The 60,948-nt window shown below is 39.4% G+C and overlaps 4 protein-coding genes across 4 annotated transcripts; 2 read left to right on the top strand and 2 right to left on the bottom strand.

The window, feature by feature from the left end:
• Positions 1–6,168: 6,168 nt before the first annotated feature.
• On the top strand, positions 6,169–8,325 carry LOC138908511 (uncharacterized). The gene is made up of 3 exons (XM_070199183.1): positions 6,169–6,469; positions 6,620–7,185; positions 7,258–8,325. Exons 1-3 carry the CDS (start codon positions 6,169–6,171, stop codon positions 8,323–8,325), a joined length of 1,935 nt encoding a protein of 644 aa, XP_070055284.1.
• Positions 8,326–8,721: 396 nt separating this feature from the next.
• On the top strand, positions 8,722–9,216 carry LOC138908510 (uncharacterized mitochondrial protein AtMg00860-like). Its single transcript, XM_070199182.1, has one exon. It carries the CDS (start codon positions 8,722–8,724, stop codon positions 9,214–9,216), a length of 495 nt encoding a protein of 164 aa, XP_070055283.1.
• A 7,349-nt stretch (positions 9,217–16,565) lies between these two features.
• LOC138908509 (uncharacterized) lies at positions 16,566–17,330 on the bottom strand. The gene is made up of 2 exons (XM_070199181.1): positions 17,200–17,330; positions 16,566–16,902 (listed from the first exon to the last, which is right to left on the bottom strand). Exons 1-2 carry the CDS (start codon positions 17,328–17,330, stop codon positions 16,566–16,568), a joined length of 468 nt encoding a protein of 155 aa, XP_070055282.1.
• A 1,272-nt stretch (positions 17,331–18,602) lies between these two features.
• LOC138908508 (uncharacterized) lies at positions 18,603–19,708 on the bottom strand. Its single transcript, XM_070199180.1, has 2 exons — positions 19,130–19,708; positions 18,603–18,770 (listed from the first exon to the last, which is right to left on the bottom strand). Exons 1-2 carry the CDS (start codon positions 19,706–19,708, stop codon positions 18,603–18,605), a joined length of 747 nt encoding a protein of 248 aa, XP_070055281.1.
• Positions 19,709–60,948: the final 41,240 nt, after the last annotated feature.

The following is a 60,948-nucleotide window of genomic DNA, read 5'->3' as shown; positions in this document are numbered from 1 at the left end:
CTTTTCACATGAATAGTAGACCCATATCCAAGCACACCTCAAACATGAGAGTGTATCATTTGCACAACTCGGGGCCACACATGAGCTCATACCAGGCTTAGATGGAGGAACCATACATGGCAACCAATTGACAACTCTGAAGTTTATAATATCTCATAGGGACACGAATACATAAACATATAGGCACTTGTTTTTTAGAAGCTAAGGGAACACGATTGGTCAAACAACAGGGCTTGAACATTCCAACTAGGTGGACCAACGAGAACTAGCTTTAACATAGCCAGTTGACATAGAAAAACTAACACCATATTGAGCAATCATTCAAAAAGGACATAGTATAGCATGTTTGATACAATCACACATTAGGAGGACTTAAGAAGCATGTCTATTGGGTTAATAGGGTAAACACACACATGCTAAGTTTCCAGAAATCAAGTTTAGCATAAGGTATTCACTAGAATTAGTCAAAAAACTCTAGACATATGAGCCTTAATCATAGTAGTTATAGTCAGCGGGATAGTATTTTCACATGAAGATTTCTAACATGGGAGCCTAACCTGATCACAATCAGTACAACAACTTAATAGCATGATCTACAGTAGACCATAACAGTGCCAAAATCCAAAGAACTCATGAAAGCATATCAACGTAAGAGGAATAGGACAAGCAAGCATAATAACTCATACCAATTACCTAGACATAAGAGAAGAAACTAACATAGAGATTTTCCCTTGAAGTAATGCTGAAGACAACAAATCAAACATACATTAGAACTTAAATGGCATGGAAACATGCCTTAGCTAATCAGTACAGCCTCAAAAACTTAGCAGGTTGGACAAGAATAACTCAACAAGGTCTAAAACACATGCATTGATTTATCACAGAGATACATGACAATATGGGGAACACACATTAGTTTATGAGTAGCATATTTTGGCTAATAACATGATCAGGGGTTAACTCTAGAAGAGTTTTAAATTGCACATGAATGATTTAACATGAATTAGAACATGTTCTGGGCATGATACAAAACAAAACAAGAAGTTAAACTCAGAATGAGCAATAATAATATGCATTCGAACACATACAGTAGAGAAAATAATCCTAAGTAAACAGAATTAAGGCAACAAATAGGCAAATTCGATTACTAGAAGGTATATAGCCTCAAGAAGAACTTTAGAGCATACAATAGTATGTCGATTCATAAAAAGAATCTCAGAAACATATATATGCAGAACATGAATTCAAACGAAAGAGAATGAAATTACAAGGGTCATAGGTACTTACCAGTTACTAATTAACAAATGAATTAACAAAGAACAATTTCAGCAATATCTCGTACGTTAGTAGCAAAGTGAATAGTATAACCCCAAAATCTCAATGCATCAGAGTTCCCAAAGGTTTCAGATGAACCCCGGACAGTGCTCGCACTGAGAAAGGTCAAATAATCGAATTCCGGTGACCTTGGCTTTCAGCCAGCCAAGAGTTTAAGTTTCAGAATAGTGTAAGGCGAGAATAAGAAAGACAATAGTAGTTTTTTAGCGATTAAAGCATGTTAAAAGGGGAAATTGGGGAGGGATTTATATAGTAGTAAAGATCAACACACAAAATAAGGAAATGCAGTCAATAAAACACAAATAAAGAAAGATAAGCATGCAAAATCACACAGAATCAATTTAGGAGAATATCGGGCAAACCCTAGTTTAAAAGGAGAACACAAATGGTCGAAATATCACTGAATCAGACCCATATAGCCTGTTAGTGAGTATATCCATATGAAATATCGTCTAAGTCTCAAAGGTTGAAGGCGATGGGACTTGATTTGGGAGATCGGTACATGCCGAAAATGGGGCAAGTACTATGTAATACCATAGTCTTGTAAGAAACAATGAGATATTGCATAGAAGGTAAGGGAATTATGGATTGATTTCATTTTGGGGTCGGATTTGGAGAAGATTCGGAGATACAACGGCTAGGGTTTCTCAGAGACGAAGAGAGTAGAGCGGATTTAGGGGCAACTATTAGGCGAAAGTGTCTCTAGGTTTTGGGTGAGGAAGATATAAGGAAAGGGGAAGGGCCATTGTGGGTTGTTGATCATCTAAGATCAACGACCATGATTAAAGGGGGAGTGGGACAGGTTAGGAGATGGGTATAGGGTAATGGGCTGCTGATATTGGGTTAAGGAGTATTGGGCTAAGGTTTTGGTATGAAAATTAGCCCTATATTGGGCTAAGAATTAAATACACCAAAATTGTTTAAAATAATTTATAAAAGCATTAATAAATAATACAAATATTACTTATGCAATAAAATGATTAAAAATAATAACTTAACATTATAAAAATATAAAAATTCTATTTTAAGATGAATAATGTAATAAATGTAATTATGCATAGAATTTAGGCTATTACTGCAAAATTATGTAAATAGCTCAAAGAATGCAAATATAATTACATAAAACAAAGTAAAAATATTATGAAACTTATAGGTGGATGAAAAGAATAGATGTAGATGATTAAGTCATCACAAAATAGTTTGAAGGAGTAATAAATATTTTGAACAATTAAAATGTTAGAAAAATCAATTTTAAAGCTTTAAAAATTATAGAAAATTATAGAAAATACTAATATAACCCTTGTGTAGGCATATAAATTTTATTGGATTTTAAATTCAATAAAACAACTTGGACTATATTTTAAATTTAAAGTATATTAGTCAAATAAATATTATGGGTTAATATAATTGAATTAATTATATAAGTCCAATACATATGGGTTAAATAAATAAGTCTTAATCCATTGGGCTAAAGTGATGAGCCCACTTAATTAAGCCCAAGATGTCATCTTCCTAAAAGCCCAGTTTGATGCCACATGTCAAATGATGTGGCACGTTAAGTTAAACAGAAGAGCCAATGAGAGCATGCCATGTGTCAAAATGACAAGGCATGCCATGTCAAATTAAAAGGTCAATGAAATCACGCCACGTGTGCCAATGACATGTTCGGGCCAATCAAATACGGTCTTGTCACATTTCAATTTGATTGGTCTGAAAGAGTTTGTTCTTATCATATCTCTTCCCTCCCACAACTATAAATAGGGGTTTTCATAACTCAGAAAAAATACCATAAGTGATAACAAGAAGCAAGAAATAGCTCGTGGATCAAACGCTGCAAATTCCTCTACAAGTTTCAAGCTTCAAGCAATCAAGTTCAACTCAAGAACGAAGAACAAATCAAGTTCAAGCTCAAGAACGAAGAACAAATCAAGTTCAAGCTCAAGAACAAAGAACAAAGAACAAATCAAGATCAAGCTCAAAGGCCCTTGAATTTATATTGGAAAAGACAAATCTGATGATTCATAGAGATTGTACACTCAATTTATTTGAAATAAAATACTATGATTGTTGCGATATTTTTCGGTCTCGATTATTTTCTTGACGCAAATTTATTGTTTACAAATTCTGGCACGCCCAGTTGGACCAGTTCTGCCCTTCATCTCTTCCTCCTACATATAAAAAACTTCAAGTTTCAAGATTATTTGTTGTGATGGTCGGGTACTTCAAGTATCGTCTTCATGTTCTAGCAAGCCTACACCTCGACAAACCTTGAAGTAGGGGGAATTTGTAGACACTGAAATTTTACCAGATCAAGATAAATCCTAAATTCAAGACGACTCTTGAAATATTAGGAGTCTATTAGGGTTACTTGGTGGCTACTCTACTCAAACCCTAATTCATGCCTATAAATAATGCTACATATGTCCTTCAAACACGATCTCAGAAATTTCATAAACTCCCGGAATATGCACAATGAGATCAAATATATAATCTCAGAAATTCTGTTAAAATCTTGGAATATTCATTAAAAGATCAAAGGCGTGTCAAATATGTCTTGCTTAAAGTTCTAGCAACATTCAAGATCCAAATAGAGTGTTGTGACATGCTTTTTGAACATCAAATACATCAAGGATATGCATATCATCCTACGTTCGAGAAATACGCCGTTAAGGCCCTTGAATTACGAATAACAAACGGGAGGGAAAAATCAAGGGATAAACAGAGTTGTAACCCATAATATTTATCAATAAAATCCTTTTTTCTTTATAGTTGTTTGTGAATGCACTTTTATTTTTCTGCACAAAATTATTGCAAATAAAATCTCTACCTCTCATCTCAACTTCTCAATCACCAAAATTCAAGAACATTGAAATGACTTCAAAGAAAATCAACTCTAGTTCAACTTCCACCAAGGCTGCTAATTCCAGGTTCTATACTGATGTGTAAAACATCCTCGATGTTAACTTTGGAAGCTTTGGACCAGTTACGAGGAACAAAGAAAACTCGTTAGGACAACAAGCACCCCAAGTGCAGTCCGTATCAACCCCTGTTTTTGGATCTTCATCCTCAAAAGGAGCAAGATCTTTCACAAACGCACCCGAAGGAGGAAGCGATGTTGCTCAAAAGATCAAGAAAACTCTTGCTCTGCTTGACCTCTCCGGATCCAAGCACTCTGTTGTGAAGGAAGATGATGATGCTTCAAGTGATGGATCCTCCCCACTTACACCACATGGCGTGAGCCAATCAAGGATCAATCTGTGTGAAAATTCATGCTACTCTCCATCGTCCACGACAATCATGCAAGCCATGGTGACAAACACTTCATCTGTGGAGGAGCAGTTGGCAAACTTGACGGAAGCAATCGCTGGCTTGACCAAGTGCATGCAAAATCAAGATGCTAGAATCGACAAGCTAACAGATAGGGTGGGAATCTTAATGGAAGAAGAATCTACCCATGCACCTGGCAAACTCCCAGAAGTTTAAGAGATTGATCCTCCCCCACGACAAGTTGCATCCACTAAGGAAATTCCAGTCTCATCTGAAGGGATGATTCCAATCGATCAACTGAAGGAGTTCATTGATGGAACTATTAAAAGCAAGCACGAAGTTGTCACCAATTCCTCTCTCACATACGCAAAGCCATATACTGCAAGGATCGATATGTTAAAGATGCATGCTGGCTATCAAGCTCAAAAATTTCAACAGTTTGATGGTAAAGGAAATCCAAAGCAACATGTGGCGCACTTCGTTGAGACATGCAACAATGCTGGGACTTATGGAGATTACCTCATCAAGCAGTTTGTCCGCTCATTAAAAGGAAATGATTTTGATTGGTATACGGACCTCGAGGCTGGATCTGTTAATAGCTAGGATCAAGTAGAGCAAGAATTCCTCAATCGCTTTTATAACACGATACGTACTATGAGTATGATAGAACTTACAAATACTCGTCAACGAAAGAGTGAATCAGTTATCGACTTTATCAATCGTCGGAGGAATGAAAGCCTCAACTGCAAAGACAGGCTTAGTGAAGCTTTAAGCATAGAGATGTGCATCCAAGGCATGCATTGGGGATTGCGCTACATCTTTCAAGGTATCAAGCCTAGCACACTTGAAGAACTTGCAACTCGTGCCCATAACAGGGAATTGAGCATTGCCTCTACTGGAAATGAGAGGCTGCCCATCTATGAACCTCGCAAGGGGAACGACAAGCAAGAAGTCAGGAAGTGGGGTAAGTTTGTACCCAAGCCTGAAAGTAAAAAAGCTATGAATGTCAACACATCACCAGTAAAGTTCACGACGAAGGTGAGCAAGAAGCGGAGTATGAAATCCACTTCTTTTCAAGTTAAGCCAAGTGGAAAGTTGACTCTAAAAGAAATGTAAGATAAAGAGTACCCATTTTTGGATTCTGATGTGCCAGCTATTTTTGAAGAACTCCTCGAGTTAAATCTCATTGAGCTTCCGGAGATGAAGCAACCAAATGAAGCTGGGAAAACAAATGACCCAAATTACTGCAAATACCATCTACTTGGGAGCCACCCTCTGGAGAAGTGCTTTGTCTTAAAGGACAAAGTTATGGACTTGGCTCGCGAAAAGAAGATCGTTCTTGAAGATGAGTAAGCAAGCGCAAACCAAGTCTCTATCACCTTTGGCTTATTCAGTCCGGATGAATTATGTAGTTTTAAAGAAAGTAAAGATAAAGAATTACTGGAGAACGAAAAAGATGTAGTCAATCAACCTGATGATGATGAAGGTTGGACGTTGGTGACTCGTCGTAAGCACCACATAAGGAGCACACGAAAATAATCAGTAGAACAACCAACAAGGAAAATGATGGTAAAAAGACCAAGGAGATGGAATCCGGTTAAGCATTTAAAGAAAGCACAAGTGGAGGTGCATCACTCTCAAAAGCCACGAAATCCAGTGACCTTAGAGGCGTTTTTACCAAGTTGGTTTTGCATGAAGATTTCCCATGGGGGTATCGATGCCTCTTGTTGCCATGCTAACGAAGGGAAAGAAAAGAGTGATGTCCTACCGTTGGCACTATCTTCGGAAAATCTCATCAATTCCACTCCTCAAGAAGTTAATGCTTGTGAGGAAAAAGTCACGTTCACAAATGACGATCTTCTGCTAGGTGACTCTCTTCATAACCGCCCATTGTACATGGTTGGCTATATGCGTGATGAAAGGGTAAATCGAATTTTGGTTGATGGAGGATCCTCAGTGAACATTTTTCCAATTCGCACTGTGAAAGAACTTGGTATTCGCATGAATGAACTCTCAGAAAGTCGTGTGATGATCCAAGGATTCAACCAAGGGGGGCAAAGAGCCATAGGTGCGATCAGGTTAGGAATGACCATTAAAGATATGCAATCAAGTGCATGGCTGCATGTGATCGATGCAAAGACTTCATACAACATTTTGCTCGAAAGGCCTTGGATACATGAGAATAAAGTGGTTCCATCTACCTACCATCAATGTTTGAAGTACTACGAGGGTGAAGTCAAGAAGAAGATAGTTGCTAATGATAAGCCATTCACTGAGGATGAGTCACACTTCGTCGATGCAAAGTTCTACTTGAAGAACCGCATTGTGAAGGAGCTAAAATCTGACGATGGCATAAAAAGCAAGAATGACGAGCTCACAACTAAAAGAGCTGAGGTGATTGCTGGTAGAGCCAAAGCTGTTACTGAGGAGGTACAACCCAACGAGAATAAATCTCATAGAGGGGATATTGCGTCTTATGGCAAGAAAGTAAGTCCTGCACTTCAATATGTTCCTAAAAGAAAGAAAGATGAAGGCGAATCATCTAATCTCCAAACTAATATGCTAAAGGAGTTAACTCTTTCGGTAAAATGAATTGAGACAATAAAATTGTCCTCAAAGCCACTTGCAGGGTTTGTAGCCCAAAATCGTTTGCAGAATGTGGTACTCCCTACAAAGCGAACAGATGAAGGTTTTGATCCTAATGCTTATAGGCTATTTGCAAATGCTGGATACAATCCCAATGAGCCGTCAAAGTTAGGGAAGCTCCCATCAAAAGATGCAACGAGGCAACCACGTGAATGTTTGGGATACAAGAAACTATCACCAGTGCGCATCTCTATAAGAAGGGCGAGCAACAATTATATCACTATAGAAGACGAATCTGTCGTTTCTAACAGGCCTTCTATCTTTGATCGACTTGGAAAATCAACTATGAGAACTTCTGTATTTGAGAGATTAGGTCCATTAAAGAAGGGGAATAAGTTTCAGAGAAATTATCGAAATACAAAAGCAGCCGCTTTGCCCAAAATTCAGAAGATCTCTAATGATTTCCAAAGTTTGGCTCCTTCTAGAATGAAGCGACAAACAAAAGTCATGGTTTCGTGTGATGAGGTACTGAAGGTGAATCCATACACTGTGGTCTACACTAAAGAACGTGATGAAGACGAAGAAAGTGTGGGTTCTTTGTATCATGTTACTGCACAAGGCAAGAATGGTGTTCCATCTTTAATGGAGGATAATGCAAAATTGGAGGATGTTTCACCGTGTTATCACATATCCTTCAACGATGGGGACTCTCAGGAAGATGAAGATGCGAAAGATTCTACACCTGAACTTGAAGAAAGAGTGAAGACTACAGTTGATGCCTTAAAAGAAGTTAACCTTGGCACCAATGAAGAACCAAGACCCACCTACCTAAGTGCTTTACTAGAAGTTGATGAAGAAAGAACTTATATTGAGTTACTGAAAGAGTTCAGGGATGTCTTTGCTTGGAGGTACAAAGAGATGCCTGGCTTGGACCCGAAAGTAGTAGTCCATCACCTTGGCGTCAAGAATGGCGCTCTCCCTGTTAAACAAGCCCAAAGACGCTTTAGGCCGGACCTGGTTTCCTTGATTGAAACCGAAGTTAACAAACTCATCGAAGCTGGCTTTATTTGTGAAGTTAAATACCCAACATGGGTTTCAAGTATTGTCCATATAAGGAAGAAGAATGGCCAGATTTGAGTGTGCGTCGACATTAGGGATCTCAACAATGCGTGTCCCAAAGATGAATTCCCGCCTCCTATTCCAGAGCTGATGATCGATACTACTACTGGGTATAAGGCAATATCGTTTATGGATGGTTCGTCAGGCTATAACCAAATTCGCATGGCACCAAAAGATGAAGTGCTTACTACATTCCGCACTCCCAAGGGCATCTATTGCTATAAGGTAATGCCTTTTGGCTTGAAAAATGCTGGGGCTACTTACCAAAGGGCTATGCAGAATATTTTTGATGATTTTATCCACAAAAATGTCGAATGTTATGTTGACGGCTTGGTGGTAAAATCAAGAGAGAAGAGCAACCACTTGAAAGACTTGAGAATGGTGTTTGAGTTGCTCCGGAGGTACCAACTTAGGATGAATCCATTGAAATGCGCCTTTGGAGTTACTTCCGCAAAGTTCCTTGGTTTCATTGTCCGACATCGAGGGATTGAAATTGATCAAGACAAAGTATATGCAATCTTGAAAATGCCAGAGCCTCGGAATATTCACGAATTAAAAAGTCTGCAAGAAAAGTTAGCGTACCTTAGGAGATTTATCTCAAACCTAGCTGGGAGGTGCCAACAATTCAGTCGCCTTATGAAGAAAGGTGTCCCTTTCAAATGGGACCAAGCGTGTAGCAATGCCTTTGAGAGCATTAAATCTTACTTGATGAAGCCTCCAGTTTTAGCAGCCCCTATACGTGGAAAGCCGCCGATACTATACATTTTAGCACAAGAAAGGTCTGTTGGAGCGTTGTTGAAGCACTACTTTCAAGCTCATGTCGTTCGTTTGGTTTCTAGAGCAAATCCCATCAAGTTCATGATGTCAAAACCTGTCCTTAGTGATCGACTAGCAAGGTGGTACCTCTAGTTTCAACAATTTGAAATCGTGTACATCCCTCAAAAGGCTATATAAAGGACAAGCATTAGCAGACTTCTTGGTAGACCACCCTAATACTTGGGCTTGAAATGGCTATCGAAATGAAGCGGTTATAATTGCAAGTCTTTAGTGACTCTCAGTTAGTGGTCTATCAGCTTTTAGGTAGTTACGAGGTCAAGAAGCCTGAACTACGCCCATATTATGATTACGCTAAAATATTAGTGGGGCGGCTCGGTGATGTGACTATTCAGCATGTGCCGTGGAAAGAAAATAAGAAGGCTGATGCTTTAGCTGCCCTAGCTTCATCGTTAACCCTGCTTGATCAAGCGTAAGTTACTGTCTGCCAAATATGGGTAGTACCGCCGCCAAATGACGCTGAAGGTAAAGAAAATGAACTCAAGCATCTTGTCGTTGTTTCTGAAGTTGAGAAAGAAGAATGGCGACAACCCATTATCGACTACTTATGTTATGGGATACTTCTAGAAAATCCGAGGAGAAGGACTGAAATCTGTCATCATGTACCTCACTTTCTTTATTACACTCTATACAAAAGGTCATTCGAGGGAGTACTCTTGTGATGCTTAGGAGAAGAAGAAACACCCCAAGCTTTGCAAGAGGCACATTCTGGGGTATGCGGGTCACACCAGTCTGGACCAAAGCTTCACTTCCATATAAAAAGGATGGGATATTATTGGCCAACGATGGTAAAAGATTGTTTGGACTACGCTCGAAGATGCAAGGCTTGTCAATTCCATGCGAATTTTATTCATTAACCTCCTGAAGTGTTACACCTGACTGTTGCATCATGGCCGTTTGACGCTTGGGGATTTGATGTTGTTGGACCACTACCAAAGTCCTCTGGTAGGCACCTATACATCTTGGCTGCAACTGACTACTTCTCAAAATGGGCTGAAGTTGTTGCTCTTAAGGAAGTAAAGAAGGAAAATGTTGAGTTTCATCTGAGTAAACATTATCTATCACTTTGGCATTCCTCGTTACATAATAACGGATACTGGCAAGCCGTTCGACAATAGGTTGATGAACAAGATTTGTGAACTCTTTGGCTTCAAGAAACGTAACTCTTCTATGTACAATGCTGCCACCAATGGTAGTCTGCTAATAAAAGAATAACGTTAAGTCAAACAGAAGAGCCAATGGGGGTGTTAGTCATAATACTTTAATCCTTGTCTTCCAATATTTGATAAATATATCCAACAAGATTTGAAGCAGGGGCATTTATAGGCATATAAATTTTATTGGATTTTAAATTCAATAAAACAACTTGGACTATATTTTAAATTTAAAGTATATTAGTCAAATAAATATTATGGGTTAATATAATTGAATTAATTATATAAGTCCAATACATATGGGTTAAATAAATAAGTCTTAATCCATTGGGCTAAAGTGATGAGCCCACTTCATTAAGCCAAGATGTCATCTTCCTAAAGGCCCAGTTTGGTGTCACGTGTCAAATGATGTGGCACGTTAAGTCACACAGAAGAGTCAATGGGATCATGCCATGTGTCAAAATGACAAGGCATGCCAAGTCAAATTAAAAGGCCAATAAAATCGTGCCACGTGTGCCAATGACATGTTCGGGCCAATCAAATGCGGTCTTGTCACACTTTAATTTGATTGGTCTACAAGAATTTGTTCTTATCATATCTCTTTCCTCCCACAACTATAAATAGGGGTCTTCATAACTCAGAAAAGACACCAGAAGTGATAACAAGAAGAAAGAAAGAGCTCGTGGATCAAACGCTGCAAATTCCTCCACAAGTTTCAAAATTCAAGCAATCAAGTTCAAGCTTAGGAACGAAGAACAAATCAAGTTCAAGCTCAAGAACGAAGAACAAATCAAGTTCAAGCTCAAGAACAAAGAACAAATCAAGATCAGACTCAAAGGCCCTTGAATTTATATTGGAAAAGAAGAATGAGAAGATTCATAGAGATTATACACTCAAATTATTTGAATAAAATATTATGATTGTTTCGATATTTTTTTGTCTCGATTAATTTTTTGACGCAAATTTATTGTCTACACCTTGTAAATTAGGTAATAATGAAAAATGATATTTTGAAAGTATATATACTATTTTAAAAATATGAGGGTAAAACTGGGTATCAACAGCTGCCCCTCTTTACCCGAGAATGATGAAAAAGTTGTCGGGTATAGAAAATGATGATCAATTTTGACCTAAATGAGTGAGGAATGATGCGTTTTGAAAATTTAGGGGTGGAACCCTGGTTCTTGAGTTGCCTACATATCCCTGGTGTTACGGGAATCAGACCGTGTGTAGTTCTGGATCCAACGATGAACGAAACTGATGGAGTTGTTATAAGAGTGGTTATATGTTTCGAAAAATGGATCTTTTGGGTAGGATAGTGTCGGATAATCTTAGGTGGAGCTATGAATGCAAATTTGAATGTTGTGGATGTATAAGGCCAATATTTGAATGGTTATGGGACAAAAGGTAATAAATTAATGGCCGTCGGTTACGTTTGAGATAGTCAGAGATGTAAACGTTGTGAACGGAAACCAGAGCGAACATTGCTTCTGTTTGTAGGACAGTTACCTCCTGAGTCACCTGGAAAACTTAAAACATGATGCACGCTAATATATGTAGGTTATTGCAAAAATTTAAACATGATGCAAATTCCCTTCGGACCATGAAGGTTGTCTTCGGACGATGAGGATGATGTCCTTAGAATATGACGTCCTGGGCCATGAAGTGTATGATAAGGGATTCGTAGGCCATGAAATGGTGTCCTCAGGCTGTGAGGATGATTTATCCGGACTATGACGCCTTTGATTAATGATGTGCAGTTTCTAGAGTTCCACAGGCCATGGAATGGTGGCTTCAGGCTATGAGGATGGTGCCTTTGGACTATGACGCCTTCGTACAATGTGGCGATGTTTCAGCCCATGAAATGCAAAGATATGGCAATATTGATCGTTTGATGGAGAAAACAGGTGATGCTTAGTCATATGCAAGGACGAGAGAAGACAAGGCTTAGTCTTGTATGAGATGAGGGCGGTGCTTAGCCCTATGCGAAGAAGGGAGACAGTGCTTAATCTTACGCAGTTTAGCGGAGACAATATTTAGTTTTATGCAAAGAAAGGTAGTGCTTAGCCTTATGCAATGTGGAGACAATGCTTAGTCTCATGCAGAGGATGGAGACAATGTTTAGTCTCATACAAAGGATGGAGACAATATTTAGTCTTATGCAAAGAAGGCAATGTTTAGTTGTATGCAATAGTGGAGACAGTGCTTAGTCTCAAACAAAGAATGAAGACAGTGCTTAGTCTCATGCAAGGAAAGGCAATTCTTAGCCTTATGCAATAGTGGAGGCAATGCTTAGCCTCATGCAGTAATGGAGGCAACGCTTAGCCTCATGCAAGGTATGGAGACAATGCGTAGTCTCATGCAAAGAAAGTTAATGCTTAGCCTTATGCAGTAATGGAGGAAATGCTTAGCCTAATGTAAGGTATGGAGACAATGCTTTGTCTCATGCAAAGAAAGGCAGTGCTTAGTCTTATGTAGTAATAGAGTCAATGCTTAGCCTCACGCAAGGTATGAAGACAATACTTAGTCTCATGCAAAGAAAGACAGTGCTTAGCCTTATGTAATAATGGAGGCAATGCCTAGCCTCATGCAATGAAAGGCAATGCTTGGCCTTATGCAGTGATGAAGGTAGTGCTTATCCATATGCGAGAAAAAGCAATGACTAAGTGCGAGAGGATAAAGCATTTTCTAGCTTGATGCATTTGCATTTGACAATTCTTGTTATTGTGAAGATAGTGATCATGTTGTGTGTATATATTTACAGACGTTCCTATTATGTTCATTGTGCCTGCATCCAAAGAAAAGTTGTGAGTTTTGTGGGGAAAATGTTGGTTCGTGTTCTCAATTTCCTTGCTTCACCTTTTGCCTTGAGGCCTTGCTTGAGTCACCCTGGGTAACGTCTGGCTGCCATAGAAACAAAATTTTCGAAAAACATGCATGTATTTGACAAATTATGTGATGATATACGAGATCAAATGATTTTGATGAACTGTTGACTGTAATGCATTTTGAGATGTTCCAACCTCCTTGCTTCGAAATTTTGAGGATCCTCCTCAAAATTCTGTCCCAGTCTAAATGCATACCTCCGACAACACATTCCTTGGCGGTTCCAAACGTGATGAGATCGAGAAAACTCGAGACCTTGCCCCAGTTTCTAACCATAGGGGAAATGAAGGTTTTATTATGATGTGACTATACCTACATGGCTACCTACATATCCCCACTTAAGCGGGAATCAGGTCAAGCGTAGTTCAGTTACATCAAATAGAAAGTGCAAACATAATCTTAAACATAGTATCTCTTTACCTCGTCCGAATTGATAGGTTTTGGCCAAATCTCTCCATCTATCTCTGCAAGTATAAATGCTCCTCCTGCCAATACCCGGTGAACCATGTAAGGTCCCTGCCAGTTGGATGAGAATTTTCCCTTTGCTTTATCCTGATGTGTGAAGATTCGCTTTAGTACCAACTGCCATGGCGTGAATTGCCTCGACCTGACCTTTTTTGTTGAAAGCTATTGACATTCTGTTCTGGTAGAGTTGACCATGACATACCACGTTCATTCTTTTTCCATAATGAGAGCTAGTTGTTCATACCGACTTCGTACCCATTCTGCATCGCTGAGCTCAGCTTTTTGTATGATTCTTAAAGAAGGAATTTCCACTTTGGCAGGAATAACGACTTTAGTATAATAAACCAGTAGGTAGGGAGTTGCCCCAGTTGATGTACGAATTGTGGTACGATACTCGAGTAAAGCAAATGGTAGCTTCTCGTGCCATTGTTTGTAATTGTCTGCTATTTTCCTCAATATCTTCTTGATATTCTTGTTGGCGACTTCTACGGCTCCGTTCAAATGCGATCTGTATACTGTAGAGTTCAGGTGTTTGATCTTGAATGTCTCACACATGGCTTTCATCAAATCGCTGTTGAGATTGGCGGCATTATCAGTAATGATTGACTCTGGTACCCCAAATCGAGAAACAATGCGGTCCCAAATAAAATCTGCTACAACCTTCTTAGTTACACTCTGTAAGATGCGGCTTCAACACATTTTGTAAAGTAGTCGATGGCTACCAGAATGAACCTATGTCTATTTGAAGTAGTTGTTTTGATTGGTCCGATGATATCCATATCCCAATCGGAGAAAGGAAGGGTGAACTTGTTGCATGAAATTCGTTGGGTGGTACTCGTATCATGGAAGCATGTATCTCACATTGGTGATACTTTTGAACGTACTTGATACAGTTTGTTTCCATAGTCATCCAGAAATACCATGCTCTTAGTATCTTTTTGGCCAAAATGAAAGGATTCATGTGGGGTCCACAGGTTTCGGCATGTATTTCCTCGAGCAATCTGGATGCCTCCTTGGCATCGACACATCGTAGTAATCCCAAGTCAGGAGTCCTTCTATACAGAATTCCTCCACTTTGAAAGAAATGGTTGGCCAATCTTCGAAATGTGCACTTCTGAGTGTGGGTAGCTCTCTCTGGGTATTCTCCTTTTTCCAAGTACTTCTTGATGTCGTGGAACCACGGGTTTTCGTCAATATCTTCTTCAACATTAGCATAATAAGTTGGCTGCTTATGAATTCCTATTGGGATAAGATCGATGAAATTCTTATCTGGGTGTTGTATCATGGAAGACAAAGTGGCTAATGTGTCTGCAAACTCATTCTGAATTCTTGGAACATGTTTAAACTCTATCTTTGTGAACCTCTTGATCAGTTCTTGTACACAATGCAAATATGGCAATATTTTGGTGTTCTTTGTAGCCCATTCCCCTAGAACCTGGTGCATCAAAAGTTTTGAGTCTCCGATTACTAGCAGCTCTTTAATGTTCATGTCAATAGCCAATCTGATTCACAAGATGCAGGCCTCATACTCCGCCCTATTGTTGGTGCATGGAAACCTGAGTTTTGCGGATACCGGATAGTGTTGACCGGTTTCTGATACTAAGACAACTCCGATGCCTACTCCTTTCAAGTTTGCTGCTCCATCGAAGAACATCCTCCAATCATCATATGCCTCCTCGGTGATATCTTCTCCTACGAACGACACCTCCTCGTCGGGAAAATACATTTTCAATGGTTCGTATTCTCCGTCTACGGGACTTTTTGCCAAATGATCTGCTAATGCTTTCCCCTTGACTGCCTTCTGAGTCACATAGATGATGTCGAACTCACTTAGCAATATCTGCCACTTTGCTAACTTATCCGTAGGCATGGGTTTCTGAAAGATGTATTTTAGCAGATCCATCCTTGATATGAGATATGTAGTGTATGCATAGAAGTAATGTCTCAACTTATAAGCTATCCATGTTAAAGCACAACAGGTGCGTTCCAACAAAGAGTACGCTTCATAAGGCATGAATTTCTTTCTCAGATAATATATCGCCTGCTCCTTCCTTCCCGTTTCATCATGTTGTCCTAGAACGCAACCAAAAGCCCCATCCAACACATATAGATAAAGCAACAGAAGTCTTCCCGATTCTAGTGGGACCGGCACAGGCAGTTTAGATTAATACTCCATGATTTTGTCGAAGGCTCTCTGGCATTCTTCAGTCCAGCTTATTGCAGCATATTTCCTCAGCATTCTGAAGATTGGCTCACATATCACAGTTGATTTTGCTATAAAGCGATTGATGTAATTGAGGCGCCCTAGAAAACTCAACACATCTTTCTTATTCTTTGGAGGTGGTAGGTCTTGGATAGGTTTGATTTTTGACGGGTCTAGCTCAATACCTCAGCGGCTGAAATGAAACCTAACAATTTTGCAGTAGGAACTCCGAAGGCACACTTTGCAGGGTTCAACTTCAAGTTGTATTTTCGAAGCCGGTCGAAGAATTTCTTCAGGTCTGCTATGTGATCCGAACTCCTTTTATATTTAATGATAACGTCATCCACGTACACCTCTACTTCCTTGTGTATCATGTCGTGGAAGATTATTGCCATGACTCTCATGTATGTGGCTCCAACATTCTTCAAACCAAACGACATCATTTTATAACAGTATATTCCCTATAGTGTGATAAAGGCTGTCTTTTCAGCATCCTCTTCATCTATCCAGATCTGATGATATCTTGCGAAGCAATCCATAAAGGATTGGAGTTCATGCTTGACGCAGTTGTCAATCAGTATGTGTATGTTGGGCACCGTGAAATCATCCTTATGACTTGCTCTGTTCAGATTTCGGTAATCGACACATACTCTAACTTTCCCATCTTTCTTCGGAATTGGCACAATGTTGGCCAACCAAGTCGGGTATTCGACCACTCAGAGAACCTTGGCATTGATTTTCTTGGTGACCTCCTTTTTTATCTTCAAACTCATATCCGGCTTGAACTTTCTGAGCTTCTGCTTTACTGGTGGACACATATGATTAGTGGGTAGTTTTTGAGCTACTATGGATGTGCTTAAACCGGTCATATCATCATAGGACCATGCAAATATGTCTTCATATTCCTTTAGGAATATGATGTACTCTTCCTTTTCTGACGGTGATAGATGAATGCTTATACGTGTTTCCTTGACCGTTTTGGAATCCCCTAGGTTAACGGCCTCAGTTTCTTCCAAATTAGACTTTGGTTTGTTTTCAAAATCTTCTACTTCTCTGACGATTTCCTCAAGTATTATATCATCTTCCAGATCCTTTGAATCACTGTCCTTATGTTGCATTTTCTCATTACATGTCACAGTCGTAGGTTCATCGGGATATGTAATAATTATACTGAAAAGAAATGTAGAAAGATAATAATAAATATAAAAAGCAATAATGCATTAATAAAACTTTAAAAACGTCAAAAGTGCAGCTCGATGGCTCGAGTAATTATTTCAAAACAAAATACATAAAAATGTCTCAAATGTTCAAAACTATTTTAACATAATTCATGCTAATTTGCCAGGCTACCCAGGAACTCGACGGGCCCGGGATGGTGCAGCGGTCCAGTTCTTGAGAACAACTCCTTCTTTCATGGTCTGAATAGTAAGGTCCTCCTCCTCCTCCTCCTCCTCCTCCTCAACAATTGCACTGCAGTCCATGTCTTCTTCATCTAGAAACAGCTTCCTCATGCTAGACAAAACCTCATCTTCCTCAGATCCCCACATCATGTCAGCTTGATGGAATGTCTGGTGCAGAGATGGTACTGATTGTTCCATTGGATAATAAGGAGCACGCCATGGTGGTGACCAATCCTGGTATTTTTGCCATGTGTATTCATACCCGAGTCCAAAAGTCGTACTGTGGTTATACGAGTTTGGTGATCCCTTGAAGATATTTGCCGAGACCCTTACCGGGTTCATACCCCATCCACATCAGTATGCTTTCTATCTTATTGCTCTACCATCAGTCCTTTTCAATTGCGTTGACTCGTTCAATGCGATGGTATGTTTCTCCACCCAACTTTTTTCTGTCTTCGATGATACGAACAGTCTGATTGGTGTAGATGGGGTTACTTCCATCTCCATGGATGTTCACCTCCTGATGATTCCACTCAAACTTCACAGCCTGATGCAGAGTTGATGCCACTGCCCCAGCGACATGTATCCATGGTCGTCCTAAGAATAGGTTGTAAGTAGTAGATATATCTAGCACTTGGAACTCGACATCAAACCAAGTCGGGCCCATATGTAGACTAAGGTTGATTTCTCCAATGGTGGCTCTCTGAGATCTATCAAATGCCTTCACATTCATGCTTCCCTTTCATATCTCGTGCATGCCTTTACCTAGTCTCTTTAGAGTGGTTAATGGACATATATTGAGACTTGAACCTCCATCTATCAAGACCCTAGCGATGAACTTATCTTCAAATTGTACCATAATGTGCAACGCCCTGTTGTTACTCAGTCCTTTTGGTGGCAATTCGTCTTTGTGGAAGGTGATTTTGTGGCTTTCCAATACTTGTCCGACCATGTTAACCATCTCTCCACTAGTGATGTTGGTGGGGACATAATCTTCACTTAACACCTTCATCAAAGCATTCCTGTGTGCATCTGAGTTTTGTAGCAGTGATAAGATGGATATCTGAGGAGTTTTGTTCAGGTGGTCAACAACACAATACTCCATTGCTTGTATCTTCTTCCAAAGATCATCAGTGCCAGTCTCAACAACATGAAGCTTAGGTGTAGCTTCCTTGCTTGTTCCTCCGAGATTGTCAGGTGTACAAACTCTACCAGTTCGGGAGCTACCATCACAGTGAAAGGTGTAGCTACCTCAACTTCAAATGGTGCCTGGGTTTGTACCACAACTAGCATGAGGGTGACTGGAGATGTTTTAGGAATGTCTCCCTCTCGAATGAGTCCGATGGATCCTTCCTAGTCCCATTCTTCATCAGTTTCTATCACATTCACTCCCTCACCTCTGTAATCTGGGAGAGGGTTGTTACAAACATTTGGCGCATGTTCCTTTGCCTGTATGACCTTAGTGTCGACCAGCGTCTGAATCTTGTCTTTTAACGTGCGACACTCCTCAATGGTATGACCCTTCATACATGAATGATAAGCACACGTTTTGTTGGGTTGATCCATTGGGAGGGGTTTTCCACAACAACAACATGGATAGGAGTAACATAACCAATGGCCTTCAGTCTTTCATACAATTGGTCTATGGGTTCAGCAATTGGGGTGTATTGTCTAGGAGGTCTGCGGTCAAAATTTGGACGTGGTTTCGAGTTGTTTTGGCGGGCAGGTAGAGGTGAATGGTAATATGTAGGTTGAGTATTATAGGTATGGTAGGTGGCAGCAGGGTGTTGGTATCTTGGGGGTGAGGGTTGATATGTGGGTGGAGGTGTTTGGTATGTGAGGGGAGACTTAGGGCCCTGGGCTACAATAATGACACCTACTTCTTTCTTCTTCGAAATGCCTCCTGATTGCAAAGCTTTATTTGTGGCATGCAATGCCTCGAAATTGGTCACCACCCCATTCTTAATTCCTCCTTCTATTCTTTCTCCTAACTTGATGATGTCGGAGAACTTGTAATTTTCAATAACCATCAACCTTTCATAATAGTGCGGGTCTTGCGCTCTGATAAAGAACTTATTCATTTGTTCCTCTTCAAGTGCTGGCCTTACCTTTGCGGCTTGTGATCTCCAATGAGTAGCATACTCGCGGAAGGTTTCTATCAGCTTCTTCTTGAGGTTTTGAATGTAGAAATCGTCTGGTGCATTTTTCGTGTTGAACCTGAATCTATCCATGAATTTTGATGCTGTACTCACCCAACTAACCCACTTCTTTGGATTTTGACTGATATACCAAGACAAGGCATCTCCTGTAAGGCTTTGTATGAACAGTTTCATGCAGATTTGTTCATTCTTGCCCACTCCTACAAGCTTGTCACAATACATTCTCAGATGCACCTTCGGGTCACCAGTACCATCCAATATTTCTAACTTAGGAGGTTTGTAACCCTCCGGAAGTTCCATATCCGGCTGAATACATAGGTCCTCATAGTTTAGACCTTTAACGCCTTTACCACCTTCAACACTCTAAACTCTACCAATGAGTTTCTTGAGTTCCTCCGCCATACTTTTAATGAGCAGGTCCTTCTCAGTTGATTCGGTTATGTGTAGGGTTTGTTGCGGGGTGTGGGATAAGGTTTCCACATATATCGGATTGCTTTGATAGATTCCTGAAACTTGGATAATAGGGTGGTCATTGGTCGAGTTTTGGGGATCGGGAGTAGGTTGTGGTGCATTCTGGGTGGGTTAAGGTAGTGGTTTGCGAGTATTGAGTTGGGTGATGGTGGTGTTGTTGAGGGGTCAGTACTGGTGGTGGGTTAAGGTTCTGGAGAGGTGCGGGGTATTTGTGTGGTGCAGGATGATTTGGTGGTGGGTTCTGGTTTTGTGTGTTCTGCGGTGGTGTTTGGTTCTGGGTAGTCGGGTTTTACTGGTTAATGTCGGGAACATTGATAGTAAGGGAGAGGTTTTCCAAATTCCAGACCTGCTCAAGCTCGCCCTGTAATTCTAGTATTTTCTGCTCCAAACGTAAGACCAACTCATTCTGTGCCGGAGTACTTCGGCCATCTGAAGTTTCAACATTTTCTGCTATAGTAGCATTGTCTTTCCTGATAGCATTTAAATCATCCATTTTTCCTTTTCCTTTTCCTTTGGTGTCACTTGGTGGAGGAGGAGGTGGAGGACATCTGAATCTGGTGTGGTATGCTAATGATGCCAGTATGCACGAACCAACCTTTGGGAATGGGAATAATCAAAAAGAAAAGAAAAATCAAAAGGTAATCAAGTTAGCAAGCTGAAATAAAAGAGTATTTGCAATAATTAAACATATTTCATAAAATCATGCAATAATCCGCGTCCTAATTTGGGGACCTCATTGTGCCTGAGGTAGGCCTAAGCGACACACATACTTAGAGAAAATTGCTGCCAACATTTGCGTCATTTCATTAATTCAATAAATGAGTTAAACCTTTACTAAATTAACAATAATAATAAAGTTACTAATGACAATAATAATAAAGTTACTATTTCATATCATACTATCATAGGTAAATGAGTCGGAAAGGTTGTCATGATATAACTAGAATAAAGCATGAGGGAATACTAGACATAGGATGACCCAACCTGATATAAAAACTCATACCTGTGACATACGGGCCTATAAGGCCAATGTGATCCATTATATACTTAAAATATAGGCTGACAAGGCCATACACGTATCAGTATTCATGGCATCTGTCTACAAGCCTCTAAGAGTACATACTTATCATAAAGGTCGGGGCAGGGCCCCGCCATACCAAACAATACACGTCTAAATCATACTGACCAAACAAGCAACTCCAGAGGCAAATGGAGCGCACCAACATCTTCCGCTGAGCTGATAGCCTACTTGGAGGATTCTCGACCTGTCTATCGGGACCTGCGGGCATGAAACGCAGCGTCCCCAGGCAAAGAGACGTCGGTACAAATAATGTACCGAGTATGTAAGGGATGAAAATTAGTAAATAATAGACATGAGAAACATGGAGTAAAAGACTCAACATGTAAATCTGAATAACTCTGTGAATCGATAATATTGACAATGCCATGCATATGCGTATAAATGTCATACCATGTATAGGTATATGCGTTCATAACATCATCAAGCCTCTGAGGGCATCCCATCATATCATCTCGGCCACTTTGGGCAAATCATCAACGTATACCAGCTGATCAGGTGGTGGTGCGTATATAACGCTGTAACCTTTTTCCATATTCCATATATATATAATATACGTGTATATAATGCCATCTGGTCATGGGTCAATGCACATGTATAAATGAATGAAATGCATAAGAAATACGTTAATAAGATCAATATACCTTTCGGATAAACTTTATCAACTACATATTTTTCTGAGACCCATGAACAAAAGATATAATAATAATTCACACGGGGAATCAAGAATATAGACACCCCTAGTATTTCTATGAATAGAGTCATTTATGAAAGTTGCGTATTTTGCTAGTTTCGTTGTATCATTTGGATCATGCCAAAAAGAAAGAAGGGATAGCCTTTGCATACCTTAATTACTTATACGAGCTCGTAGAAGATCGCCTTCTTTAAAGCTTCCCTACACCTTTCTTCAATTGAGATAATTTGATAAAAGGAACCTTCGATTAAGACTATTGTTCTTCTTTGTTAAAAATAGAAAGAAGGAACAAAACTTTCGTTTGTACTTCATTGAATTGAAAAGAAGAGGAATATAATTTGCTGCTTATTAATTTATATATAAAGAAGGTAAGATAAGATAAGGATTTGATGCAATAGTTAACTTTGGTGGTGGAACATGACTAATTAGATACATGTGTAACTTTTTAAGAAAGTTGGGGAGGTGTCTACTACAACAAGTTATACATATCACAAGCATATTAAACAATCAATTTCTTTTCCTAAGATAATGGCTTAAATATAACTACTTTCCGTTTAACACAAGTCACACTACATTAATAACTTGATTTATTAATAAAATAATACATGACTACTTATTGACACCTATGTAATTTATCAAATTCATTTATTTTTTTTCAACCTAATATCAAAAGCACAATTGTTTTTGTACTATTAATTCTAAAATGGGTAAAATATAACTTTTCTTATGAGAAAGTAATTTCTTTTCTTACAATACATAAAATATTATTTAATATATTTTTGAGAAAGATTGTACCGTACTCCCTTAGAATCACAAAATCCTGTTGCTATTACGTGGTATAACTTCATATGAGATTTTGTCATAGCAAATCACGTTGCTATCATCTAATTTGTATGAATTTTGTGGCTTCTTGTTGCTTGTCTTGGAAGTTCTTTTGCATAAGTTTGCTGGAGAAAAATCGCGCTGCCATAAGCATATCCGTATGACATCTTTCCTAAATGAATGAATGAATTAGAGGGGTTCCTTATTATAGTGGTGTGGGACCCACTTATAAGGCTTACTTTAGCCACTTTAAAATCTTTTAAAATGTCACCTTTCTCATAAATTTAAGAGTCATTAAATTGGCTTTAACTTGCTGCCAAGTCTTCATCGTCCCCTTAGAATTATCCAAAATCTTCACCTAAATAATTATCCACAAAATCCAATTTACAAATTAATCTCCCACTTAAAGATTCATAATTACCCAATTATCCACATAATTAAGAATTATCTCAAATTACATAAAATACTACTCACTTTTAATATACTTTATACACCTTACTATCATGGCCATGTGGTACCTTGTATGGTACTAGTCCATAAATACCAGGTATTTATAGCCCGGACCGTATTTTGTCTCAAAATGACAAACTTCGACAAAACTCATTTTCTTCGATTCGCTTACCCTCTCACCTTCACGAATTTACTTATCACTTGTTTGAAATAGCATAATGCTTATAATCTCAAAGTAATCTCATTCCTGAACTTACGTCGATTAACTTACGACAAAACTTTAACGTACGGAAATACGGAATGTAACATCTCATTTCCGAGCTTATATCAATTTACTTATGGCGTACTTCTATGTACAAAAACATGGGGTGTAACAACTTGTTCCTTGAAGGACCTTCTCCATGCTTGGCTCTTTTGACCCCATCAATCAGGTTCCCCAGATCGTGCATATCCAACAATAAGTAAGCTTTTTCTAGATGTCATCCTTCACTGCTATCCATGCCTTGGCAATCTGAGAGTATCTTTCTCATCTTCCCCTCGAGCTCCATCAGTCCTTGTTCCATGTATTCTAATCTTTCTGTTGACTTAGTGGCAATTTCCTTCCATTCCTTTATCGCCTCCATGCTCACTTTGTGTTGTTCCAGATGTTTTGCTTCAGAATCGAATATCATTTTACGTAGCCTATTATACTTAACATGTGCCTCCGCCACCTCATCTACGATCCTATCCTTTGGATTGACTCCTGGCTTGACGTCCCCAGACCATGATAGGTAGTAGTACATATGACCGGCATGATACATGTCTCGCTCAATGGTTTCTCTTTCCACAATGATCTTTTGATTCCACATATGTTGCGCCTCGAACTTAAATGGGATGACATCTCCTTTGAAATCTACCTTGTACTGGACCATGTTGGAAATCCGAGGTATGACCTATTTTCTTTCCGCTTGCCTCATTACCCTTTTGGGAGCGTACTGGACCAAATGATTATTCCCCCTTGACCTGAAATCTATCTTGTACTGGACCAAATGATTGTTCCCCCGTGACCTGATAATAAACTCACTACTAGGAAACCATTCGAACATCCAATGCACCTGTTCATCTATCAGATTGCTGAAGAAACCCACCCAACTTATAGCATTTCCAGGCTTTGCAAACCTTTCCGGAATAAACGTCATTTTCTTTGGGTGATGGTTGGCTATGTATCCATTCAATGGCCTTCACAGAAGCTCTTGACGATACTCCCCTCTGAAAGTGTTCCAGCAGCCAGACTTGTAGCAATAGATTGCAACCCTCAAAGTATCCAAATCCCTGCTTGCACCGATTTAGAGCACGGTACATCTTAGCTAAGATCATAGGGATGATGGTATAAGTTTGTCCCTCCATGCCATCCATCAAGGTCCTGGCGACCATGGCTAAGAGAGTATGAATCCTTCCCCCTTTCATTGGAAATATCAACAACCCCAAGAAGCAAACGATGAACACATAAACCCAGTGGTGCACCCATCCCAATGAAGTAATGGCTAGTTCATCATAGTGAATACGATATGACTTGCTATTCCCATAACTCTCATAAAGGAATTCAAAAGGGATGTGTGATTTCTTTAGACAGAGAAGCTCATCATTCTTCTTAAAATCCAACATTTTCAGAAAACTGCGGGGAGTGCGATTCTATGGTACCAGTAATTTCGGACTATCCCATGGCAACTTGGCGAAGCCCCCTATTTATTCTAGGAGAGGAGTCATTTTTATATTGCCAAATCGGAAAACAACTCTCTTCTCATCCTAGAACATGGTAGCGGCCTCAATCAATTCACTGTTTGATTAAATATTTAGCAAGGATGGTAGGTCACCAAGTACTCTTCTCACATGATTTTGTCGCAAGGCGTAAGGTCTTTCCACCAGTCAAGTAACAAAGGTGGGATGTTTTGAACCATGCCGAACCTGGGGATTTCATGCTTCATTTTCTGCAGACAAACAAAGGTTAGCCCTTTCCCCCCTCCAGATCTGACTATTTACGCAATAATGATCGATATGTTGGCACATTTTCTCCAAGTAATGCACATAATATGATAGTGTCCATTGAGATTGTGGAAATCCCGTCGGACTTTGGACAGGGTTCATCTTAACGGGTTGTTATGTTAATAACGCTCCAACCTATACTAGGTTTATCATGATGCATGTACATTTCAAGTCGGAGTAGGGTTTCTATAATGGTCCAGGCTGATACTCCCAAGTGGACAACTTGAGAGGGAAAGGCACGGAACCATTGATTGCACTGCTGATCGACTAGTCTACCGCAAATAAGCCTTTCCGATTTAAAGGGTGACTTTTAGGAAAACACGGGCACCCATCAAGCACCGCTATGTTGATAATTGGCACGAGTGGAGTATGATGTGGAGCATGCTTATACGAAAGTGATAACATGTAGTAAAGTAGTTCACATGGTGAAAACACATAACAGTAGTATTAAATAATGCGACAATAATAAGCGAGAGGGAAAGGGAAAAGAAAAGCCAAAGGGAAAAAGGTTAGCATACTTCACAAAAAATTCGAAAACATAATTAAATGAAGCAAATAAAGGAGACGGGGAAGAGAGGTTCATGATGTAGCAATTTTGAGCAAATAAAGGGACGGGGAAAGGGAGGTACATGAAATAAGTCGAACAGGCAATCCAATAATCCACACAAGCAAACTTCGTTATGGTAAGAGCCTAAGTGTAAATCCCCAGCAGAGTTGCCATGCTGTCGCGCCCCGTTTTCTCACGAAAGTGGGTTTCGACGTGTGAACTCTTTTAAATGGGTATTAAAAGAGAAGAGTCGCCACCTAACGGTTTAAGGTGCGTTAGGGCACCTATTTGAAAATAACTCTGTTTTAACTAATCAACGCCATCAAAGATCGGGTAAGGGCTCAAGTTACCTCAAAGAGAAGGTGTTACGTACTCTTAGAGGTCCACAACTGTGGACCCCAGCCGAATTTTGAACTATGTGGATTATATGATTAAACTAGGCGAGCACATAAAGAAAGATATGAAAGTTGAAAGTCCTATTATAGCATAAACCAACGTAAGGAAAAAATAAACTATATGAATAATTGGTACCGATTTAAGGATCACTAAGGATTACAAAAGCGTCGATCTATATTTAGTCACTCAATCCTTTAGCAAGCATGTAAGGGGAAAAAGGGGATCCTAAGTTTTTTAGCCTAAAGGATCACCCCGTGCAACATAAATAATACTTCGCAACTCCTTTTAAGTAGGAGTTTCTCATATTATTCAGCGGGAAGAAACTGCCATCTTCTGCTACCCAATTACTATTTTGAAATTATTTACTTAAAAGCGCTCTAATTCAATTCTAAGTCGTGCCCTATGTGTGCACTACCCGTCCCATGCCTATGGTCCAGGAGGCTTTGGACCTACTATTTAGGTGGTTCTAGACTTTACTTAGGTTGCTCAAAATGATAAAACTAGTCGCACATTCAAAACAAGTAGGATTGCACATAATAGAACGAGTGGCTCATGTTAGCCTCCACACATAGCAACAAAGGCACGCAAACAGATTTCAGATTATGTAGTGAAGAGTCTTGAGCAATTTTAGAATTAAGATGTATAAAATCATTTAAACCTATAGGCATGGCTTCTATGTGACCACATGTCTTAATAAAATCTCATGGGCAGTGCTGCTACTCAAATTATCGAAATTACAGATTATAAGTGTTATTAAAGTCTATAGACATGATCTCTAGGTGATACGCGCCTGGGAAGTGGAGACATTGGAAAAAAAAACTCAGAATTACTCATTTTGATCCTATTGGTATGTTTTCTAAGCGAGTAGCAATATCCTACAGGCATGCTCTCTAGTAGTTGATATTCAAACACAGATTCGTTATGCTTATTTCTATATGCATGTTGTCTAGGTGGGCAGTATGACAAGAACAACAAAACATCAATTTGATTAGTCGATTAAGGCCCTATAGACATGGTATCTAGATGAATATCGATGGAAACCAATCTTAATTATTTCACACGATCCTACATGCATGTTATCTAACAATCGCACATCAATAGCACAAGTTGGGCAAATAATCCATGATATTTGAATCCTATAGGCATGCTATCTAATATTGTATAGAAATAAAGCATGCGAACAAGGGAAATACTTATATTTTAGACATGTTTCTGATGTTAGCAGGTAACACATTTAAGTTCTTATAGGCATGCTTTCTATCAATGTATAGAAAATAGGGCATGTCCAACAAAATAACAAGTAAAATAATTAAACCCTATAGGCATGCTTTCTACCCATTCATGTAAGTATTAAAGTGCCTTATCCCTCCTTTTCACTAATTTACCATTTGTTTTGTTTATAAATTATTACATGCCCAAAACAATGAATACAAGTGCAAATATTACATACAGAAGGACTACAAGCCCAATAAACAGAGCAGGCCCCAAAGAGAAATAACCCAATACTGCCTAGGCCTTCAACAAGCTCACTTTTCACGCGAATAGTAGACCCAGATCCAGGAACACCTCAAACAGAAGAGTGTATCAATTGCACAACTTGGGGACACACATGAGCTCATACCAGGCTTAGATCGAGGAACCATACATCTCAACCAATTGAGAACTCTGAAGTCTATAATACCTCATAGGGACACGATCATGTAAACATATAGACACTTGTTTTTTAGAAGCTAAGGGAACAATATTGATCAAACAAGAGAGCTTGAACATGCCAACTAGGTGGACCAGCGAGAACCAGCTTTAACATAGCCAGTTGACATAGAAAAACTAACACCATATTGAGCAATCATTCAACAAAGGACATGGTATAGCATGTTGGACACAGTCACACATTAGGAGGACTTAAGAAGCAGGTCTATTAGGTTAACAGGGTAAACACACACACACACACACACATGCTAAGTTTCTAGAAATCAAGTTTAGAATAAGGTATTCACCAGAATTAGTCAAAAGACTCTAGACATATGAGCTTTAATAATAATAGTTATAGTCAGAGGGATAGCAATTTCACATGAATATTTCTAACATAGGAGCCTAACCCGATCACAATCAGTACAACAACCTAATAGCATGGTCTACAGTAGACCACAACAGTGCCAAAATCCAACGAACTCATGAAAGCATATCAACGTAAGAGGAATATGATAGGCAAGCTTAATAACTCATACCAATTACCTAGACATAAGAGAAGAAGCTAACATTGAAATTTGCCCTAGAAGCAATGTTGAAGACAACAAATCAAACATACATTAGAACTTAAATGTCATGGAAACATGCCTTAGCTAATCAGTACAACCTTAGAAACTTAGCAGGTTAGACCAGAATAACTCAACAAGGTCTGAAACACATGCATTGATTTATCACAGAGATACATGACAAGGTGGGGAACACATATTAGTTTATGAGTAAAACGTTTAGGGTAATAACATGATCAGGGGTTAACTCTAGAAGAGTATTAAATTGCACATGAATGATTTAACATGAATTAGAACAGGTTTTGGGCATGATACAAAACAAAGCAAGAAGTTAAACTCAGAATGAGCAACAATATTAAGCATTCGAACACATACAGTAGATAAAACAGTCCTAAGTAAACAGAGTTAAGGCAACAAATAGGCCAATTTGATTACTAGAAGGTATACAGCCTCAAGAAGAACTTCAGAGCATACAATAGTATGTCGATTCATAAAAAGAATCACAGAAACATAGATATGCAGAACAGGAATTCAAACGAAAGAGAATGAAATTGCAAGGGTCATAGGTACTTACCAGTTACTAATTGACAAATGAATAAATAAAGAACAATTTCAGCAATATCTCGAATGTTGGTAGCAGAACGAACAGTAGAACCCCAAAATCTCAATGCGTCAGAGTTCCCAAGGGTTTTGGGTGAACCCCGAGCAGTGCTCGCACTGAGAAAGATTGAATAATCAAATTTCGGTGGCCTTGACTTTCATCCATCCAAGAGTTTAAGTTTCAGAATACTATAAGGCGAGAATAAGAAAGACAATAGTAGTTTTTTAGCGATTAGAGCCTGTTAAAGGGGAAATTGGGGAGGGGTTTATATAGTAGTAAAGATCAACACACAAAATAACGAAATACAGTCAATCAAACGTAAATAAGGAAAGGGAAACATGCAAAATCACTCAGAATCAATTTAGGAGAAAATCGGGCAAACCCTAGTTCAAAAGGAGAACACAAATGGTCGAAATATCACTGAATCGGACCCATATAGCCTGGTAGTGAGTGTATCCAGACGAAATATCATCTAAGTCTCAAAATATGAAAGCGATGGAACTTGATTTGGGAGATCGGTACTTGCCAAAAATGGGGCAAGTACTATGTAATGCCATAGTCTTGTAAGAAACAACGAGATATTGCATAGAAGGTAAGGGAATCATCCATTGATTCCATTTTGGGGTCGAATTTGGAGAAGACTCGGAGATACGATGGTTAGGGTTTCTCAGAGACGAAGAGAGTAGAGAGGATTTAGGGGCGGCTATTAGGCGGAAGTGTCTCTAGGGTTTGGGTGAGGAAGATATAAGGAAAGGGGAAGGGCCATTGTGGGTCGTTGATCATCTAAGATCAACGACCATGATTAAAGGGGAAGTAGGGTGGGTTCGGAGATGGGTATAGGGTAATGGGCTGCTAATATTGGGTTAAGGGGTATTGGGCCAAGGTTTTGGTCCGAAAATTAGCCTTATATTGGGCTAAGAATTATATACACTAAAATTGTTTAAAATAATTTATAAAAGCATTAATAAATAATAAAAATATTAATTATGCGATAAAATGATTTAAAATAATAACTTAAATTTATAAAAATATAAAAATTCTATTTTAACATGAATAATGTAACAAATGTAATTATGCGTAGCATTTAGGCTATTACTGCAAAATTATGTAAATAGCTCAAAGAATGCAAATATAATTACATGAAACAAAGTAAAACTATTATGAAACATATATGTGGATGAAAATAATAAATGTAGATGATTAAGTCATCACAAAATAGTTTGAAGGAGTAATAAATATTTTGAACAATTAAAATGCAAGAAAAATCAATTTTAAAGATTTAAAAATTATAAAAAATACGTATATAACCCTTGTAAATTAGGTAGTGATGCAAAATTATATTTTGAAAGTATTTATACTATTTAAAAAATATGAGGGCAAAATTGGGTATCAATAGTCTTATTCCCAAAAGAAGCTTCTATCCTTAGCTAATGTTCTGATTGATGCTTATCATAATCTTATCAATGATAAAAATGTGTTAACTATGAAACTAGGAGAGGTAGAATATGAGAGAGATGATTTTGTAGTTGATGAGTGTCTGGCGTATATAAAATTCTGACTCGTACTCTGTCAAATTATAATATAGAAAGATATCGAACCCACAGAGATTGGTTTATCTATTCTACAGATGTTTCTTGTTTAATTACTATTTGAGAAAACCAGAGAGAGTTGAATGGTAAATTAACAAACTAAAAATGCATGAATAAAAAAATAGAAAATGTTTTATTTTTCATAAATATAATAAAAGATATTGGGATCCTGACTTCACTATACTTATTCTTCAATTTCTATTTCTCACAAATATATAAATGTCTCTCTCGATTACATTTATATATTATTACTTAAGTTGAACAATTAATTTTACTCCTCTCGGTTATACAAATTAATTGACAAAATAGTAATATTACAGAGCCAGAAATATATACTTGAACTAAAGCATACTCTTTTTTAGTAAGTCCCTTTCGGTTTTCCTACTTGTTATAACTGATTACTACAATATTTGCCTCTTTCGACTACAAATAAGTATAAAATTAATTTTAACATATAAGAGCTAGATGTCACTAAATAGAAGTTAACATCTATCAATACCAAAATTTACTATATTACTTCTTCCGCCTCTTTCGATTACAAAATTAATAAGAAGTTAATATGTAGTACGAAATAGATAGATATTATAAATTAAATGACACCTAACTATAAAGCAGATAAGATTTAAATAAAAAGCTTTATCTCAGGCATGTGAAATTGAGGAATAATTTACTATTATATAAAAAATATTAAGATCCGTCATTCTCCCAACACATGATAGGCTACTCCATACTGGAGCTAGTATTGCTAATGAAACTATTCTTGTCCATTAGATAAGAAAATAGAAAGAAATATTCAGAAAGAATAATTCCCCCTATTTAATTAAAAGCAGGATATAGAGTAATTTTCAAAGCTAAAATTTATTAGGAACTAGAAACAAAAGCCACAGTAATGACTGGGCAGAAATTCAAAGTACTGAACAACTGACTGAAATGAAAAGGAAAAGCTCTTAAATGGATTCAGTTGTCTACTGGGCTCTCCTTCTGCTGACGCCCCTTTCGAATTTCTGAGACGTCCATTTTATAACCACTCCATAACTAGTTATGCTTTGGTTATGAGTTTCGTTATATGTTGATTATGGATCTTTGTTATGGATCAGTTATGGGTCTGTTGTGAAAGTCCCGATTCGTACATTGTCTTCTTGGTGCCTTGTTTATTTACTCCATCACAGCTTACTTTTCTCCTTTGGTGCGCTATTTTTTAAAATCTTCCTTGATTCCGCATCACTTGTTTTGCAGTCTTTCCTACATAATTTACTAAAAGTTAGGGAAGAATATGATAATTTCTTTATTTTTATAGAGAAAAATATATATTAAAAATAAAGTAAAATGCACTTATCAGTAGTCATAGTGGTTGATTTAAAAGAAACCATTGAGGATTTAAAGAAATAAGAGGATGCTCTAACTGAGAAAATTGAAAACATAGAGCATGAGTGTGATGACCCAAAAGGTCATCTTATATTTTAGAACTTGAATCTGCGCTCTTAAGACATAAAAATTTCATTTTACCCTCCTCGATTTTCGTGCGCAGTCCGGGCAGGTTTTCGAAAAGCTTTTATGTTGAAAACTAATGAAAATAAGAATTTTTGCCCTTAAAGTTGATTTTAGTTGACTTCGATCAACATTTTTGGTAAACGGGCCCGTATCCATGCGTTGACGGTCCCGGTAGGTTTGTATCGAATTATGGGGCCTGGGCGTATGCCCGGAATCGAATTCGGAGGTCCCTAGCTTGAGTTATGAATTTTTGATGAAAATTAAAAGTTTGGAAATTATTTGTTTTTAAGAATTTATTTATATTTGGCACTGTTAGTATCGGGTCCGTATTTTGGTTCCGGTGTCCGGTACATGTTCATTATGATATTTAAGACTTATTTGTGAAATTTGGTGAGAAACGGAGTTGATTTGACGTGATTCGGACGTCCAGTTGAGAAAATAGAAATTTTAAAGTGTTCTTGAGAATTTCATTTGATTTAGTGCTAAATTCGTAGTTTTAGGTGTTATTTTGGCAATTTGATCGCACGAGCAAGTTCATATGATGTTTTTAGACTTGTGTGTATATTTGGTTTCGAGCCCCGAGGGCTCGGGTGAGTTCCGGATAGGCCACTAGATATTTTGGACTTTGGAAATCTGGTATTTTGGTGCAGCAGGTGTTCTGGCATGTCCTTCTTCGCGTTCGCGAAGGTACTCTCGCGAACGCGAAGAGTAAACTAGGCAGCTGAAGATTTCTTCTTCGCAAACGCGAAGGCTTGGTCGCGAACGCGAAGCAATGGGGGCGTTACCCTTCGCGAACGCGACAAGCCCATTGCGAAAGCATAGTGTTAGGCATTGGGGAGGGGGAGTTAGTTGTTCCTTCATCGCGAACGCAAGCAATCTCTCGCGAATGCGAAGGCCAGGGGGGAGTAACCATCGCAAACGCGAGCTTGGTCTCGCGAACGCGAAGGCTTGGCAGCCAGTACCCTTCACGAACGCGACAGTGCTCTCGCGAACGCGATGAACACTGTCGCCCAGCACTTAACAGAATCTAAAAAACGGGATTTTAGCCAAAAATTCATTTTCTCAAAAACCAAATGGTGAGAGGCGATTTTTCAACAGCCATTTCTTCCTCAAATTGTTGGTAAGTGATTCTAAACCATTTTCTTTCAATTACCCATTACATTTCTTGAATTTTCAACCTAAAATCTAGAGTTTTTATGGTAAAATTAGGGGCTAGGGTAGAAACTTGGAATTTCAGGAATTTGGTGATTTAGACCTCAATTTGAGGTCGGATTCCAAAACTAATTACATATTCAGGCTCGAGGGTGAATGGGTAAAAGGAATTTGGTCCGAACCTCGGGTTTTGACCAAGCGGGCCCGGGGTCAATTTTTTGATTTTTTAGAGAAAATTTTGGGAAATTTAATTTATGAAACAGAATTGATTCCTTTAGCAATATTTGATATTATTGAGTCATTTTTGAATAGATACGAGTGGTTTGGAGGTGAATTCCAAAGGAAAAGCTGTGATTAAGAATTAAGTGGCCTTCGTAGTGAGATAAGTATCGTGTCTAACTTTGGCTTGAGGGAATAGGTATTATGTGTTCATTTTCTACATGTTTGATTGTTAAATACGATGTATAGGTGAGGTGATGAGCATCTATGCGTCGTTGTCGAGTCATAACATGCGAGTGAAATTCTATTCTTGTCTATTTTGTAGCCTTAAATTCTAATATCCATGCTTATCGGGTTATTTGAAATGATGGGTGACTCATATCTGGTTTCACTAAGATTTGGTAACTTTCGAATATTGATTCAAGGTTGAGATTACATTGTGCTATGGATTATGGGTAAATTACTGGTTTCCTTGTGATACTCTTATCTATCCATTGTTATTGATTTTGTGATTGGTGAGGAGGAGTGTAAAGCACGAAGGGTGATGCCGTGCATGCATTATTTATATTGTGAGGAAGAGTGTAAAGCGTGAAGGGTGATGCCGTGCATGCATTATTTATATTGTGAGGAAGAGTGAAAAGCACGAAGGGTGATACCGTGACGTTCTATTTATTTATTTTGTGAGGTTGAGAGTAAAAGCACGATGGGTGATGTCGTGTCGTTCCATTTATTTATTTGGTGAGGTTGAGAGTAAAAGCACGAAGGGTGATGCCGTGCAGTTTCACTCTCCTGTTTTAATTGCTCAATTCGTTTAAGGATTTTCTGTTTAATTCTGTCTTTTCATTATTCTCACTCTTTATGTTGTATTCCCCCACTGTATGTCCCCTTCCCATTATTTCTGCATTATTGCTTTATTTACTGTTGTTGCCACTAGCATGATTATACTGTTCAGGTTATATGTGGGTGTCTTGTTCTAGCCTCATCATTACTTTGCCGAGGTTAGGCTCGACACTTACCAGTACATTGGGTCGGTTGTATTGATGCTGCACTCTGCACTTTCTGTGCAAATTTTGATACCGGCTCAAGTTGATCAAGATTTGCTATTGGTCCGCTGTCCAGAGACTCAAGGTAGATCTGTCGGCGTTCACAGACCTTGAAGTCCCTGTCTATCTTTTATGTCCTACTGTTTTCTTTCATTCAGACAGTTGTATTTCTTTCAGGCTATTACTTGTAGTAAATTCTAGAATGCTCGTGAATTGTGACTCAAGATCTGGGTGGTAGTAATTAATACAGTTATCTATTGTTAATTATTGAATGGGAATAAGGAATTGGTTTAATGATTCTCTAACGTTGTCTTGCCTAGAAAGTGAAATGTTAGGCGCCATCACGGTCCGAAGGTGGGAATTTTGGGTCGTGACAGTTGGTATCAGAGCCCTAGGTTGCTTAGGTCTCACGATTCATGAGCAAGCTTAGTAGAGTCTGGAGGATCGGCACGGAGACGTCTGCGCTTATCTTCCAGAGGCTATGAAGTTTAGGAACAAGTTTCACTTCTATTCTTCTCTGTCGTGCAATTTTGCTTTCTTAATACTGATTGAACTCTTCTACTCTTATTCTCTCGCAGATGGCGAGAACACGTACCGCTTCCTTAGCTGAGCAGCAGCTAGAGCCTCCAGTGACAGCTCCTACGCGGGGTAGAGGTCGAGGCTGAAGCCATGCCAGAGGCCGAGGCAGGGGCAGGGCTCTGCCTAGGGCCCGAGCAGCAGCCCCATCAGTGGAGCCTCAGATGGAGCTTGACGAGGAGGTTCCAGCCCAGACTGTTTCTGCCGGACCAGCTCAGGTTCCGGAGGGGTTCATTGCTACCAGTACTTCAGGTCGCTTTGGTCCATTTGGTGGGCTTTATGGAGAGTGTGGCCCAGACTGGCGCATTTCCCATGGAACCAGCAGTCTCTCAGGCTAGAGGAGGAGCCCAGACTTCCACCACTCCCACTCTAGAACAGATAGCTCCCCAGTATCAGGCTCCAGCAGCTCAGCCAGTCGGATTAGTTCAGCCGGTTATTGCGGCACAGGTCGGAGATGGGCCAGATATGTCTTCCGAGGCTTTATGGAGATTGGACAGGTTTATCAAGCTCTTTCTTGTTCACTTCAGTGGTGCTTCTTTAGAGGATCCACAAGAGTATCTTGACAGCTGTCACGAGGTTCTACGGAATATGGGTATAGTGGAGACCAATGGGGTCGATTTTGCTACATTTCAGATGACTGGTTCCGCCAAGAAATGGTGGAGAGATTACTTATTGACCAGACCAGCTGGGTCGCCTGCTCTTACTTGGGACCAGTTTTCTCAGCTCTTCAAAGAGAAGTTTCTGCCTATCACATTGAGAGAGGAGCGTCGCCGTCAGTTTGAGCGTCTCCAGCAGGGCAGTATGACTGTTACTCAGTATGAGACCCGTTTTGTGGATTTGGCCCGTCATGCTATTCTTCTGCTTCCCACCAAGAGAGAGAGGGTGAGGAGATTTATTGATGGACTTGCTCAGCCTATCAAATTGCAGATGGCTAAGGAGACTGGGAGTGACATTTCTTTTCAGGCGGCTGCTAATGTCACCAGACGAGTCGAACTGGTTCTTACTCAGGGAGGTAAGGGGTCTGACAAGAGACCTCGTCATTCCGGTGAGTTCAGCGGTGCCTCACCTAGAGGCAGGAGTACTTTTGGTAGAGTCCATCCTCCCAAGCCGTTTCATTCAGCGCTCCAGGCATCCCACGGTGCCTCAGGTGGTCATGGCCCTCAGATGCATTATTCTGACCAGCTAGCCTACAATGCACCACCAGCTCCTATTAGTGCACCTCCACTCCAGAGTCATCAGGGTGGTTATTCAGGTCGACAGGGTCAGTTTCAGGGTCAGCAGTCACAGCATCCGAAGTTATGTTATACTTGTGGTGATCCGAGGCACATTGCTAGATTTTGCCCTCGGGAAATGGGCAGCTCACAGCATCAGAGTTCTCGTTCCATGGTTCCGGCACCAGTTGCTGCACCACCTGCTCAGCCAGCCAAAGGCAGGGGTCAGGCAGCCAGAGGTAAAGGCCAGACTGTTAGAGGTAGAGGTCAGGCCGTTAGAGGTGGAGACCAGCCAGTTAGAAGCCGTCCCAGGGACGTAGTTCAGGGTAGTGAGGCCCAGCCCCTGTGTTATATTGTCCCAGCCAGGCCTGAGGCTGAGTCATCTGACGCTGATATCACAGGTACTGTTTTAGTTTGCAGTAGAGATGCTTTAGTTCTATTTGATTCGGAATCTACTTACTCCTATGTATCATCCTATTTTGCTTCCTATTTGGTTGTGCCCCGTGATTCTTTGAGTGTTCATGTGTATGTGTCCACACTAGTGGGAGATGCTATTGTTGTAGATCGTGTTTATCATTGGTGTGTGGTCACCATTGGGAGTCTTGAGACTCGTGTAGATCTCCTACTTCTCGACATGGTTGATTTTGATGTCATACTGGGTATGGATTGGCTGTCACCTTATCATGCTATATTAGACTATCACACCAAGACAGTGACCTTAGCCTTACAGGGGTTGCCTCGATTAGAGTGGAGAGGAAATCTTGGCCATTCTGCCAGCAGGGTTATCTCTTATGTGAAGGCTCGACATATGGTCGTGAAGGGGTGTCTAGATTATTTGGCTTATGTACGCGATTCTAGTGCGGAGGTTCCTTCCATAGATTCGGTGCCAGTTGTTCGTAAGTTTCTAAAGGTGTTTCCTGCAGACCTGTCGGGGATGCCACCCGACAAGGATATTGATTTCTGCATTGATTTGGCTCCGGGCACTCAACCGATTTCCATTCTTCCATATCGCATGGCCCTGCCAAAGTTGAAAGAATTGAAGGAGCAGTTGCAAGATTTGCTTGATAACGGCATCATTAGACCTAGTGTCTCACCTTGGGGTGTACCTGTATTGTTTGTGAAGAAGAAAGATGGATCGATGAGGATGTGTATAGATTATCGACAGTTGAACAAAGTCACCATCAAGAACAAATATCCATTGCTGAGGATTGATGATTTATTTGATCAGCTTCAGGGTGCCAAGATATTTTCAAAGATTGATTTGAGATCTGGCTACCATCAGTTGAGGATTCCTAAGACAGCTTTTCGGACTTGGTATGGGCATTATGAGTTTCTAGTGATGTCATTTGGGTTGACAAATGCCCCAGAAATATTCATGGATTTGATGAACCGGGTGTTCAAACCCTACTTGGATTCCTTTGTGGTTGTGTTTATTGATGATATCTTGATCTACTCCCACAGTCGAGAGGAGCATGAGCAGCACCTTCGGATCATTCTTCAGACTCTGAAAGATAGCCATTTATATGCTAAATTCTCAAAATGCGAGTTTTGGTTGAGTTCAGTTGCTTTCTTGGGTCACGTGGTATCAGCAGAGGGTATTCAGGTGGATCCTAAGAAGATTGAGGCAGTCCAAAACTGGCCTAGATCCACATCAACTACAGAGATCCGTAATTTCCTAGGTTTGGCGGGCTATTACCGTCGATTCGTGGAGGGGTTTTCATACATAGCAGCCCCGTTAACAAGATTAACCCAGAAAGGTGCCCCGTTCACGTGGTCAGACGAGTGTGAAACGAGCTTTCAGAATCTCAAGACAGCTTTAACTACGGCACCGATATTGGTGTTACCCACAGGTTCAGGATCTTATACAATATATTGTGATGCATCCCGTATAGGTCTGGGTGCGTTATTGATGCAGGGTGGCAAGGTTATTGTATATGCTTCACGGCAACTAAAGGTTCCCGAGAAGAATTACCCTGTTCATGATCTAGAGCTGGCAGACATTGTTCACACACTAAAGATTTGGAGGCACTATCTTTACGGTGTACCATGTGAGGTATTCACTGATCATCGGAGCTTGCAGTATTTGTTCAAGCAGAAGGAACTCAATTTGAGGCAGATGAGGTGGCTGGAGCTATTGAAAGACTATGATATCACCATATTGTATCATCCCGGAAAGGCCAACGTGGTGGTTGACGCTTTGAGTAGGAAGTCAGTCAGTATGGGTAGCCTTGCACATATTCCAGTTGGTGAGAGACCACTTGCATTGTATGTTCAGGCCTTGGCCAACTAATTCATGAGGTTAGATGTTTCTGAGCCCAGTCGTGTTCTAGCTTGTACAATTGCTCGATCTTCTATGTTTGAGCGCATCAGAGATCGGTAGGATGACGATCCTCATTTACTTGTCCTTAGAGACACAGTGCGACACGGTGATGCCAAGTAGGTTACTGTTGGAGATGACGGAGTTTTGAGGATGTAGGGTCGTATTTGTGTGCCTAATGTGGATGGACTTCGTGAGTTGATCCTTGAGGAGTCCCACAGTTCTCGGTATTCTATTCATCCGGGTGCCGCCAAGATGTATCAGGACTTGAGGCAGCATTATTGGTGGAGGCGAACGAAGAAGGACATAGTTGCCTATGTAGCTCGGTGCCTAAATTGCGAGCAGGTAAAGTGTGAGCATCAGAGGCCTGGTGGTTTACTTCAGAGGTTAGATATTCCTGAGTGGAAGTGGGTGCGTATCACTATGGATTTTGTTTTTGGACTCCCACGGACTCAGAGGAAGTTCGATGCAGTTTGGGTTATTGTGGACAGGCTGACTAAGTCAGCGCACTTCATTCATGTGGCAATTACCTATTCCTCAGAGCGGTTAGCAGAGATTTATATTCGGGAGATCATCCGTCTTAATGGTGTGCCAGTGTCCATCATTTCTGATCGAGGTACGCAATTTACCTCGCACTTTGGAGGGCAGTACATTGTGAGTTGGGTATACAGGTTGAGTTGAGCACAGCATTCCATCCTCAGACGGATGCGCAGTCCGAGCGTACTATTCAAATCTTGGAGGATATGTTTCGCGCTTGTGTTATAGACTTCAGAGGATCGTGGGATCAGTTCTTGCCCCTTGCAGAGTTCGCCTACAACAACAGCTATCAGTCAAGCATTTAGATGGCTCCCTATGAGGCATTATATGGTAGGCGGTGTCAGTCGCCAGTTGGGTGGTTCAAGCCAGAAGAAGCTCGGTTATTGGGCACAGACTTAGTATAGGATGCCTTGGATAAGGTCAAGATTATTTAGGATCGACTTCACACAGCTCAGTCTAGGCGGAAGTGTTATGCCTACCGTAGAGTTCGTGATGTTGCATTCATGGTCGGAGAGAGAGTGTTACTTCGGGCATCACCCATGAAGGGTGCAATGAGGTTCGGAAAGAAGGGCAATTTGAGCCCTAGGTATATCGGACCTTTTGGGATTCAGGAGAGAGTGGGAGAGGTGGCTTACAGGCTTGCGTTGCCACCTAGTTTAGCAGTTGTTCATCCGGTATCCCATGTGTCCATGCTTCGAAAGTATCACGGCGATCCGTCCCATGTGTTAGATTTTAGCTCTATCGAGTGGGACAAGGATTTGACTTACGAGGAGGAGCCGGTGGCAATTCTAGCCGACAAGTTCGTCAGTTGAGATCAAAGAGTTACCCTTCAGTTCGAGTGCAGTGGAGAGGTCAGCCTATTGAGGCAGCTACTTGGGAGTCCGAGTCCGATATGCGGAGTAAATATCCCCACCTTTTCACCAGCCCAGATACTTTTCTATGTCCGTTCGAGGATGAACGGTTACTTTAGAGGTGGAGAATGTGATGACCCAAAAGGTCATCTTATGTTTTAGAACTCAAAACTGCGCTCTTAAGCCTTAAAAATCTCATTTTACCCTCCTCGATTTGCATGCGCAGTCCGGGCAGGTTTCTGGAAAGTTTTTATGTTGAAAACTAATGAAAATAAGAATTTTTGCCTTAAAAGTTGATTTTAGTTGACTTCGGTCAACATTTTTGGTAAACAGGCTCGGATCCATGTGTTGACGGTCCCAATAGGTCCGTATCGAATTATGGGACCTGGGCATATGTCCGGAATCGAATTCAGAGGTCCCTAGCTTGAGTTATGAATTTTTGATGAAAATTAAAAGTTTGGAAATTATTTTTTTTGAGAATTTATTTATATTTGGCATTGTTAGTATCGAGTCCTTATTTTGGTTCTAGAGCCCAGTACAGGTTCATTATGATATTTAAGACTTATCTATGAAATTTGGTGAGAAACGGAGTTGATTTGACGTGATTCGGATGTCCAGTTGAGAAAATAGAAATTTTAAAGTGTTCTTGAGAATTTCATTTGATTTAGTGCTAAATTCGTAATTCTAGGTGTTATTTTGGCGATTTGATTGCGCGAGCAAGTTCGTATGATGTTTTTAGACTTGTGTGCATGTTTGGTTTGGAGCCCCGAGGGCTCGGGTGAGTTTCGGATAGGCCACGAGATGTTTTGGACTTTGGAAATTTGGTATTTTGCTGCAGCAGGTGTTCTGGCATGTCCTTCTTCGCGTTTGCGAAGGTACTCTCGCGAACGCGAAGAGTGAACTGGGCAGCTGAAGATTTCTTCTTCGCGAACGCTAAGGCTTGGTCGCGAACGCGAAGCGATGGGGGCATTACCCTTCGCGAACGCGACAAGCCCATTGCGAACGCGTAGTGTTAGGCATTGGGGAGGGGTAGTCAGTCGTTCCTTCATCTCGAATGCGAGCAATGCCTCGCGAACGCGAAGGCCAGGGGGGAGTAACCATCACAAACGTGAGCTGGATCTCACGAACGAGAAGGCTTGGCAGCCAGTACCCTTCGCGAACGCGACAGTGCTCTCGCGAACGCGATGAACACTGTCGCCCAACACTTAATAGAATCCAAAAAACGGGATTTTAGCCAAAAATTCATTTTCTCAAAAACCAAAAGGTGAGAGGCGATTTTTCAAGAGTCATTTCTTCCCCAAATTGTTGGTGAGTGATTATAAACCATTTTCTTTGAATTACCCATTACATTTCTTGAATTTTCAACCTAAAACCTAGAGTTTTTATGGTAGAATTAGGGGTTAGGGTAGAAACTAGGGATTTCGGGAATTTAGGGATTTAAACCTCAATTTGAGGTCGGATTCCAAAACTAATTACATATTCGGGCTCGGGGGTGAATGGGTAAAAGGATTTTGGTCTGAACCTTGGGTTTTGACCAAGTGGGCCCGGGGTCAAATTTTCGACTTTTTGGAGGAAAATTTGAGAAATTTAATTTATGAAAAATAATTGATTCCTTTAGCAATATTTGATATTATTGAGTCATTTTTGAATAGATACGAGTGGTTTGGAGGTGAATTACAAATGAAAAGTTGTGATTGAGAATTAAGTGGCCTTTGTAGCGAGGTAAGTGTCGTGTGTAACTTTAGCTTGAGGGAATAGGTATTATGTGTTCATTATTTACATGTTTGGTTGTTAAATACGATGTATATGTGAGGTGACGAGCATCTATGCATCATTGTCGAGTCATAGCATGCGAGTGAAATTCTATTCTTGTCTATTTTGTAGCCTTAAATTCTACTATCCATGCTTATCGGGTTATTTGAAATGATGGGTGACTCATATCTGGTTTCACTGAGATTTGGTAACTTTCGAATATTTATTCAAGGTTTATATTACAATGTGCTATGGATTATGGGTAAAATACTGGTTTCCTTGTGATACTCTTATCTATCCATTGTTATTGATTTTGTGATTGGTGAGGATGAGTGTAAAGCACGAAGGGTGATGTCGTGCATGCATTATTTATATTGTGAGGAAGAGTGTAAAGCACGAAGGGTGATGCCGTGCATGCATTATTTATATTGTGAGGAAGAGTGTAAAGCACGAAGGGTGATGCCATGCATACATTATTTATATTGTGAGGAAGAGTGAAAAGCACGAAGGGTGATGTCGTGCCGTTCTATTTATTTATTTATTTGGTGAGGTTGAGAGTAAAAGCACGAAAGGTGATGTCGTGCCGTTCCATTTATTTATTTGGTGAGGTTGAGAATAAAAGCACGAAGGGTGATGCCGTGTAGTTTCCCTTTGCTGTTTTAATTACTCAATTCGTTTAAGGATTTTCTGTTTAATTCTGTCTTTTCATTATTCTCACTCTTTATGTTGTATTCTCCCACTGTATGTCCCTTTCCCATTATTTCTGCGTTATTGCTTTATTTACTGTTGTTGCCACTAGTATGATTATACTGTTCAGGTTATATGTGGGTGTCTTGTCCTATCCTCGTCACTACTTCGCCGAGGTTAGGCTCGACACTTACCAGTACATGGGGTCGGTTGTACTGATGCTGCACTCTACACTTTCTGTACAAATTTTGATACCGGCTCAGGTTGATCGAGATTTGCTATTGGTCCGTTGTCCGGAGACTCAAGGTAGATCTGTCAGCGTTCACAGACCTTGAATTCCCCGTCTATCTTTTATGTCCTACTGTTTTCTTTCATTCAGACAGTTTTATTTCTTTCAGGCTATTACTTGTAGTAAATTCTAGAATGCTCGTGAATATTAACTCCAGATCCGGGTGGTAGTAATTAATACAGTTTTATGATATTCTGCACTTATTATATTTTATCTTAGTTAATTATTGTTAATTATTGAATGGGAATAAGGAATTGGTTTAATGATTCTCTAACGTTGGCTTGCCTAGCAAGTGAAATGTTAGGTGCCATCACGGTTCGAAGGTGGGAATTTCGGGTCGTGACAATGAGAGAGATGACTTGTTGGTAGTAGCTGTGGATCTAAAAGAAAATGTAGAAGAATTAACAAGAGAAAATAGTTCTAGAAACTCTTTAAAAGGTAAGTAAGTGGCAAGTAAGGCACACCTTAAATCGAATATGAGCTCAAAATGGTGAAATTGAGTCGGTGCGCTGAACTTGAAAGAAATAGACAACTTTGGGAAGATTTAGGCAGGATTAAAAATGACCTAGATAAATCTCTAAAGTGGAATTGGTCCTCTAATAGAATCACCGGCACGTATAAAAGTGATTGGGGGAACAATGTAAGGCCCTGTGAAAATTTTCCTAAAATCTGGGATTCTGTGATGCCGGGGCAGTCGTAGAGGTTAATAATAGTAGAAATAATAGTAGTTCGGACTTTTTGGATTGAACAGTGCGCTGGGAAGTTAAGGAAAATGTTGGGCAGAAGTAGGCATTCTGCGGCCGTAGAACCACTCTGCGGACCGCAGACTGGTCGCAAAGTGGGGAAGTGTTTTGGGTCATCTTGATGTCAATTTCGAGGCCATTATGCGACCACATAACTATTTTGCGGGCCGCACTATTATCGCATATCCATCCTTGTGATTTTTCGGAGGGAGGTTCTGCGGTGCACTATGCGACAGCAGAACCATTCTGCGGTGCATTATGCGACCGCAGAACTGTTCTGTGGTGCATTATGCGACCGCAAAACCAGTTCCAAAGCTTCATTTTTGGGGTTTTAAACCCGACCCAATTACGTTAAAACACATCCCATAGACCATTTTTGAGCAAAATTTGATACCTTAAAGTGGGGGAGCGAGTCCTAGAGGGAGAAAGTGATCTTCATCAAGTTAATCTTCAATTCTTGCATAAACCCTTGAATATTATCAAGAGAAGCATCGTAGGTCTTCATCCTAAGAGTTAAGGTTCTATCACCAAACTCTTAATTTTGAAAGGTAACTAGAATGGGCAATTAGTAAGGTAGTTTATGGGGATGGGGGTGCTTACCTTGCATGCATGTATTCTTAAAGTATGCGGGAAGGTTGTGAGCTAAAAATGGTAGAGAATGGGTTGGGAAATGATGGAATCTTCCACAAAAGGGCCTTAGAACCTTAATGCACATCTAGTGTTTGGTAAAATGCTCAAATGAGCTAGAACCATGATCATCTTCCTAATTTTGATTCAATTTGTTACATTTTCAAAATAGATTGAAGTTGCTAAGATTTCCGGAATATTTTAGAGTGTAAGGAAGCTTAATTGAGGTATGTTGGCTAAACTTTCTCTCTTAGAATCGAGTTCCATATTATTTCCATAAGATCAAGTATGATTGGCTCAAGATTCCAAACTTCTATATTTCGGGTTATTCCCTATAAACTTGTTCATTCCGAATGAGCCTTATGTCGAAAGATAGATGTTCAAAGTATGGTTTGCGTATTAAAATGTTGTGGCTTTGAGTCATGTTTTAAATGAAAACTAGTATACCAATTGGGCGAGAAAAACTCGATATGCGTAAGGCTCATAATTGCTTATATGTGTACCTAAAGTATTGATTGGAAGTGTCATGTTGTTGCTAATCTTTAATTATGCTTGAAAATGAAATAAGTGAATTGAAGAAATAAAGTGTGGCCAACGTACCAAGAATTTAAGTTATGACTGTGGCTAGTAGTGCAAATGATTTGATAGAATGCGATAAAGAATATGAAATGAGTCTCGACTCAATTGTTTAAAAACGATTTCGAAATAGAATTGCCTAATGGCTTTTGTACTCAATTCATGCCCATAAGTGGTTACTTTAACTAATGCTTTGCTTTATAAATATATCTAGTGTGATTCGAGTTCTTACATACTCAGGTGTTGAAATTGTATATTGTCATTTCTGGGAAGGAGTATTTCAAGAATAAATGGTGTATTGATCGCTTATAATGTTGATGTGTGCTTGTATTGCTGGTCGGTATGCCCCATTATTTGGGAAGGAACCTTGTGTGTTTAAATTTCCATTACTAATAAATTTGAGGTATATGATTGTTGAAATATTCCATATGTTGATATTTGATGGTGACCTTTGAAATTGAAAGAGGTGAAAGTGTGGAATATGAAATACGGCCACCGTGCTAGGAATAAAGAATCTTGTGAATGGCCAAATGAGCCAAGGAAATATTGTTATTGTGAGTGACTGGAAAAACTAATAAGAATTTATACAATGTGAAAGATGTTGAAGTGAGTACAATTGTATTTATGTTACCTTTGTGTGCAAATCAAATCAAAAAAATATTTTTGGGAGCATCATTAGCAAAACCGAGGAAGGGTGGGTCATAAGGCCCACACCTGAAACTACACGTGCCGATGTAGGGGAGGATTGTGATTATTCCCCTTATTTGGGATAAAATTGAAATATTAGAGAAATTATGATATTATTCCCCTTAATTGGGATGAAACTGGTAACGATTGTGGATTGGAAAAGTCAACCCACACGACATTTGTGGGAAGGCGGCCTAGCTGATCGGATGGAGATCGGACGCCATGTTGCACACATGGTGGTACTACTCTTGGTAACTTTCTTTCGCAACACTTGTCAAACCACATTGTTCTTGGGGAGATGGCCTAGACGATCGGGCGTGATCGGACTCCGTGCTAACAAAGACGGTGGTATATCAGTGCTAATGATTTTCCAACCAAAAATTGTATATGAAGTTCGTATTTTGAAACTTTTTATGTTTTAACTGGACATTTGGATATTGTGGATTGTGACTTGCTGTTTCTATGTATTTTTTTATATGGGCATTCTATTTTGAAAGAGGATTTTTAGCTATACATACTAGTGTTATTCGACAGTACTAACGTCCCTTTTGCCGGGGGCGCTGCATCTTTAATAGATGCAGGTGGTTCTACAGCAGGCGGCATTGATTAGCGGCAGTAGTACACTCTTTTCAGCTGATTTGGTGAGGCCCACTTCATTTCGGGGTCATGTATCTTTTATTTCTCATGTACTGTGTTTTGAGGTATAGCCGGGGCCTTGTTGCCGGCATTTCCATATTACTCTTCTATTGTACATAGAGGCTCCGTAGACAGGTTGTGGGTTGTGGTTGATATTGGGAATTGGATTAGAAATGTTGGTATTTGGAAATCATGTTTTACATTAATTTTATAACTCGTAATATTTTGGAAATTATGAATGAAACTACTAATGGGAATGAAAAGGTAGTTGTTAATAGAATCTTTTCAGTGTTTGAGTAATGGAGTACATCCCCTCTTTATTCATAGATGAGTTTGGATAGAAGGTAATCTAACAGGCTTGCTCGGCCAGGTTCTCTCGGTTGAGCGCCGGTCGCGCTCCCCAAGTTTGGGGCATGACAAACAAGTAGGGAATCGAGTTCCAAAAATAAAAGGCTCCTTACAACCTACATAGCAAGTATGTTACTGTCCCTGATAACTAGCTTTGCACTCACTGTGGTAATACTGGACACTTATAAAAAATACTGTAAAGCTAGATTTCAGCCCCAATAGAAAAACAAAGTTTTTGTTGAAAAAATACCTACTACTAAGGAACTTGGTCCATCAAATAAAAAACATGTGATGCTTTCTTGGACAAGAAGAAGTTTAATTTGCCCTTTTCCTCACTACAAGAGACCCAAACTTGTTTGGGTTCCTAAGTCTAATCTCTAATTTCCTTGTGTAGGGAGCAGTTAAAGAAAGCAACCAAAGATGGTATATGGATAGTTGTTGCTCTAAGCATATGCGTGGAAGCACTGATGATTTTCTTTCACTCAAAGACCTGCAAGGAGGGAGTGTGTCCTTTGGCAATGGCCAAAAGGGATACATTGAGAATGTGTACTATGTGAATGACCTGAAATACAACCTACTGAGTGTCTCTCAAATCTGCGACAAAGGAAACAAAGTTGAATTCTTATCAAAGACTTGCACAATCACCAATCTTGTGACTGGTGAAGTGGTTTTGATGGCAAAAAGATTCAAAAATATCTACGTTGCTGATTTTGAGTCTTTGAACAGTGGGGATCTTACATGTTTCAGTGTTGTTGATAATGATGCTGAGCTGTGGCACAGAAGATTGGGACATACAAGCTTTTTGTTGCTGAACAAGTTGGTTAAGAAGGACCTAGTTCGTGGGCTGCCTAAGTCACGGTTTAAGGATCACAAGGTGTGTGATGCATGTGTAAGAGGAAAGGAAGTCATGTCCTCCTTCAAGCCAAAAAATGAAGTAAGTACCTCAAGGCCACTTGATCTCCTACATATGGAGTTGTGTGGACCTATGAGGGTGCCCAGTAGAGGAGGAAAGAAGTATATTTTCGTCATAGTTGATGACTACTCCAGATTCACATGGACCTTATTCCTCAGAACCAAGGATGAAACTTTTCCAGTTTTTGCTGCCTTTGTGAAACAGATTCAAGTGAAGATGAGCCATAATGTTGTAAGCATAAGATCTGATCATGGCACAGAGTTCTATAATGCAAAATTCGACGAATTCTGTGCTGAAAATGGTATAAGTCATAATTTTTCAGCTCCCAGAACACCCCCAACAAAATGGTGTTGTGGAGAGAAAAAATAGGACTCTTGAAGACATGGCAAGAACAATGCTAATTGACAGTGGTGTACCAAAATATTTTTGGGCGGAGGCACTCAACACTGCTTGCTATTTGATAAACATGTGTATGATCATGTCTCTATTAAACAAGACCCCGTATGAATTGTTGAACGGGAGGAAACCCAAGCTAACTCACCTAAGAACGTTTGGTTGCAAATGTTTCATTTTCAATAATGGTAAGGAAGCGCTGGGAAAATTTTATGCCAAAAGTAATGAAGGTATCTTTCTTGGATATTCCTCACAAACCAAAAGAATACAAGGTCTACAACAAAAGGACTTAATGTGTTGAAGAAAGCATACATGTGATATTTGATGAATCACACCACTTATGTGTGAAAGATTCACGTGATAAGTGTCACGACCCAAACCGATGGGCCACGACGAGCACCTGGTGCATTACTCAACTGAGTACCAACATAACGTATCTTTCGTGTCATAATATCATAGGTAAATGAGCCTGTCATGACCCAAAAACCTAACCTGTCGTGATGGCGCCTATCGTGGAACTAAGCAAGCCGACTCATTCCAAAATAAATCGATATTTTCATTTCAAGGATAATTAGTGTAAAAACCTTCGCAAAGGAGTTCAAATCAAAACAAAAATACGGGGAAAAAAAGCTCGACATCGGGGTGTTACTAGTCATAAGCATATGCTACAAATTGTCTAACAATATCGAGACTAACATAGTCTGGAAAATAGCTAAATACAACTAAAGGAAGATAAGAGGGAGAAGAGCAGGGGCTGCAATCGCCAAGCAGCTACCTTGATATCCCCGAGAAAATCTGTAACCAGAATAATCAGCAACGGCTACCGTGTCTAGCTACACCTGGATCTGCACACAAGGTGCAGGGAGTAATGTGAGTACGCCAACTCAGTAAGTAACAGTCATAAATAAAGGCTGAGTGCAGTGACGAGCAGTAAAAATCACATAAGTTCATAATATAAAGTCTCAATGAAACAACCAAACGTCAATCAATGTTCAAGCCAAAATATCTCGTAAACTCCAGTTTCAATGGAAAACATGTAAAAATATTTTCGTTAGTTTAAATAGAGGCTCGATGCAAAATAGAGTGAAAATAATGATTTCATAAACAATCCCCTCGGGCAAGCCTCACAGTCACTCATGAACAGCCCCTCGGGCATACCTCACCACTACTCATATAGCCCCTCGGGCATACCTCACCATCACTCATGCCTCTCAATCACTCGTCACTCGGCACTCGGCACTCGCACTCAGTAGGTACCTGCGTTCACTGGGGGTGTGTACAGACTCCGGAGGGGCTCTTACAGCCCAAGCGCTATATCGCTACGGCGTGCAGCCCGATCCATATATCGTTGTAGCGTGCAGCCCGATCCATATATATATATATATATATATATATATATATATATATATATATATATATATATATATTATTGCGGCATGCAACCCGATCCATATCATATATTGTTGCGGCATGCAGCCCGATCCATATCGTATCCTCACAAATCAGGCCCTCGGCCTCACTCAGTCATAAACCTCACAAACTACTCAGGCGTTTCAATGAAATCAGGGGACTCAACCCAAAACAACATTTATATGCATCAAAACCGAGTAATAAAAACTGAGTTGTGCAGTAAACAAGTATAACCATGACTGAGTATAGATTTTCAATCGAAAACAGTGAGAGGATAGTAAGAAAAGGCCCCTAAGGGTCCACACAGCACTGGCTCAAGGCCCAAAAGATGGCATTCAGCCCAATTTAAAGAAACTCTTTCTAAAATATATAAGTATCATTTAGTTTCAACAAAATATGCAACTCTACAGTTGCTACGGGACGGACCAAGTCACAATCCCCAACAGTGCACGCCCACACGCCCGTCACCTAGCACGTACGTCACCTCAAAATAGTAGATTAATACGAAATTCGGGGTTTCATACCCTCAGGACTAGATTTACAATCGCTACTTACCTCAAACAGGACAAAACTCTAGCCCGCGATGCTCTTGCCCCTCGATTCGACCTCCAAATATTCTGAATCTATCCAAAATCAGTATATTATCATCAATATATGCTAAAGGAATGAATCCCATATGAAAATTATCAAATTAAACCACAAATCCTGAAATAGGTCAAAACCGGCCTCGGGCCCACATCTCGAAATCCGACGGAATTCACAAAACTAGGAAACCCATTCACTCACGAGTCCAACCATACTAGTTTCACTCGAATCCGACTCCAATTCGATGTTCAAATCCCAAAAATTCATTTTTTTAAGTTTCTACAATTTTTCCCAAATTTCTACCTCAAAGTATTAATCAAATGATGAAATCATTGATATATTCATGAACATTAACCAAATCCGAGTTAGAATCACTTACCCCGATGAATTTCTTGAAAATCCCTCGAAATATTGCCACAAACCGAGCTCCCTAGGTCCAAAATGTGAAATAATGCCCTAAACCCCGTTTATATAGTGTACTCTCTGATCTCCACTACGCTGACCGCGAAAATCCAACCCTTGCAGTCGTGAAAAAGTAGCGCTGTCCGTGCTTATGGTGGCTGTAGTGACAGGATTTAGTATTTTGGCCATAAATTTCTCTACAGATGTTCAAATGAAGGGCTACAATTTGTGTTTTTGAATCATCTTAAAATTCCTTATAGATCAAAAGATATAGGCTTCCGAAGTCGGACCAGCGAATTTGCAGATCTGCCCTGGAGTGCCTCCGCGACCAAATTTATGCGATCTGCGCCCCCTCCTTCGCCCTTAGCAAAATTTTGCCGTCGTCCGCGAAAATTAAACACCAGAACCATGCCTGAGTTCCGGTAATGCCCGGACTCGCTCAAATCTCACCCGAAACATACCCGAGGCCTACAGAACCTCCACCAAATGTGCCATCAAGTCCTAAAATACCATACCAATTCAATCGAGCTCTCGAATCACCTCAAACAATAACAAAAACATGAATCGCACACCAATTCAAGCTTAATGGACTTGAAACCTCAAACTTTCACAACCGATGCCGAAACCTATCAAACCTCGTCCGAATGACCTCAAATTTTGCACACACATCACAAATGACACTACGAACCTACTCTAACTCTCAAAATTCCATTCCGACTTTGATATCAAATTTTTCACTGCCGACCAGAAATCACCGAATTTCCAGTTTCGCCAATTCAAGCCTAATTTCACCACGGACTTCAAAATTATATTCCGGGCACGCTCCTAAGTCCAAAATCACCTAATGGGGCTAACCGAACCATAAAGATCCAAATCCGAGATCGAGTACTCAATAGTCAAAATTTGGTCAAACCTTTCTTATTTAAAGCTCCTTGTTGAATATCATTTCCCCATATCAATCTCGAATAACCTAAAAACCAAAATCGATGACTCACATAAGTCATAATACATCATGCGGGGCTACCCATGCCCGCAAATCACCGAGCGAAGTGCAAATGCTTAAAACGACCGGTCGGGTCGTTACAGAGCCAAAAAGGCTGTCACGAGATAACTAAAATAAACATGAGAGAATACTCGACATAGAACGACCCAACATGATATAGAAACTTATACATATGACATACGGGCTTATATAAGGCCAACATGAGCATTTGTAAACTCAAATCATAGGCCGACAAGGCCATACAATCTTTCACGTACATGAAATATGTCTACAAGCCTCTAAGAATACATAATTGTCATAAGGGTCGGGACAGGGCCCCTCCATACCAACTAATACATATCCAAATCACATTGACCAAATAAGCAACTCCGGATCAAATGGAGCGCACCAATACCTTCCGCTGAGCTGATAGCTTACTTGAAGGACTCTCAACCTGTCTATCGGGGCCTGTGGGCATGAAATGCAGCGTCCCCAGGCAAAAAGGACGTCAGTACAAATAATTTACCGAGTATGTAAGGAATGAATATCAGTAAGTAATAGACATGAGAGAAACATGGAGTAAAAGACTCAACATGTAAGTCTGAATAGCTCTTTGAATCATTTCATATTTATAATGTCATGCATATGCGTATAAATGTCATACCATGCATAGGTATATGCGTTCATAACATCATCAAGCCTCTGAGGGAATCCCATCATATCATCTCGGCCATTGTGGGCAAATTATCAACGTATGCCAGTTGATCAGGTGGTGGTGTGTATATAACGCCGTAACCGTTTCCCATATCCTATATACATATAATATACGAGTATATAACTCCACCTGGTCATGGGTCAATATACATGTATAAATGATTAATGTCATAAAATCAATACGTTAATAAGATTTTTCGGAATGTCATAAAATCAATATGCCTTTGATTAATGTCATGAAATGAACTTTATCAACTTACGTATTTTCTGAGACCCATGAACAGATGATAGAATAATAGGACACGTGGGGAATCAAGAACATAGGTACTTCTAGTACTTTTATGAATAGAGTCATTTATGAAAGTTGTGCATTTGCTCATTTCGTTTTTATCGTATGGATTATGCCAAAAGGAAAGAAGCGATAGACTTAACATACCTGAGCTGATTCTCTTGAAAATCCCTCTAACACACGTCAATTGCGACAAAAAACATAACGACGGATCGAAGTAGGGAAAAAATCTGTATGATATTCTTGAGAAAGATTGAACCGTGCTCTCTTAGAATTTCATGTCGACCAATCCAGATTCGCGCTCCTTTTTCCTTTCTGTGCTTGTACACTCAACATAGTGTACTTTTAGAGATACTATTCATATAGAAGCTACATTTCTCACAAAAAGATGAACAAAGAAATGGCTTTTAGGAAAAGTATATCATTCGTTACTGTAGCTCATACACTTCCCCCTTAATGATGTAGGAAGATGTTTTTGAAATTTAGGTTGTGGGCCCCACTTCTTTGTAATGACTAAGCCTCAAAACTCTTTAGATGTGCCACCTTACTTTGTGAGTAAAGAGTCACTCATTTGATCAAATCTTGCTGCCATGTTGGTTCATCAAACCTTATCCAAATATTTGAATTAATTATCCACCAATCTCTCTTAATGTGCCATCTTGCGTCATAGAATAAGACTCATTGTATATGATTTGATCAAGACATTATGGGCTGCCACGTTAAGGCTTATCCAAAGCCTTAATTAATCACCCACCAACTCCATAATTAACTAGTAATTACCCATATAATTAAGAATTGTCTCAAATTACTTAAAATAATAATCACTTTATACATCTTACTACCATGGTCCTGTGGTACCTTGTATGACACTAGTCCATAAATACGGGGTATTGTAGTTTGGACCGTATTTTATCTCAAAATGTCAAACTTCGACGAAATTCATTTTCTTTGATTTGCTTACCCTCTCACATTCACGAATATACTCATCATTTATTTGAAATAGCATAATGCTTATAATCTCAAAATAATCTCATTCTCGAACTTACATCGATTAACTTATGACGAAACTTTAACATATGAAAATGCGGGATGTAACATCTCATTTTCGAGCTCTCATTAATTTACATATGACGTGCTTTCACGTACAAAAACATGGGGTGTAACATCATTCCCCCCCTTTTGAACATTCGTCCTCGAATGTTGACTGATGCACTTCTCATTTTCATAACTTATGTCTTCCGAATACTTTAGTACTATCCTTGCCATCTAGGCAACTGTTCTGTGAATAATTCCAAAGGCCAGGGCATTCCCCCTTTTACGCCTCTTTATCACACCATGACTTGTGGTCTGCTACCAAAATCCAGGTTACTCTCGTTGCTTATCCTATAAGTATAAATCTAAGTCATTTAATGCTTCTTCATCACTGTTCATCTTAAGAATGATGGCCTATTCTCATCTCATACTTTGTTACTTTTATTCATCCATGGTTGATTCACCTTAATGTTGATCTGCAATCTACTACTGATAACTTGGCCTCTTATGTAACATTGTTGCTAGGGCTCACGTCTCCTCGGGGAATATTTGAAATGATTAGACTAATCCACCTAGGGGAGATACTATACTTCTATAACTGTATTTCATAGCATTCCAATGTGATTCATCTTATGGGGTATTCTAATCTCGTGCCGTCTATGAAATTCTTTTTTTCCCCTTCAAATCATTACTCAATCGAAGGCCCAAATGTTATCCTTTATCTATCACAATTACACCCTTATTCTACTATCAGGGCAACATTCCATCTCTTCTAAATGTTACTAGCCTTAGACTCCTTTGAGTTCATTCAGGCTATACTGAGCTTTCTATAACTTAGACAAACCACCAGCTCTCTTGTTTTCATGGGCTTAATCCTGAGGACTTATCCCTTATCGTTGCCTTCTCACTCGCCTTTCCTTATACTAACTAATGTCTGCTTAAAACCTTGTCGCTCTACCATACTTTAGCTTGCGACCTACACATATCTATTTATACTATTCGCAATGTTCCTTTAACTTGCTTGTATCATAGATTTCCTTATGTCATTCTGGAACATCAAGCGAGACATCACATCGTCTCTAATTCTTCTTTACTCTATTAATTAGACTTCTCGATACCTAAAAACCATAAGCTGGAATACATGCCACTGATGACGCCGTTATCATTCCTGGATACTGAATCCCTGTGCTTCTAGCCCTCTATCTGAAGTATGGATTATTCATAATCTTCTGTACCTGAGTATCTCGTACGTTGTTCACTTTTACCTTACTTACCTTAAGATATCGCTTCACCTCTTCTATTCCTTTCATAACCTCCCTTCCATATAGGTATAATTCACCTCCACAACTTGAAGCTCTATTATAATTCTTGCACCTCTGGTGCATACACAATCCGGTGGAAGCTTCATACTGACTTCTTATGAGGCTGGTACTTTTCTAACTGGCTTTTTCGTAGGGCCGTTATAGAATATGGTTGTTGTACTATCTCTCTTGTACCTCTGATACTAAGAGTGATTCTGCAATATTTTCAATCACGATTTTTATAATTTTCTGGGTCCAATAATCAGACTCCTGATTTATTTGGTTGATGTAGCTCTTTAGTTTCCTCTTCCTTCTGATCAGCCTTTATGTAGGCTTAAGCTATCTTCCGATCTACGGCTCCTGGTATTAGTTATTACTTTAACCTTTCATGGGCGCTATGGAATATCCATGATACAATCTTCTAACAATTCAATCATTTGTGTATGACTTGGACTCAATTCTTTCTTTTAACTTATACCGGAGTCTTCTACGGCTTGTATGATTGTCATCATATATGCTACATGGATAATACTCCGAAATCTTATGTGCATTCATAATGTAACTAACTCTGGATCATTAATCGAATAATTCCTTTCGTTCCTTCTCAGCTTTCTGCCCCATTGTTGCCTACATACTTAGCGTATCTTAGTTTCCATGCATTCCAAAATTTTCATACAACTCATATGATTTCGAATATTACTTTTGATTTTTCTTCCCGTTCATTAGCCACGGTAGGTGCCACTTTCTTATGGAGTGCATACAATGTTGTAGTGAGACAGTTTTTACAGGACCATTTCTTCTTCAAGTTACTATGTTTGGGTTGAAGCGTTCCTTATTTCCTCGGCTAGTCTTTCATTGTAGTACTTAGGGAGGACCCTCTGACTCTTGTAAAGCTGCGAGCTTATTACATCGTATACTCGGCGGAATTTTTGATGTCCTTCCTCACCTATAATTATCTGTAGTTACTTAACTCCATGCCCTTGTGCTTGTAAGGTTGCTCCTGAACTGATATTTTGACTGTCTTCCCAATGGTACTCTCTTTTATTTCCGTAACACTCATACGGTACCTTTAATTACCCCAACTCATATCTGAATTATTTTTCCTTTTCAACAATTCCGATCTCGTATCTGCGAGACTGAATTCCCTATTTTGGGGTTCAATACACTTATCTTGCACGATCTGTTGATTTATTTGTATCCTCTTGTCTAGCCATAACTAGGTTCTTCCTGAATCAACTACTAACTACTTGTTGGCCCATGATCATATCAATATTCCCCATAATCTTTCTTGGGTTATTTCCTTTGTCTTAACTTACGTCTCGCCCATGCTCCTTCTCTATCAATAACATCTCGGGTAGGAACCCTTACTTCCTTTCCTTGATGTCGTGCTTGCATAATGTTCTGGAATCGTAGCATAGGATTTGAATAAGTGCAATCTTATCCCTTTCGCATTTTTATCGCATTCTTCCTTTACCATTCCATAGTTACTAGAACTACTTAATTCTGACTTAATACCACATCACTCCATATTCCCCCCCCTTTAGGAGAGTACTAAGATTTAGTGCTATGATGATCTACATATAGATGTTTTACCTCTTCATCTTTGGCTTCTTTTCACATCATTGATGACCCTTACTCGCCTCGCGATAATCCTTCTGTACCAAGGATAACAAAATTCCTTACTCACAAGGGAGACACCTAGTGTAACCGGCACATACAGTCCATTAAGCTTAACTTTGCTTGCTTTAGGGAAGCGTCTTCCTAAATGACCTTTAAAGGTTATTCTTCTGCTCCATTCTATTATCGCCTGAACGCAATCTCTGAAATTCTCATGATGCCGAATATTATCAAATCACCCAGTCCCTAATTCATGTTTAGTTTATCTTGTTCACCAATCCATAATGATTTCTATTATTTCGGGGTCTAACTTTTCCTTCTGGTATTCGCTTTGGAGTCACGAACTTATTTCTCGAAATGAGGATATGACTGCATGTCCTATACGCTTTTGTGGTCTCAAGGCATGTCATCTCTCGTATTTTCCTTCACTTGACTATAGACTCTGTTATACTGTCATCATTTGTTTTTCTATCTACCGTTGTCATCCATGTATCACATCTTACGCATAATGCTTCCTTAACTCTCTTCTTATTTCCCTGCTAACATTTCTGTCTGTCACTATATTCTAAAAACTTCAACAAGACATTCTTCTGCTTCTAGCTCCCCTTGCTTCATTCACTGGCTCTTCGGGTTGCCTAACATTCTCTCTCTACTGGGGACGGGAGCCATACTAAGGTAATATTTATCCCTTACAGGATTTTAGTACCTGTCTTTGTAAAAAACAATTTGAACATTCTAGTATTCATATCTAGTTGTACTCTTCTAGAATGCACCATCTGGGTGTCTCACAAGGAGAATTATTACCACGTTTGTAATATCCTTCGAAAATGTTAGCTAACGCTAACAATCCATCCAATATTTTGGGTTACTTTAACCCCAGCTGGATCCTAATATCCCGTCCTTCTCTTAAACTATATCTATTGGCTCCCATGGGCATAACTGAGATGGGTGTGACTAATTGTACATACCTCTGTAGCAATTGAAGGTAACTCAAAATGCTTATATTTCTCTGCTTGAATTGTAAATACTGTTAATCTTCATTAACTGGGTACCTCGTATCCTTCTTCACCTTGCTTCTTTTACTTGCTGAAACTTGTGTCTACCTTTCAATTCTCTTATTCCTTTTTACCGTAAAAGTGGATAGACATTCTTGCCTTAGGGATCCTTATCAAGAAGCCTACACATCTTAGTGCACACATGATCTGCTGAATACCTCATATTTATCCATCATAAGCATGATGCAAAAATCGAGTTCTTCTGACTCAACTCTTTCACAGCTATATCTCTTACCAACCGTCTTTCTGGATGTAGGCATCGTCGTATTATGAATAACATAGAGTTTAGGAAACTGAGTTCTTACAACTGATCTCTACCACACGATCTAGAGTAAGAAGAAAGAGTGACAGTCCTAAATGCCATGTAGCCTACTGCTTATAAGTGTGGTGCACAACACACCCATAAATAAGACTTTACTAGACACGGCTTGTAGACTCCCTAGGACAGAACTACTCTGATACTACTTTTGTCACGACCCAAACCGATGGTCACGATGGGAACCCGGTGCCTTACTCAACCGAGTACCAATATAACGTATCTTTCGTGTCATAATATCATAGGTAAATGAGCCGAAAAGGATGCCATGAGATAACTAGAATAAACATGAGAGAATACTCGACATAGAACGACCCAACCTGATATAGAAACTTATACATGTGACATACGGGCCTATAAGGCCAACATGATCATTTGTAAACTCAAAACATAGGTCGACAAGGCCATACAATCTTTCACGTACATGACATATGTCTACAAGCCTCTAAGAGTACATAATTGTCATAAGTGTTGGGATAGGAGCTCGCCATACCAACTAATACATATCCAAATTATACTGACTAAATAAGCAACTCCGGAGCAAATGGAGCGCACCAATACCTTTCGCTGAGCTGATAGCTTACTTGGAGGACTCTCAACCTGTCTATCGGGGCCTGTGGGCATGAAATGCAGCGTCCCCAGGAAAAAGGGATGTCGGTACAAATAATGTACCAAGTATGTAAGGAATGAAAACCAGTAAGTAATAAACATGCGAGGAACATGGAGTAAAAGACTCAACATGTAAGTCTGAATAGCTCTATGAATCATTTCATATTTATAATGTCATGCATATGCGTATAAATGTCATACCATGCATAGGTATATGCGTTCATAACATCATCAAGCCTCTGAGGACATCCCATCATATCATCTCACCCACTATGGAAAAATTATCAACGTATACCAGCTGATCAGGTAGTGGTGCGTATATAACGCCATAACCTTTTCCAATATCCTATATACATATAATATACGAGTATATAACGCCATCTGGTCATGGGTCAATGTACATGTATAAATGATTAATGTCATAAAATCAATACGTTAATAAGATTTCTCGGAATGTCATAAAATCAACATGCCTTTGATTAATGTCATGAAATAAACTTTATTAACTTACGTATTTTCTGAGACCCATGAACAGATGATAGAATAATAGGACACGTGGGGAATCAAGAACATAGGCACTTCTAGTACTTTTATGAATAGAGTCATTTATGAAAGTTGTGTATTTGCTCGTTTCGTTTTTATCGTATGGATCATGCCAAAAGGAAAGAAGGGATAGCCTTAACATACCTCAGTCGATTCTCTTAACAATCCCTCTAACACATGTCAATTGCGACAAAACACATAATGGAGGATCGAAGTAGGGGAAAAAAATCCGTATGATATTCTTGAGAAAGATTGTATCGTGCTCTCTTAGAATTGCACCTCGACCAATCCAAATTCACGCTCCTTTTTCCTTTCCGTGTTTGTACATTATACATAGTGTACTTTTAGAGATACTATTCATATAGAAGCTAAATTTCTCACAAAAAGATGAATAAAGAAATGTCTTTTAGGAAAAGTATATCATATGTTACTTTAGCTCATACACCTCCCCCTTAATTAATCACCCACCAACTCCTTAATTAACTAGTAATTACCCATATAATTAAAAATTGTCTCAAATTACTTAAAATAATACTCACTTTATACATCTTACTACCATGGTCCTGTGGTACCTTGTATGGCACTAGTCCATAAATACGGGATATTGTACCTTGGACCGTATTTTATCTCAAAATGTCAAACTTCGACGAAATTCATTTTCTTCGATTTGCTTACCCTCTCACCTTCACGAATTTACTCATTATTTGTTCGAAATAGCATAATGCTTATAATCTCAAAATAATCTTATTCTTGAACTTACATCGATTAACTTACGACGAAACTTTAACATATGCAAATGCGGGATGTAACATCTCATTTTCGAGCTCCCATAAATTTACTTATGGCGTACTTTCGCGTACGAAAATATGGGGTGTAACAACAAGATTGATCAAGATGGAGAAAAGACAAAGGTGATATGGGAAATGGAAAGGCTAATCTAATGAGTCAAGTCAAGGAATCCAACGAAGAAGATGCAGCAGAACCTCCAGCTGATACAGAAGAACTTGGTTCCTCCATTACAACAACTGAAGCAGAAAACAGAGTTACCGATGCCATGCAAGGAACTCTTGATGCTGAGCAAAGAAATGGCACTCTCTCTTCCATTAATTCCAACAATGGATCCCTTTCAGAAGAACCTGGGTCTTCTCACAATGGCTTCAGGTGTCTAACTGGAACCACAAAAGTTCACATCCTCTCCAAAATGTGATCACTCCTCTTGATTCAGGGATTCAAACCAGATCAAAGACAAGAAGCTGATTTGCTTTCTCAGCTTTCCTTTCTTAAATTGAGCCCAAAAATTACAAGGAAGCATTGAAAGATGATGACTGGATTACTGCTATGCAAGATGAACTCCACCAATTTAAGAGGAATAGTGTATGGTACTTGGTTCCTCGACCCTCAGACAAAACTGTTATAGGAACCAGGTGGGTGTAACAAGCTTGATGAGTTTGGGAATACAACAAGAAACAAGGCCAGGTTAGTAGTTCAAGGCTATAATCAAGAAGAATGTACTAACTATGATGAAACTTTTACTCTAGATGCTCGAATAGAAGCCATCAAAATTCTCATTGACTTTGCATCTCATATGGAATTCAAATTATTCCAAATGGATGTCAAGAGTGCATTTCTGAATGGGTATTTAAAGGAACAAGTCTTTGTCAAACAACCACCTAGTTTTGAGTGTCATGAGCATCCTGAACATGTATTCAAACTTGACAAAGCATTATATGGGTTAAAATATGCCCGTCATGCATGGTATGAAAGGTTTTCTAGGTTCCTTCTTGAAAATGGCTTTACAAGAGGAAAAATTGACAACACTCTATTTTTGAAGAAATGAGGGAGGAACCTGCTCATTGTACAAGTTTATGTTGACGACATCATCTTTGGTGCAACAAATGATTCCTTATCTGAGGAGTTTGCCAAGCTTATGGGAAGCGAGTTTGAGATGAGCATGATGGAGGAACTAAACTTTTTCTTAGGTCTACAAGTTAGGCAAACCTCTAAGGGAACGATGACAAGTCAGCAAAAGTACATTAAAAAGCTCCTGGAGAGATTTGATATGGAGAGTTCAAAAACCATTGATACTCTTATTGCCACTGCCACTCGTCTGGACATGGATGAACCTGATTCTCTTGTGAATAAAACTATGTACAGAGGTATCATTGGTTCACTCTTGTATCTCTAGAAAATTATATCACCACCAACAACAACAAAAAACATAATGTAATCTTACCAGTGGAGTCTGAAAAAATACTGTGTACGCAGATTTTACCTCTACCTTGTGAAGGTAGATGGATGTTTCCAATATATCCTCGGCAATTGGAAGAAAATTGGCCAAGAAAAAAAAATAAATTCAAAGGTAAAAGGATGGGACACATACCTTTTTCATGTTATAGGCCATATGTTTAGAGCTGAATTTTTCCAAGCTATCATAAGTAGTTCTTGCACATTTAAAAGCATGCACTAGCATAAATCCTGGCATATCTGTAACCAAAACTTTAACTTGAAGAATTGCAGCCATTGATGCTACATTCAATTCCACATGTGTCACTGATTTCCTATTTGTTTCAATGTAAGAAACTGATTTTCTTGATTCAACTTGCTTCACTTCTTCAACTGATGAAACTGATTTTCTTGATTCAATAGATGAAACTGATTTTCTTGTTTCTCCTTTTGTTGTAACATTCATATTATTCAACTCACCTTGATGAT

Source organism: Nicotiana tomentosiformis, chromosome 3 (genome assembly GCF_000390325.3).
Source record: "Nicotiana tomentosiformis chromosome 3, ASM39032v3, whole genome shotgun sequence".
Taxonomy (NCBI): Eukaryota; Viridiplantae; Streptophyta; class Magnoliopsida; order Solanales; family Solanaceae; genus Nicotiana; species Nicotiana tomentosiformis.
This window is presented reverse-complemented; position numbering and strand designations above follow the sequence as displayed.

Excerpts from the sequence above, each read along its gene's own strand:
- LOC138908511 (XM_070199183.1), top strand. The coding sequence starts at position 6,169 with ATGGTAAAAAGACCAAGGAGATGGAATCCGGTTAAGCATTTAAAGAAA. Across the intron at positions 6,470-6,619 it reads AAATGACGATCTTCTGCTAG|AAAGTCGTGTGATGATCCAA; the intron begins GTGACTCTCTTC and ends ATGAACTCTCAG. Across the intron at positions 7,186-7,257 it reads TAAAGGAGTTAACTCTTTCG|AATGTGGTACTCCCTACAAA; the intron begins GTAAAATGAATT and ends AATCGTTTGCAG.
- LOC138908508 (XM_070199180.1), bottom strand. The coding sequence starts at position 19,708 with ATGGAACTTCCGGAGGGTTACAAACCTCCTAAGTTAGAAATATTGGAT. Across the intron at positions 18,771-19,129 it reads GCATTTCGAAGAAGAAAGAA|GGTCATACCATTGAGGAGTG; the intron begins GTAGGTGTCATT and ends TCATGTATGAAG.
- LOC138908510 (XM_070199182.1), top strand. The coding sequence starts at position 8,722 with ATGAATCCATTGAAATGCGCCTTTGGAGTTACTTCCGCAAAGTTCCTT.
- LOC138908509 (XM_070199181.1), bottom strand. The coding sequence starts at position 17,330 with ATGGACTGCAGTGCAATTGTTGAGGAGGAGGAGGAGGAGGAGGAGGAG. Across the intron at positions 16,903-17,199 it reads CGGGCCCGTCGAGTTCCTGG|AGAAGTAGAAGATTTTGAAA; the intron begins GTAGCCTGGCAA and ends GGAAATCGTCAG.